General features: G+C 48.6%; 3 protein-coding genes across 3 annotated transcripts; 2 read left to right on the top strand and 1 right to left on the bottom strand.

Moving 5' to 3' along the window:
• Nucleotides 1-18367: 18367 nt before the first annotated feature.
• On the top strand, nt 18368-23222 carry LOC100274537 (uncharacterized). The gene is made up of 5 exons (NM_001148893.1): nt 18368-18645; nt 18751-18791; nt 21705-21760; nt 22800-22854; nt 22959-23222. The coding sequence occupies exons 1-5, from the start codon at nt 18436-18438 to the stop codon at nt 23032-23034; spliced, it is 438 nt and encodes a 145-aa protein (NP_001142365.1). The 5' UTR covers nt 18368-18435; the 3' UTR covers nt 23035-23222.
• Nucleotides 23223-24371: 1149 nt separating this feature from the next.
• On the top strand, nt 24372-25803 carry LOC100285295 (nicotianamine synthase 3). Its single transcript, NM_001321408.1, has one exon. The coding sequence runs from the start codon at nt 24727-24729 to the stop codon at nt 25795-25797; it is 1071 nt and encodes a 356-aa protein (NP_001308337.1). The 5' UTR covers nt 24372-24726; the 3' UTR covers nt 25798-25803.
• Nucleotides 25804-50642: 24839 nt separating this feature from the next.
• LOC100502336 (C2 calcium/lipid-binding plant phosphoribosyltransferase family protein) lies at nt 50643-54092 on the bottom strand. The gene is given in 1 exon segment (NM_001196814.2): nt 50643-54092. A coding segment is annotated over 1 exon segment (3141 nt). The 5' UTR covers nt 53953-54092; the 3' UTR covers nt 50643-50811.
• Between the last annotated feature and the right edge of the window lie 17740 nt (nt 54093-71832).

The raw sequence follows: 71832 nt of genomic DNA, 5'->3' as shown, positions 1-71832 counted from the left end.
TGATTACCGAATAAATACCGTTTCCGACCGTTTTCATCCCTAGTCTCGACCTACGGGCCCTCGAGGTCCGAGGAAGATGACAAGCCCGACTTCTGTTAGGATTTCTCTAGACTTGGCAACCCCAGTGCCATGCGGGACTTCATGACCGCATGCGACTACTGCCTTTCCGACTGTTCCGACGGTAGCCGCAGCCTCGGCGACAAGGACTGCGGCCCAAGTCGTGAATGTTTCCACGTCGATCTAGGGGTCCCTCCGAAGGCAACCATCTCGGTATGCCGGAGAACGGTGATCTCCCTAGGCCTGTGCCTCGCGTTGACATCCTACGGGAGCTAGCTGTGGTCCCCGTTCAGGCGGGGGTTCATGACCCACAGCTCGAGCAAATCCGCGGGGTGCAGGCCAGGCTTGACGAGGGAGCAGGAGCACTTGAGCCGATCCGCCGGGACGTCGGGCAGGAATGGGCGGGCCAGCCTCCGGCCGGAGAAATGCGTCATCTACCCCAGGGTATCCAGCACCGCATCGCCGACGATGTCAGGGTAAGGCCGCCACCCGCTTCCAGTAGGGTTGGCCAGAACCTGGCTGCGGCGGCAATGCTTCTCCGCGCGATGCCGGAGCCATCGACCACCGAGGGGCGGCGAATCCAGGGAGAACTCAAGAATCTCCTGGAGGGCGCCGTGGTCCGGTGGGCCGAAAGCTCCGCCTCCCGAAGGCAGGGGCACCCCTCGGAACATCGCGCTGCGACTTCCCGATTCATGCGGGAAGCCTCAGTCTACACCGGGTGTACGCGCAACACAGCGCCTGCGGCCCCGGGACGCCTCAGCAACGAGCACCATCACCGCGACCATCGGGCCCACCTCGACGAGAGGGTGCGTCGAGGCTACCACCCCAGGCGTGGGGGACGCTACGACAGCGGGGAGGATCGGAGTCCCTCGCCCGAACCACCCGGTCCACAGGCCTTCAGCCGTGCCATACGACGGGCGCCGTTCCCGACCCGGTTCCGACCCCCGACTACTATCACAAAGTACTCGGGGGAGACGAAACCGGAACTGTGGCTCGCGGACTACCGGCTGGCCTGCCAACTGGGTGGAACGGACGATGACAACCTCATCATCCGCAACCTCCCCCTGTTCCTCTCCGACACCGCTCGCGCCTGGTTGGAGCACCTGCCTCCGGGGCAGATCTCCAACTGGGACGACCTGGTCCAAGCCTTCGCCGGCAGTTTCTAGGGCACGTACGCACGCCCTGGAAACTCCTGGGACCTCCGAAGCTGCCGACAGCAGCTGGGAGAGTCTCTCCGGGACTACATCCGGCGATTCTCGAAGCAGCGCACCAAGCTGCCCAACATCACCGATTCGATGTCATCGGCGCGTTCCTCGCCGGCACCACCTGCCGCGACCTGGTGAGCAAGCTGGGTCGCAAGACCCCCACCAGGGCGAGCGAGCTGATGGACATCGCCACCAAGTTCGCCTCTGGCCAGGAGGCGGTTGAGGCTATCTTCCGGAAGGACAAGCAGCCCCAGGGCCGCCCACCGGAAGATGCCCCCGAGGCGTCAACTCAGCGCGGCACCAAGAAGAAGGGCAAGAAGAAGTCGCAAGCGAAACGCGGCGCCGCCGACGCGGACCTTGTCGCCGCCGCCGAGTACAAGAACCCTCGGAAACCCCCCGGAGGTGCCAACCTCTTCGACAAGATGCTCAAGGAGCCATGCCCCTATCATCAGGGGCCCGTCAAGCACACCCTTGAGGAGTGCGCTATGCTTCGGCGCCACTTCCACAGGGCCGGGCCACCCGCGGAGGGTGGCAGGGCTCGCGACGACGACAAGAAGGAAGATCACCAGGCAGGAGAGTTCCCCGAGGTCCGCGACTGCTTCATGATATACGGTGGGCAAGCGGCGAACGCCTCGGCTCGGCACCGCAAGCAAGAGCGTCGGGAGGTCTGTTCGGTGAAGGTGGCGGCGCTAGTCTACCTAGACTGGTCCGACAAGCCCATCACCTTCGACCAAGCCGACCACGTGCCGAGCCCGGGGAAATACCCGCTCATTGTCGACCCCATCATCGGCGACGTCAGGCTCACCAAGGTCCTCATGGACGGAGGCAGCAGCCTCAACATCATCTACGCCGAGACCCTCGGGCTCCTGCGTGTCGATCTGTCCTCGGTCCGGGCAGGCGCTGCGCCTTTCCACGGGATCATCCCCGGGAAGCGCGTCCAGCCCCTCGGACAACTCGACCTTCCCGTCTGCTTCGGAACGCCCTCCAACTTCCGAAGGGAGACCCTCACGTTCGAGGTGGTCGGGTTCCGAGGAACCTACCACGCGGTACTGGGGAGGCCATGCTACGCGAAGTTCATGGTCGTCCCCAACTACACCTACCTCAAGCTCAAGATGCCGGGCCCCAACGGGGTCATCAACGTCGGCACCACGTACAAACACGCGTTCGAATGCGACGTGGAGTGCGTGGAGTACGCCGAGGCCCTCGCCGAGTCCGAGGCCCTCATTGCCGACCTGGAGAGCCTCTCTAAGGAGGTGCCAGACGTGAAGCGTCACGCCGGCAACTTCGAGCCAGCGGAGACGGTTAAGTCCGTCCCCCTCGACCCCGGCAGCGACGCCTCCAAGCAGATTCGGATCGGCTCCGAGCTCGATCCCAAATAGGAAGCAGTGCTCGTCGACTTTCTCCGCGCGAATGCCGACATCTTCGCATGGAGTCCCTCGGACATGCCCGGCATACCGAGGGATGTCGCCGAGCACTCGCTGGACATCCGAGCCGGAGCCTGACCCGTCAAGCAGCCTCTGCGCCGATTCGACGAAGAGAAGCGCAGAGCCATAGGCGAGGAGATCCACAAGCTAATGGCGGCAGGGTTCATCAAAGAGGTATTCCATCCTGAATGGCTTGCCAACCCTGTGCTTGTGAGAAAGAAAGGAGGGAAATGGCGGTTGTGTGTAGACTACACTGGTCTAAACAAAGCATGTCCGAAGGTTCCCTACCCTCTGCCTCGCATCGATCAAATCGTGGATTCCACTGCTGGGTGCAAAACCCTGTCTTTCCTCGATGCCTACTCCGGGTATCACCAAATCAGGATGAAGGAGTCCGACCAGCTCGCGACTTCTTTCATCACGCCCTTCGACATGTACTGCTATGTCACCATGCCGTTCGGCTTGAGGAATGCGGGCGCGACGTACCAGCGGTGCATGAACCATGTGTTCGGCCAACACATTGGCCGAAAGGTCGAGGCCTACGTCGATGACATCGTAGTCAAGACGAGGAAAGCCTCCGACCTCCTTTCCGACCTTGAAGTGACATTCCGATGTCTCAAGGCGAAAGGCATGAAGCTCAATCCCGAAAAGTGTGTCTTCGGGGTGCCCCGAGGCATGCTCTTGGGGTTCATCGTCTCCGAGCGGGGCATCGAAGCCAACCCGGAGAAGATCGCAGCCATCACCAGCATGGGGCCCATCAAGGACTTAAAAGGCGTACAGAGAGTCATGGGATGTCTTGCGGCTCTGAGCCGTTTCATCTCACGCCTCGGCGAAAGAGGCCTGCCTCTGTACCGCCTCTTAAGGAAGGCCGAGTGTTTCACTTGGACCCCCGAGGCCGAGGAAGCCCTCGGGAACCTGAAGGCGCTCCTCACGAACGCGCCCATCTTGGTGCCCCCCGCTGCCGGAGAAACCCTCTTGATCTACGTCGTCGCGACCACTCAGGTGGTTAGCGCCACGATTGTGGTTGAGAGACGAGAAGAGGGGCATGCATTGCCCGTCCAGAGGCCAGTCTACTTCATCAGCGAGGTACTGTCCGAAACCAAGATCCGCTACCCACAAGTTCAGAAGCTGCTGTACACGGTGATCCTGACGCGGTGGAAGCTGCGACACTACTTCGAGTCTCATCCGGTAACTGTGGTGTCATCCTTCCCCCTGGGGGAGATCATCCAGTGCCGAGAGGCCTCGGGTAGAATCGCAAAGTGGGCGGTGGAAATCATGGGCGAAGCAATCTCGTTCGCCCCTCGGAAGGCCATCAAGTCCCAGGTCCTGGCGGACTTCGTGGCTGAATGGGTCGACACCCAGCTCCCAACAGCTCCGATCCAACCGGAGCTCTGGACCATGTTCTTCGACGGGTCGTTGATGAAGACAGGAGCCGGTGTAGGCCTACTCTTCATCTCGCCCCTCGGGAAGCACCTACGCTACGTGCTACGCCTCCATTTCCCAGCGTCCAACAATGTGGCTGAGTACGAGGCTCTGGTCAATGGGTTGCGGATCGCCATCGAGCTAGGGGTCCAACGCCTCGACGCTCGCGGTGACTCGCAGCTCGTCATCGACCAAGTCATGAAGAACTCCCACTGCCGTGACCCGAAGATGGAGGCCTACTGCGATGAGGTTCGGCGCCTGGAAGACAAGTTCTACGGGCTCGAGCTCAACCACATCGCCCGGCGCTACAACGAGACTGTGGATGAGCTGGCTAAAATAGCCTCGGGGCGAACAACGGTTCCCCCGGACGTCTTCTCCCGAGACCTACATCAACCCTCCGTCAAGATCGACGACACGCCCGAGCCCGAGGCGCCCTCGGCCCAGCCCGAGGTACCCTCGGCTCAGTCCGAGGCACCCTCGGCTCGGCCTGAGGCATCCTCGGTTCAGCCTGAGGTACCCTCGGTCCCCGAGGGCGAGACACTGCACGTCGAGGAGGAGCGAAGCGGGGTCGCGCCTGATCAAAACTGGCAGGCCCCGTACCTGCAATATCTCCACCGAGGAGAGCTCCCCCTCGACCGAGCCGAAGCTCGGCGGTTGGCGCGGCGCGCCAAGTCGTTCGTCTTGCTGGGAGATGGGAAGGAGGTCTACCACCGCAGCCCCTCAGGCGTCCTCCAGCGATGCATCTCCGTCGCCGAAGGTCAGGAACTCCTACGAGAGATACACTCGGGGGCTTGCGGCCATCAAGCAGCGCCTTGAGCCCTTGTCGGAAACGCTTTCCGGCAGGGTTTCTACTGGCCGACGGCGGTGGCCGATGCCACTAGAATTGTCCGCACCTGCGAAGGGTGTCAGTTCTACGCAAGGCAGACCCACCTGCCTGCCCAGGCTCTGCAGACGATACCCATCACTTGGCCTTTTGCCGTGTGGGGTCTAGACCTCGTCGGCCCCTTGGAGAAGGCACCAGGGGGCTACACGCATCTATTGGTCGCCATCGACAAATTATCCAAGTGGATCGAGGTCCGACCCCTAAACAGCATTAGGTCCGAGCAGGCGGTGGCGTTCTTCACCAACATCATCCACCGTTTCGGGGTCCCGAACTCCATCATCACCGACAACGGCACCCAGTTCACCGGCAGAAAGTTCCTGGACTTCTGCGAGGATCACCACATCCGGGTGGACTGGGCCACCGTGGCTCACCCCATGACGAATGGGCAAGTAGAGCGTGCCAACGGCAAGATTCTACAAGGACTCAAGCCTCGGATCTACAACGACCTCAACAAGTTCGGCAAGCGATGGATGAAGGAACTCCGCTCGGTGGTCTGGAGCCTGAGGACAACGCCGAGCCGAGCCACGGGCTTCACGCCGTTCTTTCTAGTCTATGGGGCCGATGCCATCTTGCCCACAGACTTAGAATACGGTTCCCCGAGGACGAAGGCCTACGCCAACCAAAGCAACCAAGCTAGTCGAGAAGACTCGCTGGACCAGCTGGAAGAGGCTCGGGACAAGGCCTTACTACACTCGTCGCGGTCCCAGCAGTCCCTGCGACGCTACCACGCCCGAGGGGTCCGGTCCCGAGACATCCAGGTGGGCGACCTGGTGCTTTGGCTGCGACAAGACGCCCGAGGGCGGCACAAGCTCACGCCCCCCTGGGAGGGGCCGTTCGTCATCGCCAAAGTTCTGAAGCCCGGAACGTACAAGCTGGCCAACAGTCAAGGCGAGGTCTACAGCAACGCTTGGAACATCCAACAGCTACGTCGCTTCTACCCTTAAGATGTTTTCAAGTTGTTCATATACCTCGCTCCCACGCAAATTTTAGTCATCAAGGAAGGGTCGGCTTGCCTCGGCAAAACCCGACCCTCCCTCGGGGGCTAAAAGGGGGGAACCCCCTCTGCGTCAAATTTTTTCCTCGAAAAAAGATCCTTTCTGCCAGAATGTCTTTCGTGCTTTTCGACTACTTCGAAAGTGGATCCTGAAAACGACGGAGTACACGTAAGCAGCCAAGGCTGACCGAGCCGAGGGACTCCTACGCCTCCGGGATACGGATACCTCACTCATCACCTTCTGCGATAAGTAACTCACGTTCGGATAAGTGATTCCACGGACCGAACAAGTCTTCACGTTCGAAAGCTCCTCTGCCGAAGCGATTCTTCAAGCCTTCTCGACTGCGTCGGTGACAGAACCCTATGGACGGGTAAGAGTGCGCGTAAGCGGCAAGGCCGACCGAGCCGAGGGACTCCTACGCCTCCGGGATACGGATACCTCACTCATCACCTTCCGCGAGAAGCAACTCTCGCCCACACAGACAACTCTATTGCCGACGAAAAAGTCCAGATACTCGAAACAAGAGGAAAAGAAACGCAGCTTTACAACACGGCGAGGGTGTGTTTGGGCCTCGGCGGCCGCAGAAAACACACTACAAGATAATCCGATCCTGCAGGCTCGGATCTGGATAGTTGAAGGGAGCCGCAGCACCCTCAGCGTCGACAACACCTTCGGCGAGGTCCGACCTAGCCTCGGACGGCGACGCGGTCCGAGGATCTCCACTCTAAAGGATGACGTCATCACCACGCTCGGGCCATCGTCGCCAGGGTCTTCTCCGAGAATCCGGCCCGAGCAGGCGGCTCGGCTGGTCACCTCGAGGCCTCGGCCAGCTGTCCCCCGAAGACATCAGCCTGGCCCGAGGCCTCGGAAGATCAACTCCGGTGTCGGTCCCGCTAACGGACGACCCGGCCAGGCTCCGACCGACCAAGTCTTCTTTTCGAGCCAACTCTGCCTCTGTTTGTGCTGACACCGCTACCCCTAGCCTTGGCTCATCGAAGAGCGGCCGAGGGGTTCCTTTAAATAAGCAAGAGAAGCCTCGGACAACAAGGCTGACCGAGCCGAGGGACTCCTACGCCTCCGGGATACGGGTACCTCACTCGTCACCTTTACACAGGGCGACTCACGCTTGGTGAAGTGGTTCAGACAACCAACAGGCGAGTCTCAGTGCTCGAAAATGAGGAAAAAACACGGCCTCGTGCCAAAAATACATACATGTTCAGGCCTCGACAGCCACAATGAACAAAAATACTAGCATTCAAGGTGTCATTACAAACAGAACTCCGGTTCCACCTCCGCAGGTACGAACAACCCCACTCGATGGGGGGGCCTGCGGAGCAACAGAAGACCGACGAACGGCGCGCCGTCACCCGCTCCAGCAGCGGCGACGACGACGACTTCTGCTCCGGGGGGCCGAACAGCGGCAGCGATGACCTCAGGGTGGATGTTGCTGCCAGGAGGCCCCCGCCCATGCCCAAACTCGTGATGCAAGGACGGGCAGAAGGCCGTAGAGTTGGAGGTCGGTCCGTAGGCGGCCCCGGCTATCTCGTCGGCGGAAGAACCTCTTCCAGCTGTCGTGGCGGGAGCCGGCACCGAGAGCGGCTCCGAAGCCACTCGGGTCCGAGAGCCAGGCGCGCGGCAGCTGCCAGCGCCAAGGACTGCAACCGCCCTTCCCCCCGATCACTGAGGGAAGGAGCGGGCCACCGCCCACGCAGGGGCCGACCCCAACTCGGCACACTCCCCTCCCCAGCCCTGGTGATGAAAATCCTTGAGGCTGAGGGAGGGGCAGAGGCCGCAGCCCGGCTTGCTTTCCCCCACCATCGAACTGGAGGTCACCATCTTGGGTGACCGCCGGCGGAGGGGTGCAACCGGGCTGCATGATGAAAATCCTTGAAGCCGAACGATGGCTGAAAGGTACCAACTCCCACGGAGTTGCGTTCCCCCAACGACAAGGCGGAAGGACTGCGGGCATCCCCCATCCGAGGGCTCGGAAGGTGGAAAGACACGATGCATAAGGGAGCACGAAGACATGGTCGCCTTTCAAGGGGGTCACCCTCCTTTTAAAGGCGACTCTCCCTACTTGCGTCCCCCGCTGTCGCGGGCTGAGTCTTCTCCAACACGCTCCAAGGTCCTCCCCCTACGGCGCGAGGGCTAGGTCCCACACGTCATGCAAGTCGGCCCAGAGCAAAAGAAGCCAAACCGCCGCGCGCGGTGCATGCAACCGCCCAGCGGTTACAAGCGGCCCTCCACTTTCGCCCAGACCAGCGGGCGGAAGGGCGGGCAGGCATGCAGGTGGCATGCAACCGCGCCAAGTGGGCGCACTTCTCCGACTTCCAACACGCCCAGCATGGAGGCCCAGGCCCACGCGTCATGCAACCGGCGCGCCGGATGCTGCGTGCGAGCAACTGCACCGCCACCCGCGCCACTGCCACACCTCCTCGACTGCGGCACCAGTACCACGACTCGAGGCAACCCTACGCACGATCCAGCAACGCCAGCCTGGCGCAACGGTCAATGCGGCAAAAAATGGGCCGGCAGTAATAGCGGTGGCAGGCGGGCAGGAGCAACGGTCACGTCGTCAGCCAGGCTTACGTCCTATCCAGGGGCAGTGAGAGAACCCTCTCTCACAGCGTGAAGACGACGCACCCGTGTTCCATTCCTCGAACGGCTCGGGCACGCGCAACGGCCACCCCACAAACCGCATGCCCCGTCGCATTAACTCCGCGGCGGGAAAGGCGGCGCCTCTGGCAGGGGAAGCGAGCGGCGCTTCGCCTTCGCCATAATGACTGCGTCGAAAAAGGTACGCCACGTCATTCGATTTCGAATCCTTTTCCTTTTCCTCTTTCTCTCTCTTACGACAGGGACCGGGAAAGGGGGATACCCCGAAAAGGATCCTTCTTCGTGAAGGAACCAGGCTTCGAGCCTCCCTACTGATCAGAGGTTCGAAGGCTGGCCCCTCGGAGGGGTTCAACAGCCGCCTCAGAGCGCGTGGGCTCCACACCCACTACTGGTCAGAGGTTCGAAGGCCGGCCCCTCGGAAGGGTTCAACGACCGCCTCAAGCTACTCGGGCTCCGCGCCCACTACTGATCAGGGGTTCGAAGGCTGGCCCTCGAAGGGTTCACAGCCGCCTCAGACGCAGGGCGAGGGATGACCATGGGTACGTTCGATACATAACCAAGGCTCGGGCTGCGCTCCTGAGGTACCCTAGGACATTTCCGAGACCAGCGGGAACGATCTTGTAATGGAATCCCATCAGAGGGAGGCATCGAGCCCTCGGACCCCGTCGACAGGGGACCGGGTCCGGCAGATCACCCGCAGGTACTTTTGGGCGCGCCTCTGGGCCTCTAGCCGACCCCTAACAAATGGGGCACGGACGTACGCTCGGATTACCCGCCAGCAGGTCACCGGAGACACCATGTTCGGCGCCCACCGAGGGCAACATGGCGCTTTCCCCCCCCCCCCCCCCTCCTCCTTGCGGAAAGGCGACGCAGGGGCGTATGTAAAAAAGTCGAGTCTGTCCCTGATCGTCCTCTCGCCCTGTGCAGAGGCTCGGGAGCTGCTCTCGCAAACCCGGCTCCGGCCAAACCGTTGACAGCGTCAACATACCAGCCCGAGAATTTGGGACCCGACCGTGCACCCGGGCTACGGCCAGCTCGCATGAGGGAACGACCAGACCAGCCAAAGCATTGCGCGAGGCATTAAGACCTCAGAGGAGTCAAACCACTCCTCCGAGGCCTCGGAGGCTACACCCGGCGGGTGCGCTCGCGCGCACCCACCAGAACAAAACGCAACCGAGAAAGGCTGGTCCCCTTGCAAAAAAGTGCGACAAAAGCCTCCAAGCGAGTCTTAACACTCCCTTCGAGGCTCGGGGGCTACTGTCGGGGACCATAATTAGGGGTACCCTCAAGGCTCCTAATTCTTAGCTGTAACCCCCATCAGCACAAAGCTGCAAAGGCCTGATGGGTGCGAACAAGTCAGGGGTCGGTCCATTCGAGGGACTCGATCACGCCTCGCCCGAGCCTAGCCTCGGGCAAGGGCAGCCGACCCCGGAGGATCTCCGTCTCGCCCGAGGCCCCCCTCCAGCGACGAACATACTTCCGGCTTGCCCGAGGCCCTGTCTTCGCCAAGAAGCAACCCTGACCAAATCGCCGCACCGACCGACCAAATCGCAGGAGCATTTAATGCAAAGGTGGCCTGACACCTTTATCCTGACGCGCGCCCTTCAGTCGACAGAGCCGAAGTGACCGCAGTCACTTCGCCGCTCCACTGACCGACCTGACAGAAGGACAGCGCCGCCTGCGCCGCACCAACTGCAGTGCCACTTGACAGAGTGAGGCTGACAGGCAGTCAAGCCCGACCTCAGGCACCATAGGAAGCTCCGCTCCGCCCGACCCAGGGCTCGGACTTGGGCTAAGCCCCGGAAGACGGCGAACTCCGCTCCGCCCGACCCAGGGCTCGGACTCGGGCTAAGCCCCTGAAGACGGTGAACTCCGCTCCGCCCGACCCAGGGCTCGGACTTGGGCTAAGCCCCGGAAGACGGCGAACTCCGCTCCGCCCGACCCAGGGCTCGGACTCGGGCTAAGCCCCTGAAAACGGCGAACTCCGCTCCGCCCGACCCAGGGCTCGGACTTGGGCTAAGCCCTGGAAGACGGTGAACTCCGCTGCGCCCGACCCAAGGCTCGGACTTGGGCTAAGCCCCAGAAGACGGCAAACTCCGCTCCGCCCGACCTAGGGCTCGGACTTGGGCTAAGCCCCGGAAGACGGCGAACTCCGCTCCGCCCGACCCAGGGCTCGGGCTCGGGCTCAGCCCCGGAAGACGACGAACTCCGCTCCGCCCGACCCAGGGTTCGGACTCGGGCTCAGCCCCAGAAGACGACGAACTCCGCTTCGCCCGACCCCAGGGCTCGGACTCGACCACGGCCACGGAAGACAGACTCAACCTCGACCTCGGAGGAGCCTCCACATCGCCCAACCTAGGGCGCGGACCGACCACGTCAACAGGAGGCGCCATCATTACCCTACCCCAAGCTGACTCACGCTACGGGGAACAAGACCGGTGTCCCATCTGGCTCGCTCCGCCACATAGGCAATGATGGCGCCCCGCGCGCTCTGTGACGACGGCGGCTCTTAGCCCCCTTACAGAAGCAAGAGGATGTCAGCAAGGACTCGACAGCCCTGACAGCTGTCCTTCCGCCAGGCACCAGCGCTCCTCCGACGGCCACGACACCACACGAACCGGGTGCCAAAACCTCTACGGCTGCCACGACGGCATGTACTTAGGGCGCTAGCTCTCCTCCGCTAGACACGTAGCACTCTGCTACACCCCCATTGTACACCTAGATCCTCTCCTTACACCTATAAAAGGAAGGACCAGGGCCCTCTTACAGAGGGTTGGCCGCGCGGGGACGAGGACGGGACAGGCGCTCGCGTGAGGCCGCTCGCTCCCTCTCCCGCGTGGACGCTTGTAACCCCCTACTGCAAGCGCACCCGACCTGGGCGCGGGACGAACACGAAGGCCGCGGGATTTTCACCTCTCTCACGCCTGTCTCCGGCCACCTTTCTCCCCCCTTCGCGCTCGGCCTCGCGCCGACCCATCTAGGCTGGGGCACGCGGCAACATTTCACTCATCGGCCCAGGGACCCCCCGGTCTCGAAACGCCGACACTTTCTTTGTCTCCGGATCGGCCAGGGGGTCGAACGGCTCCGGTGGAGGAGGTAATTCAGCTGCGATAGAAAAAAATCAATCAGTTCGAAGCCACGAAAACAAACAACGAAGCTAAAAGCCATTAAACGATACATATCCGTCTCTCGAGTTCTACAGCTTTTTCAGCTTTTTTCACTGCTTCTCGAGAGTCATGAATATCTTTTTTGCTCTTATTTATTATTTCATGAGCCATTTCTCGGCCGCCATTTTCCCAAATATCATTGAAAAATTTGCCGCCCAATAAACTTGCTTCGGCCGAGGGATCCTTTGTGTCATCCGCGGAGAAGGCAGCTTCGGCCTGAGCCAAGGTTTTAACATGATTGCAACCCACCTTCTCCAAGATAGCTGAAACTCCTCTCGCACCAGAAAACTCACAGACATCCCCACGATCACTTAAAATTTCCTCAAAAGCTTCGGCTTCTCCGCTGATCCACTCGATAACACCCTCGGGGTCGCCTCGTATGAAGTTGTCTTCGTTTGAATAGGCACCCACATTGGCGAAGCTAGTCTTCATCTTTTTCACGCACCCCACAGATTTTTCAAAACATATTTCCTTGGACGCGCGAAGCTCTGCAACTGTCTTTTCTAAATATTTTTTCCAATATTCGCTGGCATCTCGATTAGCTTCAGCAACAGCGCATTTTTCTTTGGCCTCAGCTAATTGTCTCCGAAGGTATTCAATTTCACTCTTTTGGGCCTCAGCTTGAGCTTTGGAACTAGCTTCATCTTCTTTTATTTTGTTTACCAATGAAATTAATATTTTATCCTTTTCAAGGCCTTCGTTCCTTAGTTCAATCACTTCTGAACGAAGGTTGTTCAGAGCCATTGTACACCCTTCATCTTCGATGTTTTTCTGTGCTCTGAGGGCATTGCTAAGGATCAAGCCCTGCAAGAGGAGTACAGAATTAAGTATAAACAAATGAAGTAATTCGTTATCAAATACAAAATTGATTTTCATACCTTTATGCTATTATATGCTAAACTGTCAGCCAATTCATCCTTTGACAATACTGAGAGGCCATCTTCTAGCTTCGGAAATCCGAAGCTTCTTCCTATCTCCCGGCTGACGGATATCTCTTTGTTATCCGGGAGACAGTACAAAAAATCTTCTTCCCCGTTGCCATTAAACACTAATGCCCCCTTCGGGTATTTCAGTTTTTGGGTATAATGCTGAGCTTCTCGTTCTTCTTCCTTAGAAAGTACCTTTCCCGAAGCATGGCGGATGATGTAATCAATGCTCTCTTTCAAAGCTTTGGGAGCAGGAGTAGCAACATTTTCAGGCGAAATTTGCTCTGTGGCTTTTTCTTCTTTTGCCTTTTCTTCAATTTCCGCAGGCTTTATCTCAGCGGGCTCCAAAGGCCTAGCTTTGGTACCGGCTTGGATTACTGCAGCTTCAATTTCGGCCTGCTCTGTTTCAACTTTAGTTTGTGCCTTCGAGGCTTCGGCAATTTTCTTTGAAGGAGTCGAGTTCAAAGTCTTTACTGTTTCTAGCACATCTATTACTTTTGTCATCCTTCTCCTCTTAGGAGTTGCGGCAAAACTTTTTTGTGCCTTCGGCACTATTACTTCTTATGAAGGGCTTAAAATTTCTAGCATTTTTGTTTCTTCAATATTTGGCTTTTTAGCTTTATCTTCCTCAGTCTTTGACTTAGCTAGTTCAACCGAAGCTTCCTTCGGCATTGTAGCTGGCTCTTCAGCCTTCTGCGTAGGAGGAATGGGCTCTTTTGGTTCAGCAGCTGAAGAAGTCTCCCCGCCAAACTTAGGTACCACAGACGGTTCAATATAATGTGGCCAGTGGGTAAGGGCTTTCAACTTTTTGCTCTTCGGCGCAGGCTCATTTGGAGTGGCCGAAGCAGTAGTTTTCCTCTTCTTTCCCCGTCCTCGCAGCGGGTAGCAGTAGTCGGGGTAAACAAAACCAATGGCATCAAAAACTCTGTTCAATCTCTTTTTTCCCCGGTCCCCGAAGGATGTGGATAATGCATTATCTTCTGCTTTGGAATATGGCCCAAGCAGTTCATCACTTGTAGCTTCGATACATTTTAGCCAGTCGTCATTTGGTTCATCAAATTTATCTTCATATCTGAATGTATATTTCAGTCGAACCAAGTCACCTTTGCTAGACTCGGTGACAGTCTCCTTCGGCATTTCCCAGTTCTCTACAAGCGACCATACTCTGAATGCTATATGTTCTTGAATCAAGTCTCTTGTACCAATGAAGAAGCATACAGTACCAAAGGCCTTCTGGCATGCTTCGGCGGCTTCATCGATTTCAACCTTCGGCTTTCGAAGGCCGAAGCGGGACCATATGGGACGCATAATAACCTCCTTAACATCCTCCCTCGCTACCAAGTCGTTCTTCACATAAAACCATTCCTCCATCCAATTTCCCGGCCATCTTTTCCGAAATGTTGGCACTGGGTAGCTTGAGTTGGGACGGGTGATAAATCCATAACAACCGAAGTTGTTGTGATACTGTTCTTTTCTCGTGGCCTTCGTTTCATACATAAGTTCGTGCATGCTGCAGAAGCATTTTGCGCTTGGGTCTATACCTTAGCTCATTGCTGTCCAGACAAAGACTCCCATCCTCAATATGGCTTCAGGGGTCAGATGATGAAGGAAAATTTGGAAGGTTTTCAACACTTCAACTACAAACCTGCTCAGTGGGAATCGAAGCCCAGCTTTAAAGAAGCTTCGGAAGATCACAACTTCATTCTCCTCAGGCGCAGGAGTGTTATTGTCTTCACCAGCCCTCACAATAGATATATCTCGAAAGTACCTCCCCCTCATGCTCTCATGGTGACTTTGCTTGATGGTCGACTTTCCAAAAATTGTATGGCTTGGCCTCCACGGTCGATCTTCGGAATCTTCACCCCCACTTTCTGCATCATAGTTGTCACTGTCACCAGTATCTTCAGACAGGCCCTCCAATATCTCTTTTGTAATCTTCTCTGTATTTGATTTTGCCATTGAATCTAAAACCCAGCTATATAAGGATTCACAGCCTTCTTCTGTTCAAAGAGCTTCTCCTCTTCGGTTAGCTTCATCTCAGTAACAACCTTCTTGTCTTGAGACATCTTTTCTTCGGAAATGACGAAAACGTGTCCTTTAAACCGAAGCTTAGAAAGCTTGAGAAACTAGCAAGCGTTGGTGAGCAAGAGCTATAAAATTGAGAAAATAAAGCAAATGGCACAAGCAGCGTATCAAATGTGGTTGGTGCAAGTTCTTATTTATACGCTCGGCACACCCCAAATTGGAGGGTCCCGTCTGTCATTGACTGTTGCTATTCTAGCAAAGGGAAGGTATTTTTTCGGACCTTTGGCTTAAGGCCTTCATCCATGTCGCAGTCTGAATTCGTTATCTTAAACAAATTAATACTGCAAGGGGCTACTGTTGGAGGCCTTTGTCCTCCGAAGGTCCTCAAAAACGTAATTTAACAATGTCTTCCAAGCATGGTTTATAGACAGGTACCTTCGGATTCAGGATTAAAGACATATACGATGAGAAGGGCATGATCGTGACGAAGGTTGTCGTTGCTTCGAAGCTATACACAAGGGAGCTTCGGCTCAATCGCGGGAAAAGGAACCGACTTAAAGGGGAAAAGGCTATCCAGTCCTCACATATTTTTCCATAAGCCAATAGTAAATGTAAAGGGCATGACTGTAATTTCTCACAGGCTGTGTCCTGTGCCTATAAATAGGTGAACCGTACCCCCGTACTGTTCACGCTGACCTATATTTGCTCGTGCGTCACTCTTGTACTTTTACCTTCTGTCAAGCCGAAGGTACTTTTGTAATTCCATATCATTTCTATTTTTTCATGATAATAAAGTGGGAATGAGTTGATAATGTTATATAATTGTTCATGTTATCTCTTATATTTCATATGTTTCCCCTTTTATTAACATATGCTACGATAATGAAGGTATGTCCTTCATGACCTTCGTCAGAAGATCATTATATCCTTAGGGAAATAATGTTTCGAAGGACGAAGGGCAATAACATTTAATATTTCTGTTTTGCCTTGTTCTTAACTCATAGCATTTGAGAACAAGTCCCCAACACACCCATTAGCACTTTAGCTCTACAAAAGGTGCTAAACTATGCTAAAAGTGGTCATTTCTCTCTCTCCCATCGAAATGCCCTCTTCTCCCCTATCGTTTGGTTGCTTGTTTAGGCATTAATTAGGGTATTGCGCTAAAGTTTAGCACTTTAATCCAAACATCCCTCAAGCGCTAAAGTTCATCAAAAGTTTAGCAGGTGCTAAACTTTACACTACGGAAACATGCCTTTCGCTCCTAGAGATGTCTCAATAGACACCTCATTTAATTAGGTTGTACATGCCCTAAGTCCCTATCGCCACCTTATTCACGCATCAAAGTTCTATACACGGTTTGCATCGAGGAATTTGGTAAAATGGGCCACTCCACGATGACGTCGTTCAAAATAGATGCCTTTAGTTGAACTTGTAAAAATGGGTCGATCGATTAGGCTTACTTCATCAAAATACTCATTCGAGCGATTAACTTGTTTGACAAGTGGACCCGTACCCTCGTTGGACTGGAACGTCCCTCCCTTCCATCGGGCCTATGTCTGATGGCGCAGGCGAACATGAGGATGAGTACAATAAAGACAAGCACGACGAGGAAGGTGGTGACGACGGAGCTACTAGTGCGCTGGCAGAAGCCATGGAACTACATGCAGATGGGCATCCAATTGGCATGCCAGTTGCCCGAGTGTGCCACTTACATAATGGCCACCGCGACGCGCGCTGACGCCATCTACAACACTATTACCACCATGTCGCATACGAGCAGCTACAACCACACGCTCATCGCCTCACTAGGCCAGATGATGCCCACCATGGAGAAGGGCAGCGACAACACTAGGTACCCTGCGACGACAGTGTTGGCTACCAGCACGGAGGTGAAGGCAGGGAAGTTGTCGAACATGGACTGGAAGGAGTTGGTGAACATGGACCGCCTCTCGTCGATAGTGCTCGTGAAGAGGGCGGTCACAACGTCGGGCCCAAAGCGGACAACCTCGGCAACAAGTCGACCACGACCAGGCAGCGCCGGAACCCCTCGGTGCCCGAGCTCAGTAGGAATGGGAGACCACTGCCACCAGTGGTCGTCTTGTGCAGCACCGTTAACAGCTAAGACTATCTGTAGTGCAGATTACTCCATATCCTTACTCTATATTACCCTTTATAGTCTAGTCATCAAAATGCAAACCAACCCTCCGTGCAACCGTGCAAACTTCTAATCTGAACCACATGATGTTGATCCAAGGGGACGTGCGGAGGAGTGGGAGGGGGATTTGAAAAGGTGTGATTAGCAGCGGACGATTAAGTGTAAAATTATCCACACCTCTGCGTCCCTTGGATCAACATCATGTGGTTTAGATTAGAAGTTTGCACGGTTGCACGAAGGAGTTGGTTTGCACCAGATACATTTCCCATCAAAATTCATTACTATATATTACAATCTTCTGCGCCCATATCTCTCTCTATATCCCCTCTATATCAATTATTACATATTCTATTTATTATGATCGAAATTCTATATTTTTTGTGCACAACACGTACTTTTGATATGGATAGAGATGGCAATGGGTAAATACCCACCGGGTATTACTACCCCATACCCATACCCACGACACAAAAATAACCCCACTAGGTCACCCACATACACTGGTGGGTATGAATTTACCCCCATACCCATACCCATGTGGGTATGGGTCACCCATCGGGTCACCCGTACCCACAAAAATTAAACATCTATCAAAATATTATACTATACAAATGTCAAGTATATCCATATAAATACCATAACAAAATTTTCTAGCATCATTTAACCATCCATTCAACACACCAAAGATAATTGGATAAAGTAGTAACACTAGGATAGTACTACATAGCACATTACATGTTCCATTACATGGTCATTAAATTGTCATTAAGTCTTCTATGACATTATGGTCTAAAAGGTTGTTAAATAGTAAAAAAGATGAATGACTAAAGTACAAGTTCATGCTTGGGCTAAGTTTATATTGGGTATTTATACCCACGGGTTAACGGGTATGGGTGAAGACGGAACGTTCTAATATTCGTTTACCCATTGGGTGGAGATTTTTGCCCAATAATAAACCCACGAGTATAATATTTAGTCTATATATATACCCTAATGGAGTAAATACCTATCGGGTATCAGGTCGCGGGTACCCATTGCCATCTCTAGATATGGATAAGACTTCTATCGTAATTATTGGTGTCCGCTATATCTGACGCAATATTGTGGATGCATAAGGATATAGAGAGCTATAGCGGAAACCGTTGCACATATTTTTAAGCTCCAGTTACCTGTATGCGCGTTTACCGGAAGGATTTCTGTAGGCCAGTGCAGATACCCTAAGGAAAGGGAGAGATATTTCGGTCCAACAGGGATACATGCCCACTTATCAGACTAGTTAAACATCCGGATGTGTATTTTGACGAAGTGATCTACTCGATTGACCTATTTTTACAAATTCATTGTAGAGTGATCTATTTTGGTAAATTCAATGTGCCGGAGAGGCCCAAACCGACGAGGGGGGGTTCTCAGCTCTGGGCAGTGGCCGCTTTGAGTGGGCCGGGCCGCACCGCGCGAAACGATGAGATGGGATGAGCCGATGAGGCCGCATCGGTGACGACGATCCAATTCCAATCTTAGCCAGACCCGGAGGCAGCAGCGACCAGCGAGCGACGCCGGCCGGCCATGCTCTCCGCCGCTGCGTCCGCCATACCCAGGCTCCGCTTAGCGTCGGGCCCGCGGCTGAGGCGGCCGTCGGCTAGGACGCACTGGCCGCGGCCACTCTCGTCCTCCAGCCACGTAACGCCCGTGGCGGCTGCGGGGGCTGGGGAGCTGGAGCCGCCGGACCTCACCCGCTTAGCCAACGCCGCGCGCATCTCGCTCTCCCCGCAGGAGGTCAGTCGCCGTCCTGCTTTCTTTCTCTTGATGCCAAACATGTGATGCTCTGTGCACATGAGAGGCTGACGCTTTGCTTGTGTTCTCTGTGTGCTCAATCGCCAGGCCGAGGACTTCGAGCCCAAGATTCGTCAGGTTGTGGATTGGTAAGTTTCTGCTACCTGTTCTCTTCTTCTCGCGAGTGGATGATTGAAGGGGCGGTTTGTAGTGCTTGTTGCAGCTCATAAAATTCTGCGAGACGGTGTAGTCTTTCTACTAGGAATGCTCTGCCGTGGGTTTAGATAGTTTCTTAGTCTGTATTTTTTTTTTTGATTGGGGGACCAATGAACACATGCCGTAGTGCATTGCTAATTTCAGACTGGAAATGCGTTGGATGATTCAGATACTGAGTAATGTTAGTACCTTGTGCAGATTGCAATATATCTTACTATGATACCTCTAAAGTCAGCGATTTAAGTCCCTCTCACTTTAAGTTAGAGGAGACTCATCCCTGAAGTCATCCAGATATACACATCGTTCTCACAACTTCACCATGAAAACAATATAGCTGCCAATTGTTGTAGAAGATGTTGAGTAGAAAACACATGAAAAGTTGAAGGCCAACACCCTTGCACCAATGAAGGCACCTTTCTAGGATGAATGGGACGCTGCTTTTAAAAGATGAATATGGCAGCATTATTTTTTCTAGTGAACAATGCAATATGAACATGTTAATGGACCACATCTAGTTCCTGTGGCAGAACACCACAAATGTCACAAGCTCTGCCACAGTTAAGTTTTTTCTCTCGAATGCACAGGAGGACTGCACCATTTTATAAATTAAGAAGAGAGGATACATGGTCAAAAGAAGACCAAAAATACAAAAGTAAACTAAGGAATCCTTACTGAGGCCAGAAACATGCATATATAAACTGGTCCATAGGAACACAGACACTACTAAAGACTAAGAAGCCTCCTTCCCTCAAGTAGCAGGAAGTGGGGCTGCCAGGGAGGATAATACCTTGGCACCAGCAACCTCCCACAAACTCCTCTCATCTTCAAACTGCTTGAGGATTAAAGGCAGGCTAGGAGACCCATTGTCAAAAAAAACACCTATTACGATGAAGCCAGGTCAACCAAGCTCCCAAGATGATAAGGGAGTTGAGACCTTTCATGCAGAGCCCATTTAGTGTCTCTGAGGCATTTTCCCACCATTCCAAAAAGGAGGAGCTAAGGAGTACATACCAAACTTTCTCAGCACCTTATACCAGAAAACCCTTGCAAAAACACATGTGACAAGCAAATGATTTGTAGTTTCAGAATCCTGATCACATAAAGGGCATTTGCTTGGGTGATTTAATCCTCTCTTGGCGAGTCTATCTGCTGTCCAGCATCTGATCTGGGTAACAAGCCAAATGAAAAAAACGATATTTTGGTGGAGCCCATGTTTTCCACACTCGCTTATAATGCCTGAAATAGCATGATCCCATAAAAAGACCTTTATAGGCAGACTCTGCAGAGTATCTACGATCTGAAGCAATGCTGAAAATATGCTTATCCTCCCTGTCAGGTTGCAACTCAAAACCAGAAAGCATCTCCCAGAGACGAAGATAACCTGATAAAGCTTCAACAGTGAGCCTCCCCCCCCCCTAATGTCAGCAATCCATTGACCATTGGATAAAGCTTCTTGTACAGTTCGTTTCTGAGCAAATCTCTTATGCTCCGTTTGGATGTTGGAATTGGAGATGGTGGAATTGAATTGGATCCAATACCAAATCAGCCTGGCTTTGGAAATCGGATCCAATACCAAATCCAGTTCAATTCCGAGCAAATCAGAGGGTGGAGGGTCGGAATTGGAGAGTGGAGGCGTGTGTAGAGTTGAATACCGGCTGGAATTTGGTGGATTTCCAATTCCAAATACTGTGACCATCCAAACACCAGAATTCGGGTTTGTCAATTCCAATTCTGAATTCCGAGTCTAAATTCCAACATCCAAACGCACTGTTAGGAATTATGCCAAAAAGCCTAGGGGCCGACTCAGAGATTCTTTCCCCATGCAGCCACTTATCAGTCCAGAACAAGGTGTTTGCACCGTCTCCCACTTCAAAAATCAGGACCATGGAAAAGAAAGCCCGGGCCTTGGCCATAATTTGAATAGATAGACCAAACCAAGAGCGCCCAGGCTCAGTTTTTTGCAGCCACAACCACCTCATTCTGAGCGCCCAGCAGAGTTCCTAGAGACTAGAAATACCCAGGCCTCCCAGATGAAGGGGTCTGCAAACCTTTCCCCATGCTACCAAACAGTGCCCCCCTCTAACTTCCTTTCTACCCTTCCAGAGAAATCCTTTTCTTATTTTATCAATCGTCTCCGAAGCCCAATGGGGGATGTCAACTGCCATTGCCACATAAATAGACATGCCTGTAAGCACATGTTGTACAAGGGTTCTTCTCCCTGATCTGGTCATTAGATCCGCCTTCTAATGCGGCAGCCGATCAGCAACCCTTTCAACCAAAGTCTGAAAATGATGTCTGTTTAACTTATGAATGGAAAGAGGAAGACCTAAATACCGGCAAGGGAAGGCTGCAACATCACAGGGCAGCAGGGTCTGGACTTCCAATAAGGTATCCACGGGGCACCTAATGGGAAAAATGCTGGACTTCTGTGCACTATTGTAGAAGCCAGAAGCATCTCCAAATAACTGAAGAATTTCCAGAGTAACAGAGATATCAAAGGGTGCAGGAATAAAACCACATCGTCTGCATACATAGAAATTCTGTGCAGCCTTTTCCCCCTTGAAAGTTGCTAGCAGACCTCCCTCTTCTGCCTTATTGAACAGAAAACCCAAAATACTGCCACAGTTAAGGGATATGTTTTAGATTTGTATAACTTGATCAGAGTGGATGTTTTTATTTTGTGTAGTTATGTGATTCTTAATCGCAAAATGGGAAGATCATGAATGTTTCACACTATGAGAGTGTTGGGTTTTGGTTTCTATTTGTACGCACTGTAAGAAAATCAAAGCTTCACTGGTTATTTCAGGGTAGAGCTTAGCTGCTCTTTGTTTTTATTTTCTTTACAGGTTTGGGCAACTTCAGGCAGTAGACCTTGAGTCCATTGAGCCTTCACTTAGAGCTGGTATGCATCTTGGTGGCATTCTCATGATTGATTATTATTTATTAGCGTCTCTTGATTTGCTATAATTTGGAAAGCATAAATCCTTTCCCCACTTCGATATGCTTTAAAATTGATTTACTGATGCTAAGTTCCTATCCCAGTTGTGACACGATATAAGGCTTCTAGTAGCATTTAGCCATCTACTCCATACTAGCACTGTGCTAGACATCATGTTAATATCACTTGATTTACTAGAATTTTGAAGGCATAAAGCTTAACCCATTTTCAATGTGCATGAAAACATGATTTAATGAGTTACCCATCCCAATTAGTTGTGACACAGTAGAGGGCTTGTAGTGAGCATTTAGGGCCTATTTGGAAGTAAAGTATTTTTATAGTTTCTAGACAATACCATGGTTTAGGCTGTCTTCGGTGGATGATACTGATTGACACTGTTTGCAGAGTTAAGTTTGAAATAGGGGATGAGATAGGGATCTGCTGGAGATGGCCTTATAGGAATACTTTTATGCTATAAGGTGTTTGGCTGCATTCTTAAAAACGATGTTTTCAAAACCATGGTATTCTAGATAGCATAGTATTTTTTGAGCATTGTAAACTTCACTCCAACCCAAAGGCATGGCTTTTGCCTAAATACCATGGTTTACAATGTTGTATCTAGACAATGTTTCTCAAAACAATGGTATTCTTGGAGCTGACCAAAACTATGGTATTGTCATGACAATTGCAAATTATAGTATTGTAAAACCATGGTTTTGAGAAATATTATTGCCAAATAGGCATTTAGCCATTTGTTTCCTACCAGTACTGTGCTTGGCATCATATGTGAAATGGAATAATCATGGGAGAAGGATTATAATGTCATCACTTAATTACATTTTGAACAATTAGTTCTGAATTCTAATGCTTTCATCCAAAAACCAAATGTTTTATTTGATTCCCTACACAAAACCCGTTACACAATGCTTATTAACTGTTAGTCTGTTTTTGTATGTTTATTTCAACGAATTACAATTTTCATGTTCCACTATCTCATCCACAGGTACAACGGCTGATATTTCTTTGAGAAAAGATAAGCCTGAAACATTCGATAACAGGTGAGCAGGGCAATGAGTCTTCCATGGTTTTTACTAAAGCACTAAATGCTTTGCAACGAAAACCCGAGTGTCTTTATCATTTTTGGTTTTTTTTGTCAATGCAGAGATGCCATAAAGGAGGCCATTCCAAGTTATGATGATCCATATATCAAAGTGCCAAGAGTGCTGAACAAAGAATGATCTGTAGCATGTATATCAGAATTGTTAGAATATTAATACTCTACAATGCAGCATGGTTAAACATAATGATAAAATTTGCAGAAAGATTGAACGAGTCACCAGCAAGCTTAATTGATTTTGTGCATTTCAATTTGATAATGCTGTGATTGAACAGAGCAATCAGCAACCTTGCATTGGGACAGGATAACAGGAAAGATTTGGGAGATCTGCTTCAGGGGAAACCTTGTTTTTTAATGCAATTATTTTTTGCTCTCTCACAAGTATAGACAACCGCAGGCTTGAAGCCCATTCTAATCTATTTTGCCAATTATATTAGAACTTGTGGACTCCGTGGTAACACGCACGAGTGGTGCTTCAAAATTAGATCGAATTATGAGGGTTGTTGTGCCCATCCCACGGGAGGTCACTTTTGAGAAGAGCGACTCTAGTAGAACTGAAATGTGAAAAGTGTCAAGTGGTTCATCTGAACCACATCAAGTGCTAGAGCTCCTGTACGGTCCCTCCTTTTAACAGAGAGTAGGCTTGCAAATCATCATTAAAAAGAGGATCAGCATCAATCTTGGCTTTGCCTCAACAAAGAGCAAGTGATTGGCAAACCATCAAACCTTAAGATAAAAATCATCTTGTCATAACTACGTACGCTTAAGATAAAAACCTTAAGATAAAAACCTTAAGAGCAAGTGATTGGCAAACGATATGGTCTTTGCAGGAGCCTGATTCAGTTAAAACTACGTACGTACCGATACGATGCCAGTAAGTGGCACAAGGATATGCGATACCAGCTAGCTAGCTTAGTACGTACGCTTGCATACAGTTGCAGCTGCGTCCTGCATCCCTCCTGAATGAGATCGATCTAGCTTTAGTTTAATTTGTTCGATATATATACGATTCCTTGGTTCCATATATCAAATCTGTTACTGTGCCTGCCTTGTTCCTGCAAGATCAATGCATGCTCCTTGGTTAATTGGAGCTTTCTGAAGTATATAGCAGCATCGTCTACTACGTATCTCCGGCTGCTTTCTCGCGGTTTGCGTGTACAGCTAGAGAAGAAAAAAAAGCCTGAACAGCAGAAATGGGCAGGCAAGGCAAGCAACCATACATTCTGGTGATACCCGGCCAGGAGGCTTTTGGTGGTGGCCGTTGTGGCTCCACGGACCCGATTCATCCTTGGCCAATGCAACAGGCGGCAGCAGCATCTCAAATGGAACCTGCTTTTCGATGAAAGGATGCAGACGACGCAGGCGCACATAACCAACTATTCGGCTTGCGCGGGACGACGTCTATGTATTCCTCTTGGGGCTAGCGTAAAGCGGAGAAAGATATATAACATATTCTTGGGGGGAATAGTATTCATCGAGTAAAGAAAGATAAGGCAACGACACGACATATGCATGGAAGTTGAATTATTGTTATGGGGGTACCCATCGTCGTATATATAGCTACTGCTCCATTCCAGCCACGATACAAATGAAACGGATCTGCACTCGCCAAGTTGTACGCGTTTTCTCGCGATCGCGACTGCCTTTCGTTGCGTGTGTGGAGAGAAAAAAATAAGCAGAGGCTCGTGGCGGGCACACACACGGACACGGGTAGTATATATATATACACTACACAGTGTAGCTAGTATACCTCGCCCACTCCAAAGCGAAGCAGCAAGCGCTGTGACCGACTGTGATCACACACCACGCGTTCATGGTCGTCATGGGCAAGCACGATGACGATGAGAAGCAGCAGCAGCAGATGGAGATGGAAGACGTACATGAAGTAGGAGCCGTCGAGGTGCTGCCGCTGGAGAATGAGGCGGAGGCCGCGCTGGTGCGCAAGATCTCCGGCCTGGCCGCCGCCATCGCGAAGCTGCCGTCGCTGAGCCCGTCGCCGGAGGTGAACGCGCTGTTCACGGACCTCGTCACGGCCTGCATCCCGCGCAGCACCGTGGACGTGGAACGCCTGGGCCCGGAGCTGCAGCGCATGCGCGCGGGCCTCATCCGCCGCTGCGCCGACGCCGAGGCCCAGCTGGAGGCGCACTACTCGGACCTGCTGGCGGCCTTGGACAGCCCGCTGGACCACCTGCCGCTCTTCCCCTACTTCGGCAACTACCTGCTGCTGGGCGAGCTGGAGCACGGCCTGCTGGCGCGCCACGTCCCGGGCCCGCCGCCCGCCCGCGTCGCCTTCGTGGGGTCCGGCCCGCTCCCGCTCAGCTCCCTCGTGCTCGCCGCGCGCCACCTCCCCGCCGCCGCCTTCGACAACTACGACATCTGCGCGGAGGCCAACGGCCGGGCGCGCCGCCTCGTGCGCGCCGACGCCGCGCTCGCCGCGCGCATGGCGTTCCGCACCTCCGACGTGGCCCACGTCACGCGGGGCCTGGCCACCTACGACGTCGTCTTCCTGGCGGCGCTCGTGGGCGTGGCGGCCGAGGAGAAGGCGCGCGTGGTGGAGCACCTCGGGAGGCACATGGCGCCCGGCGCCGCGCTGGTGGTGCGCAGCGCGCACGGCGCGCGCGCCTTCCTGTACCCCGTCGTCGACCCAGACGAGATCCGCCGCGGCGGCTTCGACGTGCTCGCCGTGCACCACCCGGAGGGGGAGGTGATCAACTCCGTCATCGTCGCGCGTAAGCCCGTCCCCGTCGCCGGAGTGGGGCACGCGCACGCGCACGCCCACGGGCACGGCGCCGTGCTCAGCCGGCCCTGCTGCCTCTGCTGCGAGATGGAGGCCCGGACGCACCAGAAGATGGAGGAGGTGGCCATGGAGCAGCTGCCGTCCTAGGCAGGCAGGCACACGGCACACACCACAAGCAACAAGCATGGATGCCAGTTTTACATCTATCTGATCGATCTAGTAAATAGTAATCCCCTACTACGTCTATGTGCCCACACCGCATGGATATGGTAATAATCCGCACAGGGTGCGCCTAATTTATATCCGCTAGCTAAGGGCATGTACAGTAGAGAGACACCAAAACGGTTCTCCAAGCACAGGAGACAACTAAGAGACTTTATTGTACAATGAAGTGTCTATAAACGTAGTCTATTAATAAATACAGAATTAAATGTATTTGTATAGCATCAGATCGATAGAATAGACGACAAATTCGTACAATGGGAAGTGAGACGTTTGTTGCTACTTGGTTTACGAGCCAGAGACGTCTCTTCACGGAGAGACGGCTCTAAATTTTTTTTACAAATAACCCCCTTAAACACCTTAAGAGCCTCCACATTAAACACCACTGTACATGCCCTAATGTTACGTGTGTGTGTGAGTGATGAAGGAGTGGTTAACAAGTAATCACTCGCAATGCTTGTTTTGTCAGTTTGGGAGTGTTATTAGCAAGTAATACATGCATAAATATATGCCACCCCGACCGATCCGTTGGCTGTTTTGACGCGATATATATGCATAAAGGTTTTTGTCCGGCATCCGGCAAATGATTCTGATGATCAAGTACTAGCATGCAATTTCTAGTTAAGGGTTCGTTTATTTCACCTTTAATCCATGTGCATTAGCTGATATTAAGTCGGTTTAAATTCATAGAAGTTAAAATTTATCTCAATCCATTCTAAATTTCTAATACACTTTAATTTATATAGAATTAGAATGAACAAAGCTAATGATGATGCGGCGAGTTATTAGGACAAAGAAGGCAAGAACGAATCGTATGGAGACCGGTACAGAGGATCGATGCTCTCGGCAGTATACATAGCCAAACGATCGGACTACAGTACATAGAGATGTGTGCCGGCCATTTTACGCTGCACGACATGGACAGCAGGGGCTACGGAAAATTGGCTAGACAGAATCGGTATTTTAAAATATCTCCAGCATCTTATTTATAATTATACGTATATTCAAATTCTACTGTACGAACAATACAATTTACAGTGCAAAACTGTGTTTATGTATGAACTTTACGTAAACGGCTAGAGTTGGCCTTAGGAGAAGTCTCTAACTACTTTCGCTTTTTACATAATTTTTCTACCTACGTAAGTCAAATAAAATTGGAATTTTTAGAAAGCCAAAAAACGAAAATGGTATTGGGTACCAGCCATTCGACATAAAATGTGCCTGTAACGTCTGCGAACCGACGATTAACAAACGACATAAATACAATTTTTAAATACTTAAGCTGCCACAAGGACATAAGACAATCAATGTTCTTACAACTAAGGGCTCGTTAGAATTTATGGTGCTAAAGTTTAGTGCTACACCTAGGGCCTGTTTGGTTTGTGGCTAACTATGTTATACTTTGTCTAAAATTAATTGTTCGGATTGAAGAACTAACATTAGGCACAAAAATTAGCAAAATGTGATAATTAGGCAGCGAACCAAACAAGCCCCAGTAAACTTTAGCACCTAGAAATCCAAACATAAATGTTAAAAGGTACTAAAAGGTATTAGAAATAAAGTGCTAAAATTTAGCATCCAGTAGCACAAGAGGTGCTAAAGTTTAACAAGTGGAATCCAATCGGGCCCCAGGTTCGTGAGAGGAGCGTGAATGTATTATGTTTTTTTTGGGGTGGTGGGGGCATTTCGTACACTAGTGTTGACGCTTTTTCGGAGCGCCAAATACTCAAGAAGAACCGGCGGCGGTGCTCTCTGGTCAGGCGCGGACGGTCCGCAGCCTGGGGCCGGACGGTCCGCGACCTGGCGTGAGGCGGCGGCGCTCTCTGGTCAAGCGTGGATGGTCCGCGGCCTGGGGCCGGACGGTCCGCGACCTGGTGCAGGAGTTCGGGTTCCCTGCCTGACGGCCGGACGGTCCGCGCCCTAGGGCCGGGCGGTCCGCGCGTGTGCAGGGGCGGCGGAAGTCGCCGGCGGCGGCCTGCATCTCGCTCCCGGGAGGGACCACGTCGGGGAGGAGAGATCCTAGGGGTTGTCTAGGCTCGGGCAGGCCGACCTAGACTCCTCCAATCGGCGTAGAGTCGAAGAGAGGCGGAGAATTTGGGGATCGAGAGGCTAAACCTAAACTAGACTAGAACTACTCCTAGAATAAAATGCGAAATAGAAGTTGTATTGATTCGATTGATGATGATTACAAATCGGCCGTAGACCTCTCTATTTATAGAGGAGGGGGCTGGACCCTTTACACAACTGATTCCGAGCTAATTCCGCGAATATAGCTAACAACCGTAGCACAAAACTCAGAACCCTAATCTGTTCTGCGCACGCGCGGACCGTCCGGCCTCAGGGCCGGACCGTCCGCCAGCTCTTTTTTGGTTCAAACATATGCCCCCCTGCCTTTTGGTGGAGCTGGACGAACCAAAAGCAACTAACTCGATGTGATCACATCGGTTCTCTTAGGCATCTTGCCACATACTAGGATGGTACTGTTTGAGAAAACGCCCATTCAAAGCCTTTGGTAAATCCTTGCCTTGTAATGTTTGTAGCAAATAGGTGTTACCAGACATTACCTGTTTTACTTTATAAGGACCCTCCCAGCTTGGCGACCATTTCCCAAACTTCCGGTCTTTATTCCTTAGAGGCAAGATGGTCTTCCACACCAGATCCCCTACTTGAAATGACTTTGCTTTGACCTTCTTATTGTAGGCCCTGGCTACCATAATCTTGTCCTTTTCTATTGCTCCCAAAGCTATCACCCTCTTGTCGGTCACCTCATCAATATTATCCATCATTGAGTTATAATAATCAGTGACAGTTAGATCATTTTGTCTGGCGAACCTGACAGCATTCAAACTTATTTCCACAGGCAATACTGCTTCCTGCCCATAGACAAGCTCAAAAGGAGATACTTTAGTAGCACTATGTTTAGATATTCTATGAGCCCATAAAGCTTCGGACAAAATCTTATGCCAATGTTTAGGATTATCAGATATCTTCTTTTTTATCAAACTAATCAATGTCCTATTACTAGACTCGGTCTGTCCATTGGCCTGAGCATAATATGGAGATGAATTAAGCAGCTTAATTCTGTATAATTCAGCAAATTCACGTACCTCCTTTGACATAAAAGAAGTCCCTTGATCTGTAGTCAAGGTCTGGGGAATGCCGAATCTATGAATAATATGCTCAGTTATGAACTCAATTACCTCCTTGTGTGTCATGTTTTTCAGAGCAACGGCTTCAGTCCATTTGGTAAAGTAGTCAGTGGCAACTAACACGAACCGATGCCCCTTTGATGATGAAGGATGAATTTCTCCAATAAAGTCTAATCCCCATCCTCTGAAAGGCCAAGGCTTGATGATAGGATGTAATTCGGCTGCAGGGACCAACTGTAGGTCACCGAATTTTTGACACACTTGGCAACCCTTGTAGTACTTGAAACAATCAGCTATCATGTTAGGCCAATAAAAACCAGACCTTCGCAACAGCCATTTCATCTTTGGAGCCGATTGATGGGTACCACAAATTCCTTCATGCACTTCGGCCATGGCTAATATAGCATCATCTGGGCCCAAGCACTTAAGCAGGACGTCGTTGACTGTTCGGCGGTAGAGTTCATCACTCATCAAAACATACTTGAAAGCTGTACGTCGAATATTCTTATCTGTCCTGACATTGGGATTTCGTAAATAATTTGTTATGGGCGTTCTCCAATCACTTGCATCGGCTTCATTATCAACCGAATCGACTAGGAGAACCTTCCTGGCAACCTCGGACGGTCCGGCGCCTTCACGCGGACGGTCCGCGGCCTGTTGATTTGGCCCTGCACTGGTTATCAGATTTTCAGTGCTGTGAAATCTCCCTCGCTTTATCCGATAACCTGATGCATCTTGTGCCAAATTGTTGGCTCTATGATTCTCAACTCTAGAGATATGCCGAATACTAAATTCGTCAAAAGAATGGATAATGCTCCAACATTTTTCAAGGTAACTATTTAAAGTACCATCAAAACACTGATATTCTTCTAACACCTGTTGGACGACCAGCTGAGAATCACCAAATGCCTTCACATGTTTTACTCCCATACAATTTAAGAGTTCTAAACTGAATAAGAGGGCCTCATATTCGGCTTGATTATTAGTGCAATAAGTTTTCAATCGGCTAGAGAAGTCAAAGGAGACATTACTTGGTGAAACAAGCACAATGCCAATTCCTTGCCCTTCATTGCAAACCGATCCATCAAAATATAAAGTCCAAGGAGTAATAGTGAGGTATGACAGGTCTAGTTCATGAATATCATTAACCCGATGTTCTACAATGAAATCCGCTATGACTTGGCCTTTCATAGATTTCAATGGTTCATAGGCCAAGTCATATTCTATGAGTGCATAAGCCCACTTACCAATTCTACCACTCATAATTGGGTTATGCAACATGTATTTGATCACATCGGCTTGACCAGAAACAGTGCAATGACTAGACAGTAAATAACATCTACATTTGGTGGATGCAAAAAACAAGCATAAGCATAACTTTTCAATAAAAGTGTACCTTGTTTCAGCATCCACCAACCTTCGGCTTAGATATGTCACCACATGCTCCTTCCCCTCAGTTTCTTGTGTCAGAACAACCCCAATGACCTTATCCTCAGCTGCAATGTATAAACGGAATGGTACTCCTGCTCGTGGTGCTTTTAATACGGGAGCCGAAGATAAGTATTTTTTGATGAGATCAAATGCTTCTTGCTGTTCTGCCCCACAAGCGAATTCGGCATCATTCTTAAGCCGAAGAATAGGGGTGAACGCATCAATCTTCCTGGCTAGGTTAGAAATAAACCTTCGTAAATAATTTACCTTGCCGAGAAACCTCTGTACCTCGACTTTACAGGTCGGAGGTCCCACATTCCGAATAGACTTGATTCGGTCAGGGTCTATCTGAAAGTAGCCTAGAGGGGGGGTGAATAGGCTACACCTGAAAATTTTCACTAAAAACTTCGAAATAGGTTAAATTAAAGTTGCACAGGTGCAAACCGGTTCAGTCGATTTTAATCACAACTGAACAAGTTTGAACCCGCTCAACTTAAATTTGATAATCTATTGAACAAATGCGAAGTAGTAAAGAATATAGCTAAAGATTTGCCCTACACAAGAATTACTTAAATGAATAATATGAACCAACCACCGAATATAAAGCGCTTGACAAGAACAGACAAGAACACGCGATATAACCCGAGGTTCGGCAACCACCACAAAGGTGTCCTACTCCTCGTTGAGGAACCCACAAAGGGCCGGGTCTTTTCCAACCCTAATCCTCCACAAGCCGACCACAAAGGTCAAGGCAGTCTCTTCTCAAATCTGCTCAAGGAGCGGGTGATACAAACTTCTTGGGGTCGTCCACAAATTTGGAGACTCCCAAGCAACCTCTAACCGTCAAGGAACACGAGGTTCCAAGAGTAACAAATCCGCACACGGTTAAGTTTGCAACGAGCTCAAGAACAAGAGAATGGAAGAATCGAGATGAAATTGACAGCGAGTTCGATCGAGTTCACCTCACACCAAGGGTCCTTCAAATGATTGAAGGAGATGCGATTGCGGGTGTGAAAGGTGAAGTGAATGCTCTTGTTTGAAGGTTGGTCAGCCAAAGATTCGTGGGAGAGGCAGAAGTAAATGAGAGAGAGAGAGTGAGGGGGTATATAAAGGACCCCCCAAAAGCTGGCAGCCGTTGGGAGAAAATGGGCAAAAACCGGTTGAACCGGTTTTCAAATCGGTTGAACCGGTTTCTACCAGGGGGATCCCGGTCCACTGGGCTACTCAGCCGGACACTGGACCGGTTTCAAAACCGGCTGAGTAGGGACAAAATTCGGCTCAACCGGTTTCTGAAAAATATCTGCTGCGACTTTTCTGACAGCTCTGACTGTCAGACAGGTCAGAGCAGAGGTGGCAGGGTGAACAGTACCGAAACCGGTTGAACCGGTTTCTGGACCGGTTGAACCGGTTTTGGGGGCTGAAACCAAACTTTGAGAATTTTGAAGAGAACAAAAGGGGAGACTTTGTGGGAAGTAAATTTTGTTTTTCTCAAGGGCATTCATGATCTGGGAAAATGATCTCCAAGGAGTTTTCAAAAGATTTTGAACTTGGCTCGTTTCACAACTTACTTAACCGTCGCGGATCCCTCTTAATTGTACGGCGATTCCTATGACTCAAGAATTATAAACTTAGCACCGCCATTGTTTCATAGCACTTGGAGCACGCCATTTGATGTGGAATTTTAAATCCGCTGTGCTTTATACTTTTATGCTCGTAAGATCTGTGCTTCTCCTGTCTGTAGAAATACTGTGTACATACTAGGAGCAAACTTGTTAGAATCTTAGTTTGTTTTGTCATTAATCACCAAAACCCTCAATTAGGGTTGATTGCACTTACAATCTCCCCCTTTTTGGTGATTGATGCCAAAACAAACTAGAATAGAAATAAGAATTAAAAGTTACAAGTACTTGTGATATAAAATCTTTTGTGTATGTGTAGCTCCCCCTAAATATGTGCATGAGTTTTGCGATATTAACATTGACTTGATATGTCAATTTGCAACATATTTAGAGAGAACGATCAACACCATGCACAAGAAATGATGAGGAATGAAACATAGTTGAATAGAAAGAGTAAAAGCACATTCAAGCTCATTATTGCATAGCATATGATATGAAAAGGTTCTACAGCTATTACAATAATGAGAGCTCGTCTCATCCCATCATAAAAGTGTTTATGGCATTCAAGCCATGCATGCATCAAATAGTTATTACAGACCAAGTGTTCATTACAAAAATAAAGGGGTACTGAATAATAAACTTTCTCCCCCTTTTTGGCAACAAGAACCAAAAAGAGAGAGAGAGAAGCGCCAATCCAATGATCACCAGTGAGGAGGAGGATGATGAGGAGCGAAGAAGTGTTGCGCCAGGTCAGAGGCAAAATGTTCCTCTCCAGACTGGGCCGGAGGAGGAGCACTGCCAGACGGGTCCTGGGGCGGAGGATAAGAGGACGATTGGCCTGGATCCCCGTGATATGGGGGCGGGACAAACTGCTCCGGATCATCAAAAAAAGTTTCTTCTTCTTCGACGTCATCGGCTGTTGAAAAAGGTACCCCATATGTCTGCTGGTACCACTCGTTGACATCGGGAGGAGGAGGGTGGAGAGGTACATCAGGAGAGCGAGGGGCGAAGGGAGTACCCAAAGCGGAAGCTTGACGACGTAGGTTGTCGTCGATCTCCCGCTGACGTCGAGCAACCTCATGGACATCTGCAGCAATATTTCGGCACATGGAGAAGAAAGCTGCAAACCCGTGGGCCAGGCGGGCACCCATCCCACGGCCACGACCTCGACCACGACCACGACCACGTGGTGTGGGAGATCTGCGGCCAGGGGAAGGGCGCGAGGCAGCAGCAGCAGCAGCACCAGCACCAGCACCAGCAGACGGACCCGCAGATGTATGACCACGAGAACTGGAGGGGGCTTTCCTGAGGCGCCCAGCTGGATTGTTGGGATCAATCCAGAAAGGGGTGTATGACTGATGTCGGGTGCCTTTGTCAAATCTGAATTGGGTCACGACCTCAATCATCTTCATAATGAATGGAGCATGAAGACACCCCTTCAAAGGAAAGCAGGCTGCATGAATAATTTCCTGCCATATCATGTCAAAGACATTAATCCTTTCTGAGCTGTTGGGTTTCATAAAAGAGAGCAAGACCTTGCTCTCCCCAAGGATGTTCATCTGATTTCCCCCTTTTGGAATGAGGGTCATCCTGCAAAGGGAGTTGATATAACGATAATACTTATGAATGTTGGTCGACTCCCAATACTTTCCAGACTCAGACAGATGAAGATCCTTGGCTTCATCTCTTGTGGGCTGCCAGAAATCATGAATCTTGATCTTGTCTCCAGATATATCATCGTCAGAAAAGCCAAGAATGTGAGCAAATCGACGATAGCTCACCTTGTACCAACTACCTTCAATGAAGAAGTTCAGATAGGGGTAGTTGTAATGACTCTCCTCGTCAGCAAGCTTTATCCAGAGAGTGGAGTAGAATTGAGCAATCACTTCATCATTCCAATCATATTGGAATGTCATGATATTCTTCATTTGTTTCCTTTCACAGGCCCTCAGTGCCTGTGACATTTCTGGGTCCCCAATCGCTTCACAACCTTCCCAGTTAATATATCGTTGATGTAGGATGGGTTGATGCTTCTTGGGTAGAATGACGGAATTATAGAAATCCACGTGGTGAAGAGTCCAAAAGCGATTTCCATCGATCCTGGCATCGCGAATACGCAATACAGGATTTTGGAAACGAAGATCCTGGAGAAGAGCAGACCCTCCACTGGCAGTGAAGTCAGTGACTGGCTCATTGCCAGCACGCCGAGCCTCTGCACGGTGGAGGACCAAGCCGTGAATCACAGGAGCTTGGGCCGGGGGAAGATCAACTTCATCGTCCTTCCCACCATCATCATCACTTGCAGGCTCCCACGCCTGCGGATTCGTCGCAGGTCGAGACCGTCCGGAAGGATTCCGGGATGTTCGACCGCGAGTACTTTGAGACCCGGAGGCCTCAGCACCCGGCATGACATTGCCGCTTCCGCGCCCTCGCTTGGATCGAGAGCGAGGTGGGGTATCTCCGTGGATTTCCTGGTCATCCGAGGAGTCGGATTCGACCGCCGACGGGTTCCTTCGACGCACCATTCTAAGAAATAAGAAATAAGAAATAGAACCTATGATGAGCAAGGATCAAACACGTTTGAGAAGAAACGCATAAGATATTGAGCATGCACTTCAACCGTTCATATGAGCGGTTCAACTACAACAAACAATATCAAATCGCTAATCTCTAACAATGTTTGTGACAAAATGAAGATAATCTAAGTGTTGCAATCACTTAAACTAAAATGTACCCAACGAATGATACATATGATAATCAAGAACGCGTAGGATCGAGTACAAGGAAATAACATAGAGCAATACCTCGATCCGAAGATTGGGTCAAGATCTCCCAACGAGATGGAGGAAGATGGTGGAAACACGCCGGGAAGAACGGATCTCCAACCACTCTTCCAAAAGAGTGAGGGCTCGAGAGAGTTTGGAGTGGAGTGTGAAGGAGTGAGAGAGGAATGAGAGCGGCGGCGGCTGGAAAATGAGTCTGAGAAGGGAAGAGGAGAGAGGGAGAGACATAAAAAGGGGAGGAGTCGGCCGCCAGAAAACCGAAAACCGGTTCAACCGGTTCCAAAACCGGTTCAACCGGTTTCGGGTCAAACGGCGCAGTAAAAGCGCACAGAAAACGGTGTTGACTGCGCGAAAATCCTGGCAGTCTAACAGCACAGACTGCAAAACTGACAGCGCAGACTGCGCAGCTGTCAGCGCAGACTGCGCGCTGACTGACGGCGCGACGGCCAAAACCGGTTCAACCGGTTTTTATACCGGTTCAACCGGTTTCCACCAGGGAGAAACCGGTTGAGTGGTCTACTCAGCCGGTTTACTCAACCAGATTTCAAATATTGCCCGGAAGGGCTGTAATAGCACTTAGCAAATATGACATGAGATATTTTAAAGATAAAAATGATATTTCTCATTTCATATTGCTCAAACAATCAATTTTCAACCACCAAATTTGATCAAAATTTTAGTTATTAAGTCACGTTTCGAGAATCCAAGATATTTAGCTCACTCCTAAGAAAACAAAACCTAGTCTCATCAAGGGGTTTTGTGAAGATATCGGCTAGTTGATTTTCGGTGCTCACATGAAATAGTTCGATATCTCCTTTGGCTTCATGGTCTCTAAAGAAATGGTGTCTGATGTCAATATGTTTAGTTCTAGAGTGTTGCACCGGATTGTTTGCAAGTTTTATGGCACTCTCATTGTCACACAGAAGTGGAATTTTGTTAAACTCACAACCAAAATCTCTAAGGGTTTGCTTCATCCATAACAACTGTGCACAACATGCCCCAGCTGCTATGTATTCAGCTTCTGCAGTGGAAAGTGCAACACAATTTTGTTTCTTGGAACTCCATGACACTAAGGACCGCCCAAGGAATTGGCAAGTCCCAGTAGTGCTTTTTCGATCTACTTTGCAACCGGCATAATCTGAGTCAGAGTAGCCAAGCAAATCGAAAAGGGAGCCTTTAGGATACCATAATCCTAGGTTTTGGGTGTGAACTAAGTATCTTAGAATTCTCTTAACGGCTACAAGATGGCAGTCTTTAGGATTTGCTTGAAAACGTGCACACATGCAAACACTCAACATTATATCAGGCCTAGATGCACATAAGTAAAGCAGTGATCCTATCATTGATCTATATAATTTTTGATCTACAGGTTTACATTCCTCATTTAGGTCGAGATGTCCATTTGATGACATAGGAGTCTTGGCATGCTTTGCTTTTTCCATGCCAAACTTCTTGAGCATGTCTTGAGTATATTTAGTTTGGCATAGAAAGGTACCTTCCTTGAGTTGTTTGACTTGAAATCCCAGGAAGTATTTAAGCTCGCCCATCATAGACATCTCAAACCTGTTCATCATTACTTTGCTAAACTCTTCACAAAATTTTTCATTAGTACTACCAAATATAATGTCATCAACATATATTTGGCACACAAATAATTCATTATCAACTTTTCGAGTAAATAAAGTAGAGTCAGCTTTTCCTATTATAAACCCATTTTTAATTAAAAAATCTTTAAGACAGTCATACCAAGCTCTAGGGGCTTGTTTAAGCCCGTAGAGTGCCTTGTGAAGAAGATAAACATGATTTGGCTTCTTTGGGTCTTCGAAGCCCGGTGGTTGCTCCACATATACTCTTTCTTGTAGTGGTCCATTTAGAAAAGCGCTCTTGACATCCATTTGATATAGCTTGAAATCATGGTTAGTAGCATAGGCAATTAATATTCTAATTGATTCTAACCTTGCTACCGGCGCATATGTTTCACCAAAATCAAGTCCTTCCACTTGAGTATAGCCTTGGGCAACCAACCGTGCCTTGTTTCTTGTAACAACGCCATTTTCATCTTGCTTGTTCCTAAAGACCCATTTAGTCCCAATCACATTTTGTTTGGGTCTTTGGACTAAGGACCAGACTTCATTCCTAGTGAAGTTGTTCAACTCCTCTTGCATGGCAATTATCCAATCCGGATCACCCAATGCTTCTTCAACCTTAAGTGGCTCAAGAGAGGAAACAAACGAGTAAAATTCACAAAAATTAGCTAAACGAGATCGAGTCGTTACCCCTCTCCTGATGCTACCCAGGATGTTGTCCACCGGATGATCCCTTTGAATTGTATGATGGACTCTTGGATGAGGCACTGATGGTTGTCTTTGTATTTGCTCCTCCTCATCATTCACTTGATCAAGAGGCACTTCACCATCAATGCTTTCGTGTTCATCTTCTACCACTGTTGGCATCCTTTGATGATTTTCTTCATGGCTTGGATGACTTGAGGTTGATGGGTTTGCTTGGGTGGAGACTTTGTCACTCACCACCTTTGCACCCACATCAACTAACTCATTGGTCATCCATAAGGTTCCTTATTCATCATCCCTTTCTTGAGGTCTCACCTCACCTATTGCAAGTTTCTTTATGGCCTCACAAGGTGGTTCTTCATTTCCTGCAGTGTCATTAGAAACATGCCCTTGCGAGCCACTAGACTCATCAAATGTCACGTCTATCGCTATTTCAACAAGACCGGTGGTATTGTTGAAAACATGATATCCATGCGCATTTGATGCATAACCAAGCAAGAAGCCCTCGTCCACTCTAGGAGCAAACTTTGAGCTCTTGACTTTCTTGTTAAGAATAAAACATTTACAACCAAATACTCTAAAATAATCAACTTTAGGTTTGTTACCAGTGAGAAGCTCATAAGCAGTCTTTTTGTAGATCTTATGAAGATAGAGACGGTTGATTGCATGACAGGCGGTGTTGACCGCCTCCGCCCAGAAGTTGTTAGGTGTCTTGTATTCATCCAACATGGTTCTTGCAGCTTCAATTTGAGTTCGGTTCTTTCTTTCCACAACACCATTTTGTTGTGGAGTGTACGACACCGAGAACTCATGTTTGATTCCCTCTTCTCCTAAGAATTCTTCGACACCTGTGTTCTTGAATTCCGTCCCATTATCGCTTCTCACTTTCTTGATTTTGAGCTCAAATTCATTTTGAGCTCTCCTCATGAATTTCTTTAAAATTTCTTGAGTTTCACCTTTGTCACTCAAAAAGAAAACCCAGGTGAATCGAGAAAAATCATCAACAATAACTAAACCATACTTACTACCACCAATGCTAATGTAGGCCACAGGTCCGAAGAGGTCCATGTGAAGAAGCTCCAATGGCCTCTTTGTTGTGACCACATTCTTTGATTGATGTGGGACTCCATGTTGCTTTCCTGCTTGGCATGCGCCACAAACCCTATCTTTCTCAAATACAACATTTGTTAGTCCAATGATGTGATTATCCTTTTGAAGTTTGGCCAAATTCCTCATACCGACATGGGCTAGCCGGCGATGCCATAGCCAACCCTTGTCGGATTTTGCCACTAAACAAGTCTCAGGCGTCACTTTACTTGTTGTGAAATCAACAAGATAAAGCTTGCCCTTCAAGCGACCGGTAAAGGCAACTGAGGAGTTCTCCCTTCTAAGGATCTTCACATCCACATCCGAAAATAAGCAATTATAACCCATTCCACAAAGTTGTGAAACAGACAACAAATTATAGCTTAAGGAATCTACTAATAAAACATTTGAAAGTGATTGTTGGTCAGAGATAGGAATTTTACCAATACCAATCACCTTACTCTTGCCACTATCTCCAAACACAATTTCTTGTGCTTCTTGAGTTAGTTGCAATATATGAAACATGTCTTTCTCCCCGGTCATGTGATTTGTACATCCACTGTCAAGCACCCAACTTGACCCACCAGAGGAGTAGACCTGCAAAACAAGTTTAGGCTATGCTTTTAGGTACCCAAATTGAATTGGGTCCTACAGTGTTAGTTATAGCCTTGGGTACCCACACACTTCTTTTCATGACTTTTCGTTTAGTGTAGGCACCCACATATTTCACAACCAATTTCCCTGAATCCCAAGTCAACATATAATCACAAAGATATGAGTGGGAAATGGGAGCATTAGATTTTTGTCCACTTGAGGATCCCACTTCCTTCATCTTACTCTTTGTGGAACTCAAGTTAACCTTTACCTGAGATGACTTGTCATTTGAGGAGTGGATCCTCCCCAAGGCATCATATAGAGTGGTTCCCTCTATGAACTTGGGGAATCTCCACCCCTTATGCACTGTGCTAGGGTTTTCCTTGGATGAGTTGAACCCAAGCCCCCTTCTTCCATTGTTGGGCTTAAGGGACTTGTACTTGGGTTCAACTTTCTTTAACCCATCATTGCTAGAGCATCTTTTCAAAATTTCTTTGACCTTCACCTGTGGGCTATGCTTCCTTGCATGGTTAGTTAGACAACAAGAAACATGATATTTGGCACAATGCTTGCAAGAATCATCATTAGAGCTAGACTTAGATTCAAATACTAAAGAGGGGGCATTGATGTTCTTGCAATTTTCAAGTTGCACTTGAAGTTCTTGATTTTGAACATTCAAGCTTAACATGCTTGATTCGAGTGCATTCTTTTCATTTGCAAGATTATCAATAGAGGTTTTCATGTTAATTACTTCTTTATCTTTATTGTGAATCAACTCTTGAAGCTCTAGGTTTCTTTCCTTTTCAAGGATAAGCAAGTCTTCTTGAGCATCAAGAGTTGCTTTTCTTTTATCTAGCTTTTCCATTAATTTTGTGATAACATTGTATCCATTTAAGCCAAATTCTTTAATCATTTTATTTTTCATGGCAATTTGATCATCATCATTTGAAAAATCATGACTAAATAAAGTTACCTTATCTCCCTTTGCCATGAGGCAAGTTGGAGTGTAGGAGTCGTCTTGAAGGTTGGTGAAGAGTTGCGCGCTTGATGTAGATTGGATGGCCACATTTGCCACCACTTCCTCTTCCTCGAAGCTAGAACTCTCTTCATCGGAGTTCCATTCTTCACCAATATGAGCTTGTCCATACTTCTTCTTCTTGAAGTATCCCTTGGTCTTGCCTCCCTTTTTAAACTTATCCTTCTTGTATTCCTTCTTGGCTTCTTGTTCCTTCTTGTTAGGACAATCCGCTATGAAATGACCGGTTTGGCCACATTCATAGCATGCCCTCTTCTTTCCTTTCCTTTGGAACTTGTCATTCTTCCTTACAAATTTCTTGAAAGTTTTGATGAACATAGCTGTGTCTTCATCACTTGAGCTTTCTTCATCACTTGAGGTCTCGACCACTTTCTTTGCTTTGTGGTCTTTGCTCTTCTTGAGATTGTCTTGTTCATTTGTGATCAAGGCATGAGAGTCTCTTGTCTTGATGGGGGCTTCTTCGGACTCGTGTTGTTGAATTTTTGCAAATAATTGATGAGGCGTCATGTCCTCATAATCATCACGATCCCTTATCATCCTTGCAAGACTTTTATCCTTCTCTTTATAAGCTCTCATGAACAATCTTGTGACCTTGGAGTCACTCCAATCTTCACTCCCAAGAACTCTTATTTTGTTGACCAATACCATCAACCGATCAAAGAGTGATTGGAGCGACTCACCCTTTGTCCAATCATATCTTGCAAGCTCACTTTCCAAAGCTTCAACTCTATGTCTTTTAGCTTTGGGATCTCCTTCATGTGACATTTTAAGAATATTCCAAATGTCACGGGCATCTTCTCTTCCTTGAACTTTCCGGTATTCTTCCGGACAAAGACTTCCTTTAATTATGCTCACTGCTTGAGCATTTCGATGAACCTCTTGCATCATTTCCGGAGTCATCTCTTCTCCTTGGGCGGGCTTATACATACCTACATTAACAATCTCCCAAAGACTAGGATGCACACCGATTAAATGCGACTTCATCTTGTCGGCCCACTCATCATAGTTCAACTCACTAAGAGTTGGTAACTTTCCAAGTGGGGCGGAAGAGAAGTTGGGAATATAATTTCTAGAGTAATCGAATTGAACTTTGCTAAAGTCATTACCTTTGCTTTTGGTAGATGATCCTTCGGTGTTGAGACTTACCTTGCTCAATACCTTAGACACCAAAAGATCCACTAGATCGTCATTATAATCAAATGTTCCCTTACCTTTATCTTCTTCGGCCTTTCTTCTTGATTCTTCTTCTTCGGCCTTTTTCCTAACATCTTCCTCTTTCATTTTGAGGAACATTCTCTCGGCAATCTTCATGGCGAGGTCGAGGACCTTGGGGTCCACTTCCTCACCGGAAGATGTGACGGGGATTTCCTCGAGGAGAGGATCCACATGGTCCCGTTGTGTAGACATGATCGTTTCCTCACGCGGTTAAGCGTAAAACGAGGCACGAAGCTCTGATACCAATTGAAAGTAGCCTAGAGGGGGGTGAATAGGCTACACCTGAAAATTTTCACTAAAAACTTCGAAATAGGTTAAATTAAAGTTGCACAGGTGCAAACCGGTTCAGTCGATTTTAATCACAACTGAACAAGTTTGAACCCGCTCAACTTAAATTTGATAATCTATTGAACAAATGCGAAGTAGTAAAGAATATAGCTAAAGATTTGCCCTACACAAGAATTACTTAAATGAATAATATGAACCAACCACCGAATATAAAGCGCTTGACAAGAACAGACAAGAACACGCGATATAACCCGAGGTTCGGCAACCACCACAAAGGTGTCCTACTCCTCGTTGAGGAACCCACAAAGGGCTGGGTCTTTTCCAACCCTAATCCTCCACAAGCCGACCACAAAGGTCAAGGCAGTCTCTTCTCAAATCTGCTCAAGGAGCGGGTGATACAAACTTCTTGGGGTCGTCCACAAATTTGGAGACTCCCAAGCAACCTCTAACCGTCAAGGAACACGAGGTTCCAAGAGTAACAAATCCACACACGGTTAAGTTTGCAACGAGCTCAAGAACAAGAGAATGGAAGAATCGAGATGAAATTGACAGCGAGTTCGATCGAGTTCACCTCACACCAAGGGTCCTTCAAATGATTGAAGGAGATGCGATTGCGGGTGTGAAAGGTGAAGTGAATGCTCTTGTTTGAAGGTTGGTCAGCCAAAGATTCGTGGGAGAGGCAGAAGTAAATGAGAGAGAGAGAGAGTGAGGGGGTATATAAAGGACCCCCCAAAAGCTGGCAGCCGTTGGGAGAAAATGGGCAAAAACCAGTTGAACCGGTTTTCAAACCGGTTGAACCGGTTTCTACCAGGGGGATCCCGGTCCACTGGGCTACTCAGCCGGACACTGGACCGGTTTCAAAACCGGCTGAGTAGGGACAAAATTTGGCTCAACCGGTTTCTGAAAAATATCTGCTGCGACTTTTCTGACAGCTCTGACTGTCAGACAGGTCAGAGCAGAGGTGGCAGGGTGAACAGTACCGAAACCGGTTGAACCGGTTTCTGGACCGGTTGAACCGGTTTTGGGGGCTGAAACCAAACTTTGAGAATTTTGAAGAGAACCAAAGGGGAGACTTTGTGGGAAGTAAATTTTGTTTTTCTCAAGGGCATTCATGATCTGGGAAAATGATCTCCAAGGAGTTTTCAAAAGATTTTGAACTTGGCTCGTTTCACAACTTACTTAACCGTCGCGGATCCCTCTTAATTGTACGGCGATTCCTATGACTCAAGAATTATAAACTTAGCACCGCCATTGTTTCATAGCACTTGGAGCACGCCATTTGATGTGGAATTTTAAATCCGCTGTGCTTTATACTTTTATGCTCGTAAGATCTGTGCTTCTCCTGTCTGTAGAAATACTGTGTACATACTAGGAGCAAACTTGTTAGAATCTTAGTTTGTTTTGTCATTAATCACCAAAACCCTCAATTAGGGTTGATTGCACTTACACTATCTCTATACCATGTTCATGTATGACAAATCCTAAAAACTTACCAGCCGACACTCCAAAAGCACATTTACGTGGGTTCATTTTCAAACTATACTGACGCATTTTATCAAAGGCTTTGCGCAAATCAACTATATGAGAACTAAACTCAGCCGATTTGACTACAATATCATCAATGTAAACTTCCACAGTGTTTCCTAACAATTCATGGAAGATCAAATTCATAGCCCTCTGATAAGTAGCACCAGCATTTTTCAGACCAAATGTCATGACAACCCACTCAAATAAACCAATGAAGCCTAGACATATAAAGGCCGTTTTAGACGCATCTTCTTCGGCCATGAAAATCTGATTATATCCGGCATTACCATCAAGGAAGCTAATAATTCTATTTCCTGATGCATTATTGATTAATGTGTCGGCTATGGGCATGGGATATTCGTCTTTAGGAGTTGCTCTATTTAAATTGCGAAAATCAATGCATACTCTAAGTTTACCTGACTCCTTCTTCTCCACCGGCACAATATTGGAGACCCACTCTGCGTATCTGCAAGGTCTGATAAAATCAGCTTCTAGCAGCCGGTGGATTTCGTCCTTGATGCGTGGGAGAAGATCTGGACGAAATGTTCTAGCTCTTTGCTTGAAAGGTCTGAAACCAGATTTAATAGGCAGCCGATGCTCTACGATCTCTCGGCTTTATCCAGGCATTTCAGTATAATTCCAAGCAAAGCAATCTGAATATTCCTTCAATAGACCGATCATCTCATCTCTAGGATCGGTCTCCAGGGTCTTGTTTACAAAAGTCGGTCTTGGAGTTTTACCATCTCCTATGTCAATCTCCTCCAAAGGATCGGCCGATGTAAACCCCTGTCCTAGTTTATCAAGATCTCTGAATTCCTCTATTATGTTCCCCACAGAGGAATTGGAAGATCTTTGTGTGACGGCGGACTCTCCGGTCTCGGGGACTGGATCATCCGTAATACTGTCCTTTTGCTGTGATATATGTTCGGTCTTAAAGTCCGAACCCTTTTGTGAAAGACCAGACCATCCGGCCTTGGAAGCCGAACTGTCCGTGGCCAGAGACTCATGAGTTTTGTGTGTATTCATCATTTAAACTTTATTTAGGATTTAGCCGATTCTCCATCGGCTCTAGCATTACAGGAATGAAACCTTTCTTATCTATACTTATGAATTGATAATCAGAAAAATCTACTCCTGTGAGACATGTAGCAGTCTCATAAGTCCAGAGTACAGGGGCATCGGCCATAGCGATGCAGGCCGATACATCAGCATGTACTTGTTCTATGTCATCGCCTACCCATTGTATTAGCATTTGATGTAATGTAGAAGGTATACATTGATTGGCGTGAATCCAATCTCTGCCTAGAATTAAACTGTAACTTCCTTCTACATCAGCGACGAAGAATGCAGCAGCAAGGGTCTTAGTCCCGATGGTTAACTCAACGGACGTGACTCCCCTGGCTTTGATCGAACTATCAGTTCCAACACCGCTGAGGGTCATGTTGGTCTTGACAAGTTCGTCATCTTGTTTACCTAATTTTCTGTATAATGAATAAGGCATTAGATTTACAGCCGCCCCTCCGTCTACCAACATCTTAGCAATCGGTATCCCATCAATGTGACCGCGCACGAAGAGCGGCTTTAAATGATTTACCGATTCCTTTGGTTTAGTAAAGGCGACTTCTTTAGGACCAAAATCAAACTGGGCAACAACAGGTTCATCGTCGCCGATGATAGTACAATCGGCAGAAAATGTAATAATATTTACATCCATACCTGGGCGTTCTGGAGAAGCCTCGTAGTCGACCAGGTCTTCTCCCAGCAGGTCGTTCTCTTCCATTGATGTTGTCGTGTCGTTGGAGGCCTCCTGGTGAACGGCGGACGGTCCGCACGCGAGGGCCGGACGGTTCGCGCCTGGTGCAGGTTGTCCAGAGGCTTCCTGGTGAACGGCGGTCGGTCCGTGCGCGGGGGCCGGACGGTCCGCGCCTGGTGCAGGTTGACTTTCTATTTCTGTGGCCGTTTGTTTTTTCTCAACGGCCTTCGGTCTCCATTTCTTTTGCGGTGTCGGGTATAGTGGATGTGTGTCATTAAATGTCTTTTCCGCCTCCTTCTCCTAGCTCTCCTTTGCTCTTAGGCGCTGTAATTTTCTCTTCTGGGATCGTGTCAATCCTGCTGGGCACCATCGAGGCATGGAGTATTTTGGATCGGCTGTTTTGATGGTAGCCGTATCCTTTTCGGTTGTGTTGGCCGATTCGCCGAAAATCATCGGCCCTTTATTGTCTCCCTGTATGACAACATCTGCGGTGCCTATTTTGAAGATGTATTTTTTTGTCGTTCTTTGAGTTGCTACAGGCATATGCCCCCCTGCCGGATTGGTCGGCCTAGAAGGCCGAGTAGTCCGGCAATCCTGTTGGGGTTGTGCCTGGTGACCGGATTGAGCAGTGCTCAATCGGTCTTGTACTGGTGGCGTCAACCTGTCAAAAACAGATGTTTGGGGTGCCCCCCAGGCGGGGTACTGTGGCATCCCAAATGGATATGGTGGCATGCCCCACATTTGATTTGGGACATATGGCGGAGGTAAATATGTGTATGGATATGACATAGGTGGATATGGAGGTGGAGGTGTCCATGCAGGTACATTAGGTCTCACTTGTACAGTATGACCTTTCATTTCTTCCGATTGGTGGGGTGGTCCAATCGGCCTGACCTGACGCTGCTCATGAATGGGTGAGCGGGGTCTCTTTGCTGGCCGGTCACTGGGGCCGGCCTTCTTTTTTACGTATTTAGACAATAATTGATCAAAAGTTGGGCCGGCTTTAACCAACCGACCAGCTGCTTTGAATGTATTTGTTTTCCACGTACCTATCTCTGGTCGTCGTGGTTTGAAACTACGTGGACGTTGTGAATCCTGAGTACGGCCGGACCGTCCGCCGGAGCTCTCCGGACCGTCCGGTGGGGTCCCGGACCGTCCGCGCCTACGTGCCGGACCGTCCGGGATACGCATCACGGGCTCCTGCATCTGTCTCCCTGTCTGCGCTTGCCCCCCAGTACTGGAGGCTGTGATGGTCACCTTTAGGGTCTCCCCTCCATCGGGAGTCTTCTCGGCCACCACTTTCCTGCAAGAAACTTTACGATCCCCATCGGCCTCTTTAGCATTACCGATGGTTGTCTCTTTGCCTTTGTCTTTATCGGCTGTGTTTGGCCGAACTAGGACTTTCTTGCCCTCGAAGTCAATCATGTTCATCGGAAAGGGCTCTGTATCCACCTGCATTTCCTGAAATTTCAATCGTCCTTCGTTAATGGCCGATTGAATCTGTCGACGGAATACATTACAACCATTAGTGGCATGAGAAAATGAGTTATGCCACTTGCAGTATGCACGACGTTTTAGCTCGTCGGCGGATGGAACAGTGTGATTTATTTTAATGTTGCCATTTTTAAGTAATTCATCAAATATTCTATCACACTTACCAACATTAAATGTAAACTTAACCTCCTCTTGCCGTTTCTTTTGAACCAGCTGTAAGGAGGCACAAGCCGAAGATTTGGCCTGCTTTGGCCAAACCATTTCAGCAGCATACACCTCTGCTGATTCGTCTTCTGAGCTACTTTGGTCGCATTCTACTACATGTACGTTGTGACGAATTGTTTTAGCAGTTTCTTTGCTTCGGCTTTCACAAGCCAAAGCTCTCTGGTGTAATTGTGCTAGTGTAAAGAATTGGATGCCTTCTAATCTTTCTTTTAAATAATATCGCAGACCATTAAAGGCTAATCCTACTAGCTGTTTCTCTGCTAAATGAATTTGAAAGCATCGGTTTCTTGTATCTCGGAATCTCCGGATGTAATCATTAACCGATTCATCTTTTGTCTGTCGCAACGACACTAAATCTACCAAATCCAACTCATAGTCACCGGAGAAAAAATGATCATGAAATTTTTGTTCTAGATCCCCCCATGATGAAATGGAATTAGGAGGTAAAGTGGCATACCATGCAAACGCGGTTCCTGTTAGCGATAATGAAAATAAACGTACGCGAAATGCCTCTGTGTCGGCCAATTCTCCCAATTGTGCTAAGAACTGGCCTATATGTTCGCGTGTGTTTTTCCCTTGATCACCCGAAAATTTTGCGAATTCGGGTATCCTGGTTCCCTGTGGGTATGGGTGGTGATCAAATCGGCTGTCATAAGGTTTCCGATATGATTGCCTCCCAGGGACCATGCTTACTCCGAGCTTATCTCAGAACGCCCCGGCTATTTCTTCCCTTACTATATCAATGGCAGTCGGTGCGAGACCACCGGCTCTCTGGTCAAACATAGGTGGGGTTGGCTGGATATTAGCATGTTGTCTTTCCCCCCATTGGTTTGAGTTACGTGGTGCATTTTCATTTGCCCTATATGGGTCATAGGTTTGATCGTTCCTTTCCGGCCTCCTGGGTGGGGCCGGAAAGCTTTCCTGGGCTCTGGATCTTGAATTAATGGGTTGATGCTTTGTATAGTGCGATGGGAAGTGCTGCTGGGACGGGTGAGGATTCCAGTAACAATCCTCCTCAAAAAGGTCATGTGCGGACTGTCCGGACATTGGCCCGGACCGTCCGTGATTATGTGCGGACCGTCCGTTGTTGTACGCGGACGGTCCGACTGGGTAGTTTAGATTTTGTGTCGTGTGTGGAGGTTCGGGCGCATATCTAGGTAACTCATTAAAAATCGGCCCGACTGTTGTTGGTCCGGATGGTCCGCGCTCACGTGCGAACGATCCGGGCATGTGCAGATCGGCTGATTTGCTGCCGATTTGCGGTTGCTCAGGGTATGTGTCCATCGGCATCCCATAAAAGGGTTGTGACTGGTCGTGACAACCTGTAGCCGATGTGTTACGCGTGTTACCTCCTAACTCAACCTCGTGCGAAGGAAAATTTGTGATACTAGATTTATCAAATGCACGCACTAGTCTCTTAAGATCGCTTTGCATACCCCCTATGATGTTCTGCATTTGTTCACGCTGATCTTCTACATAATTTCTAAGAGATTGCAGATCGTTGGTATTACTTACATTGGGGATATCTGGCGTGGGTTGGAGTGAAGCCGGATCCGTCGCCCGATGTCGGACGACCTTGTTGTTCCTGTCCACTTTGAAGTTGGCCAAGAACTTTGCTTTCGCCTCCTGGATCATCCGCTCCTTGTGCTCCTCGAACTGGAGCTGCTCGTTAGCCGGCAAGGTTTCCCAAGTCGGCTCTATGATGTTGCTTGGAGAAATATCAGAACTATCCCTTGAACCGGCCATTGAGGGCCGATTTGATGAGCTTAGATATGTCGTCCCCAGCGGAGTCGTCAAAAAGTATGTTGACGCTTTTTCGGAGCGCCAAATACTCAAGAAGAACCGGCGGCGGTGCTCTCTGGTCAGGCGCGGACGGTCCGCAGCCTGGGGTCGGACGGTCCGCGACCTGGCGTGAGGCGGCGGTGCTCTCTGGTCAAGCGCGGACGGTCCGCGGCCTGGGGCCGGACGGTCCGCGACCTGGTGCAGGAGTTCGGGTTCCCTGCCTGACGGCCGGACGGTCCGCGCCCTAGGGCCGGACGGTCCGCGCGTGCGCAGGGGCGGCGGAAGTCGCCGGCGGCGGCCTGGATCTCGCTCTCGGGAGGGACCCCGTCGGGGAGGAGAGATCCTAGGGGTTGTCTAGGCTCGGACAGGCCGACCTAGACTCCTCCAATCGGCGTAGAGTCAAAGAGAGGCGGAGAATTTGGGGATCGAGAGGCTAAACCTAAACTAGACTAGAACTACTCCTAGAATAAAATGCGAAATAAAAGTTGTATTGATTCGATTGATGATGATTACAAATCGACCGTAGACCTCTCTATTTATAGAGGAGGGGGCTGGACCCTTTACACAACTGATTCCGAGCTAATTCCGCGAATATAGCTAACAACCGTAGCACAAAACTCGGAACCCTAATCTGTTCTGCGCACGCGCGGACCGTCCGGCCCACAGGCGCGGACTGTCCGGACCGCGGACCGTCCGGCCTCAGGGCCGGACCGTCCGCCAGCTCTTTTTTGGTTCAAACAACTAGGATCTCATGTTCATTTTGACGACAGAAAAGCAATGGAAAAATAGGTGATAAACGCCTACAAATCTAAGTATTACACTGGTTCACAGAGCACAACATTGTGCTGTCATTTCTTGTATTAATATCTGTTATTGCTATGTCATACATACAGACAGATGCAAATATGTGAATAAACACATAGGATTATAGGCACTTTTTATGTTTCTAACAAAAAAAGAGTGAGAAGATGATGTATTAGCTTATTCTTCAAACCAAATTCTATTATACAGGCTGCAGTACCACAACTATCCATGCCGACGCAGTACTACTCACAGGTGCCATCTGCACGAAGGAGCACTTGGAGAAACTTCCGAATCCTGTTAGGCTTTGTTCGTTTACACCAATCCCGCTCTGGATTAGCATGGATTGGAATTAAATTCATGCCTCAATCCATGCCCCAAAATAATCCATGACTACTTAATTTTTTTTATTCGGTTAAACCCATCATGGAATATAACCCAAAGGTTTGGGAATTTTTTAAACTATGGAAGACATGGATTCTATCCATAGCCCATTAGGTATGGAACAAATCCATGAGATATTGCACAAGTTTACATTAGAATACATGGATCAAAAGAATAACTAGCTTTGAAAGTCACATGGATTTGTTGATGGATTTAATCCCACCATGGGATTGGGTGTGAGATGTGGATTCACCCAATCCATACCCGGATTAAATCCATGGTGGGATTATATCCCATGTAACCGAACAAGGCCTTAATGGGTATAACTCATGCTCTGCCTGTCCAATTAACAGTTAAACACGTATCCTATAGTATCTAGCGTTGTTCTGTTACAGTACCACATCATGCTTATACTAATACTACTATGCTTACATGTGTTTCTGCTCAAGTCTTTGTCACTGAACACTGAACCCTTGGGCTGGAGTTGGAGGACTGGACGGCTGAGCCATTTGGGCCATTTGAGCTGAGCAAGGCGAGGCACGCTGGCCCAGTCGTGATTCGTATCATGCGTCCATCAGGCGGGGCCGCGTCTGCCATCATTTTTTTCAGCTCTCATTCAGGCGACTGCCAAACGGAACGAAACGACAACCACTCTCGCGACAGCACTAGTAGCAGACGGATGACGTGAGGATGTCTGTATTCTTATCATTTCCTGCCTCTGAATCCTGTCTGCCATATGAAGCAAAAGGGCTCGCTCACGTGAAGCAAAGCAGGCAGGGATCTGGTGGCCACGCCAAACAAGTGCAGCAGAAGATTATTTCTCAGCAAAGCATCTTTTCTCTCTGTGTAGGATTTTTCAGGCACATCTTTTCTACCATGCTCTGAATCCTCTCTCGGTCCACCATTAGACGATGATGCCATGCGCGTGCGGAACTCGCAGTTTGAGACGGACGGAGTGGACTGAGCTCTTCGTCTTCAGAACGGAAAACAAGAACCCGGAGAGGAAAAACAATGATGGCATTCTCATTCCTGCACCTCCGGCTCTGAACCAAATCGCAAGCTGTAACAAAACCGGTTGCACTGTTTTATTTATTTATGTATTTATTTTTGACTGGAATTCAATGCAGCATTGTTCTTGACTGATGCAATGCAACAGTCAATTTCCCAGTCTCACCCACAATCAAACTCATCCATGTACTAAACCCAGAAACAGAGATGAACGAACGAATACAATAGATATTATTATTGCTGCTGTTATTGATGTTGCCAACAAGCCTCATCAACCGAGGCTTGCTGCTGACTGCAACCGATAAAAAAAACAAGGCAACCTGACAAAGGCAGATTACACGGAGAAGTGAAGATGAAACGATCAAGAAACGAACTAGACTGATCAGAGATCAGTAGCAGAGGCAGAGACCGCGATCTGAGCATGCGAGAGAGAGAGAGAGAGAGAGAGAGAGAGAGAGAGAGAGAGAGAGAGTCTAGAAGACCCGGTCGGAGAGCGACGGCAGGCGGCGGAAGAAGTTGAAGCCGGCGGAGGGCATGTCGCCGCGGAACCTGGGGTGGCGGAGGTAGTAGAACCCCATCCCCAGCAGCAGCACCTTGAACGGCACCGCGTACAGCACCAGCGCCGCCAGCAGGCACACCACCGCGAACACCGCCGTCGCGCGCGGGTCCCGCCACGACAGCAGCGCCTCCACGCGCTCCCCCTGCGCCGCCACGTCCCCCAGCAGCGTCTGCGCGCGCGCGGCCACGGCGCGCAGCCGGTCGTACCGCATCCGGACCACGTCGGCGGGGCGCCCCGATGGGAGCCCGTCGAACTCCTCGTCCAGCTCGTCGGGGCTCACGCTGTCCACGTGGGACAGCCGCGGGTCCATGCCCGCCGGCTGCCGCGCCCGCGCGCGGTACCGCCACAGCAGCACCAGGAACAGGTACAGGCACACGGTGGGCAGGATCATCTCCGGGCACAGCACCACGGCCACCAGCAGCAGGTGCACCAGCACGGTCGTCGGCGGGTGCGCCCAGGTGCGGACCCGGTGCGCCCACCGCACCGCCGTCGCCACGTGGGACAGGCACCCCACCACGCGGAACCAGTTGGCCTTGCTCCGCCGCATGCTCCACGACTGCGTGTCCGTGTCCAGCAGGTACTGCACCACCTCCGGCCCCAGCGGCGGCTCCGACCGCGCCAGCCGCCCCGACACTGTGCGCATCGCCGTGTGCCGCAGCACGTCCTGCTGCGCCGCGCCCAGCGGCTTCACGTAGTGCATCCGCGGCAGCAGCGGGCTGCCGTACGCCTGCATCAGCGTCAGCCACGACGGGCAGGTGAACCGGATCGCCAGCTCCAGCTCGCCCATCTTGCGCACGCCCACCGGGTGCACCGCCGTCAGCGCGAAGGTGTTGGCGTACACCCGGTTGGTGTCCAGCGTCGACAGCCGGATCCGGAGCTTCCCGATGCGGGAGTCCCTGGGCAGCTTCCCCGGATCGTCGGCTGCGGCGGCCTTGTACCGGACGTTGTCGAAGACGGCGATGGTGAGCACGGTGCAGGGGTCGAACACGTCCCACGCGTACTGCTCGTTCCACCGAGGGTTGAACTGGTCCAGGATGGTGCGCGTGCGCGCCCACTTGGGCCCGTACTTGAGCACCACGTACGCGTCCGTCGACCCGCTCGCGCCGTCCTTGGCGATCTTCATCGGCACCAGGTTGGCCGCGCCGCGGACGCCCACCTCCAGCATCCCCACCGGCGGCTTCGACAGCTGCTTCGACGCCGCGCGCACGTCGCTGGCCACGTTCGCCGCCTCGTCCAGCACGTGGTACCCGCCCTCCAGGCACACGCGCACGTGCACCCGCCCGGCGTACGGCCGGGCCTCGCCGCCGCACAGGTTCAGCCACCGGGACGGTGGCTCCACCCGGTCGTCGGATCGCCTGTGCACCGTGGACAGGGGAACGCGGGATTGGCCCACCGCCTGCCCGGAGAACACGTCTTCCACGACAACGGTCAGGAACGGGTCGAACGGCTCCGCGGCGACGAACAGCAGGTCCTCGTTCCAGCTTGGGTTGGCCGTCCCGGCCGCCGCGCTGCCGAGCTGGACGCGGCCGGTCTTGAACACCTGGGCGCCAAGCTGCGCCTTGACGTACAGCTCCGGGAAGATGGGACCGCACTGCTTCGCCTTGGCGTCCGGCGGGGACGGCAAGCGTAGGTCCTGCGCCTGGATGACGCTGAGACGGAGGTACCAGAGCTTTGGGGAGAGGTAGGCCTTGGAGCGGGTGTGCACCAGGTACCCTCCGGAGTCTGACTGCCACGCCTCCTGGAACGCCTCGTCGACCTGCGTGCCGACCCACACGGAGAGCATGACGTCGCAGACCGCGGCGCCGTCCTCGGATCCGTGTCCCTCGAGGGTATACCACTGCGGCGCGAGCGCGCTGTCCGGAGGCGACCGCTTCGGGACCTCCTGGAGGTCGAAGGAGACGAAACCCAGGTTGGCCTCCGGCGGAACCGGGTCCCCCTCCTTGGCCGGCTTCTTGGCCTCCTCGAGGACGGTGACCTCGAGCGAGGTGTCGGTGAGGCTGTCCTTGTGGAAGGCGAACACCAGGTCCCACTCGCCGGCGGCCGTGGCGGCGCGCGTGCGCACGGCGTGGGTGCCGATGGACAGCTGCGCGTAGAGTGGCTGGCCGTCGCCACCGCCGTGGCGCTTGGCCTTGAGGAGGCGGACGAACAGGTAAGGCACGCGATCCACCAGATCGTACGAGGCGCTGGCGCCCGACGCGGCCATGCTCTTCTCGGCGGCGCTCTGGGGGCGGATCTCCAGGTCGCCAGCCACCCCGGCGATCGCCAGGTCCTTCTTGGACGGCGAGCGCGGCGGCGCCAGCTTGGATGGAGAGGGCGGCGGCGCGGCCGCGTCCTTCTTGTCTTTCTCAGCCTTGCCTTCCTCCTTGGGCTTGTCGCCGTCTTTCTTCCCCTTCTCCGGCGACTTCTTCTTGTCGTCCTTCTTCTCCGCGGACTCGGGTTTCTTCTCCTCTGCTTTGGCCTCCGCTGGTTTCTTCTCCTCGGAGGGCGCCGTCTCCGGCTTCTTCTCCTCAGCAGCCGGTGCGGCGGCAGCGTCTGGAGCCTTGTCCTTGACATCCTTCCCTTCGCCCGCCGCCGCTGCCGCAGCTTCCTTCTCTTCCGCCGCAGCCGGTGCAGGGGGCGGCGGCGGGTCATCGACGAACCAGATCTTGAGCCCGATCTCCCCCTTGATCTGCGAGAAGACGCTCCGCTTCTCGAGCGGGTAATAGACGAGCGTCTCGTCCCCGGCCTTAGCGAAGGAGGCGCCGGCCACCTTGACCTTGCCGAGGAAGGTGCCGCCCCGGCGGCCGCTGCCGGCGGCGGTGATGGCCTTCTTGTCGTTGTAGAGGTTGAGCTCGAGCGTTTCGGAGGCCATGGCGCCCGGGTCGTGGACGAGGAACTCGAGGCGCTCCCCCCACTGCGGGTTGAGGTCCCGCGGTCGCGTGGCGGTGCGCCGGCGCTGGCCGTCGAAGTCCACGACGGCGTAGGCGCACGCCGTGCCCTGGCCGTCCTTGGGCATCAGGTTCCGCGCGTTGCACACCTCCACCACCACCCGCCGCCGCGCGCCCTCCGCCACCATCGCGGCGCCGCCGGGAAAAAGGTGGCTAATCGATTGGATCCGATCCTTGGAAGGTTCTGCTCTTTTGTGTGCGTGCGAGAGCGAGAGATGAGATGACCGTTGGAGGGCAAGAGCGGGGATAGAGAGTAGAGACTAGAGAGTGGACTGAGAGAGGGCGTAGCGTAGGCGGGCGGTGCGGGGGTTTAAAAGGGTAGGCGGGCCGTAGGCAACGGGCGGGGGAGGTGGGGCCAGGTTCCACGTCGGACGGTGGTGCGCCCCACGTGTGGCTGCGGCCTGCGGGCACGGTGACTTGTCCCGTAGCTGTGGATGAATGCCTGGACCCGGACGGAACGCGAACGGCGACATCGGAGGACTGCGGCGAGGCAGCGCGACAGCCGACAGGGACGTTTAACGGCAACGGCATTGACGCGACACGGACCACGAGCGGCAACGGCGGCGGCAGAAATCCCGCGCCCCCGGGCTGCGTGCACGGTATCGCCTCGCGGGGAGCCTGTTCCTGTTCGCGTGCCGTGTTTTGCGTCCAGATCCTTTTCGGGGTTGTCGCGCCGCACGTCCTGTTGTACTCCGTTGCGTCCCGGTCACTGCTGTTGTAGCTCACTCTCCCGGTGCCACCGTCCCAGCAATGGCGGTGGTTGGTGAGGTGTGGAGCCTTGTGATCCACAGCAGTGTTGTACTGCTGTCCGCACCTGAAGATGGTCTATGGTCCGAATTATTCTCAGGGGAATGTGGACGATCTGCGTGTGCAGAATCAGCTATAGTTTTGAATTTATTACCGTATTTTTATCTAAACATGTGGGATTAACTTGAAAACCAACTTGTAACGGGTCTATACCTCCATCCTTTTATATAGATGAAATGATACGTACGATTGAACCCCCACAATCGATCCAATCAATTCTACTTATCATTTTACCTTATGGATTAGGAGTAACCCTAGTTTAGCCTTTCTTTACCTCAAATCTTCATCTCTATTCGGCTCTACGTCGACTAGATGCATCTTGGGTGGCCTGCCGACACCAAGACACACCTTAGGATCTCTCCTCTAAGAAAGGGTTGCTCCCGGGAGGCCAGATCTAGATTTGATGCGAAGAATACTACCCTCTGCACCATTGCTGATCGTCCGAGCCCCAGACGCAAACTGTTCGGACATACGCAGAAAAGGAGTCGCGGACCGTCCGGCCCAGAGCCGCGGACCGTGCTCGCCTCCGCAAAGAGCACCATCAGGCGGTTAATCTACTGGTGATTGGCGCCCAAATCGACACCAACGCACTTTTGCGCGACTCCCGCTGGGGACCAGGTGTCTAGATCTACTAAAAATCAGATCCTCAAATGACTGGTTCTAAAAATCACACTGATATCTCCCCAGTCAATATCCTAAAACCGGCTATCGAAAGCCTGTCGGCCGATGAGCAACAACAATACGAAGACTACATGCGTTAAGCGAAGGAGAAATTCTTGTCACAATTCATAGTGGATCGCCACCAGAAGGTTATCAAATACGGAGAGATCGATGTCGCATATCTTCTATCTTCTCTTCAAATCCCCAACGTAAGTAAACCCGACAACATCTAATCTATTAAACAATATGTATATCAACAACAGAATAAAATGAAACAACATATTGGAGGGTTAGAAGACTCAATTATAAAACTAACATGTTCATTAAAGAAATATGTTGCTTCTAGTTTTCCATCATTTGAAACTAGTTACATGATGTATATGTCTATTACATCAACAAAAAATGGTGATTCGCAGCCCCAACCATTATATGGTATTGCCGATGAACTCATATCCAGGGCAAATACCACCACCGCCATCCCTGCTTGGCAAATCGGCGCCCTGGACACGGTCGGACCATCCGAGTCTTTTCCTGGACAATCTGATCCTTAGGCGGACCGTCCGTATTTCCCTACCAGACAGTTTGGGGCTACACTAGGACCACAATGTGGTGCCTCGATAGTAGCAAACACAACCGAGTAGTCCAGGTTTACCATCGAACAGTCCGACTTAGCGTCGGACCGTCCGACCGCCTGGTCCGAACAGTCCGGATACGCATACGTAGAGCCTACTGTTCCACATCATACCCCAATTTATTGCACACCACAACAGAAGCATGCTTCTCCCCATACATATTTAAACCATAGTGCACTATATGATCATAGGCCGATCAATGTTCTCGATCGGCCATGACAGGAAGGTCGACATAACAATGCTCGCCCAAATGAGCCCCACAACCTAGAGGTCTGGTGGTCTGCCATCGGGCGCAATGGAGAAAATTAGGGAAGAGATAGCTGAACTATTTTGAGATAGGCTCGGAGTTAGTGTAGCCAGAGTACGACAATCATATCAAAAGCCATATGATCACCAGCTTAACACTATCCTATACCCACAAGGGGCAGGGATATCAGAGTTTTCCAAGTTTTCTGGTGAATGTGGTAGAAGCACACACGAACATGTAGACTAGTTACTAGCACACCTAGGCGAATTGGCCAATGGAGAAGCCTTTCGTGTTTGTTTATTTTCTTTATCCCTTACTGGTACCGTTTTTTGCATGGTACGCTGGCCTGCCTCCTAATTCCATTAATTTCTAGAATAATTTAGAAAGTAAATTTCATGAGCATTTCTTTTCCAGAGAATATGAATTAGGGTTGGTAGATTTAGCCTCAGCCCGACAGGGATGCAAAGAATTAGTTAATGATTATATTTGGAGGTTCCGGGACACTAGAAACCGATGCTTTCAAATTAAATCCATGTCGCAGACAAAGAGCTAACAGGGCTAGCTTTTAATGAGCTGATATCCTACTTAAGTGACAAATTGCATGGACTCAGTTCTTTTCAATAGCTTAGCTACATCAGCAGGCTTTGGCCTATGAAAGCCTATGTAAAGAGACATCAAAATCGATCGGAGTACTAAACATCTAGTGCAACGTGATATTTCGGTTGACGAATCCACATATATATGTACCACTGAACTTGTTCGGCCAACAAAGGTCAAACGTTCACTTTGTTCTTCTTTACAGCCGGTTCCAAAAAATCAATAAGAAGTTAAATTTACTATTAATGTTGATAAGTGTGATAAAATATTTGACAAACTAGTAAAAAGTGGCAACATTAATGTAACTCATGTTCTTCCTCCTTTAGATGTGTTTAAAAGACGTGCTTACTGCAAGTGGCATAATTCTTTTTCCCATGCCACTATTGATTGTAACGTTTTCCATCGATAAATACAATCGACCATAAATGAGGGTCGGTTGAGTTTTCAGGAGATGCAAGTGGACACACAACAATTTTTTGCCAATATAATAGAACTAGCAAGCAAAAAAGACTTGGTTCGGCTAGAAATGACTGATAAAAGCAAAGGCAAAACACATCGTCATTGGTGATCCTCGCATGTCGAATATATGAAAGTGCATTCATCCCTTTTGTGAGTTTTGGTGATTTGGATAACAACACATTTAAAGGTCTAACGAGTTTGCTAAGTGTTGAACAGGAAATTCAGTATGATGAACATACTTGAATAGTGTATAATGATCAGTGAACAAAGGTTCAACACGAGGTTAAATAACCAATGAGACAATGCAAATGGATATAATATGATCTCTACATTGGTTTGAATATATGGACAAGACCTGAGAAATCACTACATACATATGATCAGAATAGAGGATGAAGTGATTAAGAGGATAGACCAAGCCAAAGTGAATAAGATATGAGGAATCGTGAATTGGCTTGACCGTATTACTATCAGTCCATATATGCTTCTATGAGAATCAAACTAGAGCTTGATTAATCTTAACAGTAATATCTAGAACACATTCAAGCAAGGTTCACAATATTAAAGAAATGATTCTCTCAATGGATGCTCAAAATGATGTGACTCAAGAATGGCTTGATAGGGTGAATATAGCAAGGAAAGGGCTTCGAGAAACTAAGCGAAGGTGAAGGCCAAGCGACGGCTTGTGGACTGAGGTACCATGGCTAAGGTGAAGAAGAGAGTACTTGCACTAAGTCGATGAACTAATCAGCTATGAAGAGTTATAACATGTTGATGCATCAGCAAGGTGACTTGAAGCCATGATTTGAACTCATACATGGTGATATGGTACAAGTCACAGGGTTTGATTTATGTTTGCTTCAAAAGGTGAGACAAAGATGTTTGTGATCCTTATGAAGCAACGCCATGGAGAAATCACACATGAGACGCCAATTACTCAAGGAGTTTACTTAATTATATTTTATTTAACTTGAGTATAGGAATCGTCGTACTATAAAGAGGGATCCAAAAAGAAGGTTGGTGTTTGCCAAAGCTCAAGCCTCTATATTCAAAAGCTATTTTTGAAAACCAAAAATCTCTTGAACGTTCTATGGTTGACCGCGGTTAGGTTTGAGAAACCTAGAGTGTTCTTGTTGAAAAGCAGCTGAACTTCTTCAACTGCAGCTGAGCTTTTCAGCTGAGCTGAACTTCAGCTGAGTTGAGCTTCTTGAGCTGCAGCTGAGCTGAACTTCAGCTGAGTTGAGCTTTCTCAACTCCAGCTGAACTTCAAGTTCAACCGGGGTCCAGACAGGTTCAACCGGGGTCCAGGGCAAGTTCAACCGGGGTCCAGAGAGGTTCAACCGGTGTCCAGGGAAAGTTCAGCCGGGGTATTTTCCCTGGACCTCACTGGTCAAAACCGGTTGAACCGGTCCTAGGGAGGTTCAACCGGTGTCAGGGTCACCTGACCGGTCTGACCTCCTGACTGGCAGACTGACTGCCAGTCTGACCCCCAGGCGATTGAACCGGCCCTAAGGGCGGTTCAACAGGTGTCAGGACCTGTTTTTGCACTCTGACCTGCAGTCTGCCAGTCTGACTGGCAGACTGTCTGTCAGCCTGCCCCAGGCGGTTGAACCGGTCTTAGGGGCGGTTCAACCGGTCTTGGTCAACTTGACCAGTCTGCAGGTCAGTCTGCCTGACCTGCCAGGGGCGGTTCAACCGGTCTGAGACAGAAAAATCTACCCAACGGCTAGTTTTGAGCTCCACCTATATATACTCACTCCTACCTCTCTCCCCATACACAAGAGCATGACCCAAACTCCATTTCTAACTTGAAGAACACCTCCCACTCTCTCTCACACATCTCTTGCCTCTCCCATTTCAAATCTTTGGAGAGAAATCTTTGAGTGAGTTTGAGAGCTACGGTTTTTGTGCTTCATCTCCAAATTTCTCTTGCTCTTCTTCATTCGAGCTTTGGTACTACATCGAGTTCTTTGTGGATTCATTACTCTTGGAGCTTCTAGCTCCTAGACGACTAGGTGTCTCTTGTGAATCTCCAAATCTTGTGGAAGACCACAATAAAGTTTGTATTACCCGCTCGTTTGAGCAAAGATTATTGTGTGGGCTTGACCTTTGTGGTCGGCAAAGGGAGGATTAGGGTTGAAAGAGACCCGGCTCTTTGTGGGCGCCTCAACGAGGAAGTAGGGCACCTTGGTGGTGTGACCGAACCTCGGGATAAATCTTGTGTCTCTTGTGTTCTTGCTCATTGTGTTTGTCTGTGTTCTTCGTTCTCTCACCATTGCGTGGAAGATTTGTTTATATCTTTCTGGTGTGTGGATTTTGAGAAGTGCCCTTCTCAGATCTACTACTTTGAATCCTGTGGATCATTTAGAACATCTCATTTCCAAAGTTAACTGGGTGAATTTCGAGATCAATTCAGTTTTACCCAGTTTGCTTCTAGTTTTTGTTGAAAAAGTTTTAACTTGCCTATTCACCCCCCTCTAGGCAACTTTTAATTGGTATCAGAGCCTAATCCTCGTTCTAACGCTTAACAGCGTGAGGAAAAGATCATGTCGGGGGGGACTAAGAAATGAAAGTGCTTCTAAGCTTGAAAAAGTTGAGGTTGCCTTGACTTCATCTTTTGGTGCAGATGTTGATCCTAGGGCAATAGACCTTGCCATGAGAATCGCCGAAAGGATGTTCCTCAAAATGAAGGAAGATGAGGCGAAGAACAAGATTGAAGAAGAAGAAAATGATCGATGGAGACCAAACAACGAATCCACCTCTTCACAAGGTTCGTCTTTCAAATCCACTTCTCATATGTGCTTTGTCGCTAATGGGAGTGACAGTGAAAGCGAAAGTGAGGATGAGGATGAACATGAAAGTGATAGTGAAGATGAGAATGATCTTCAAAAATTCTTCGCTCAACTAAGCAAGAACCGGATGAGCTTGCTCAAACTCATGAAAAGAGCGGAAGAACAAAAGGAAATGCTTCATAAGCAAGAAGATATCCTCATCGAAAAAATCAAAGACTTGGAGAAGTTGACCAAAGAGCACGAGAAGCTAAAGTGCTCTTATGATGATTTGGTCCAAAGGTATGAAGATATTTCAATTGAGCAAATTAAAGTTGTTAATCATTCATCATATATTGCTCAATTAGAAAATAAAAATGCTATGTTCAAGAACACGATAGAAAGGCTAAATATTGAAAATCTAGCTTTGCAAGAAAAATATGATATGCTTGTGTGCTCTCATAATAAATTTATGGATTCACATATCATGTTAGAAATGGCTCATGAGGTTGTGTTAACTAATTTGAAATCATACCAACCTCACATATGCACATGTACTCAAGTAGAAACTATATTATCATGTGCTAACAAATGTTGCTCTCAAGAAAGTCAATCTTCCATTGAGCTAGAAATTTCAGGAATTAGTGATATTTCTATCACACAAGAAAATAAAGAGCTCAAGGAAGAAGTTGGAAGGCTAAGAAGGAGCTTAACTCTTTTGAAGGGAAAGTGTCATGCTCAACCTTCTCAAGATAACCGTGATAATATGGTGAAAAAGCTTGAGAAGGGGACAACTGTAGCATGCACAAAACCCCTTCAAAAGAATACCAAGCTTTCCAAGAAGGGCATGAGCAAAATCCATGGTGAGAAAATTAATGCTCATATGATTTTCTCTAACAATGTACCTATGTGCTTCAACAAAGAAAGATCAAAGAGAAGCGATAGGAGGTGCTATGGATGCAAGGATAAAGGTCATGAAATTGATTCATGTCCCCACATGAAAAATCAAGACCTTGCACGATCAAGAAAGATGACCATCAAGAAAGATGAGAGCAAAAGACAAATGCATTGCAAGGACAAGCACCACATTTTCTACAATTGCCGTGAAAAAGGTCATCTATTCAAGGTTTGTCCAAAGGGTAAAATTCCTAAGCCTAACTTGTCAATACATTCAAATATGCTTAGGAGACCTAAATTTGACTCTTGTGCTAGAAAGGTGATGAGTTCACCACATTCTAGGACCAAGGCTATTTGGGTGCCTAAGTCCTTATTGGCTAACCTTGATGGACCCATCATGAGATGGGTACCAAAATGTACTTAATAAGTTTTGCAGGTATCTAGAGATGATATGAAGCTTTGGGGTGCTTGAGCAGTTTAACTCAATTTTTATCTCAAGCTATCAATCTTACATTGCTATCCTTTAAGATTGACCCAAAGATGAATTGAGTTGTTATATCACTAATTTCATATTCATCTCTAGCAAGAACTTGTGTTGTAGTGAATAAGGATTAACCTTTGTGGGAATCAAGCAAAAGGCCTACAACCAAGTGATATCCAAAGGACAGTAACAATTAATTCTTAAGTGCAAATTGCTTTTAATTAGTATATTCCTTTGTGTCTTTTGTAGCCACATAGGAAAAATGAAGTACATGAGAATGAACTTAAAATATTTTACCGTGCCTTGGAAAAGTTCCAATCATATGGTGGATTGCAAGTTTATATTTTTATATTGTGACAATCTACATGCTTTAAATTGGTTGTATGTATCTTGTGGCATATTTCAAATTTATTATCGTATTATTGCCATGACCTAGACATAAAGAGGATTATCCCATGCTCTTAAATGAATATAGTGCTAAGTAAGAAATTCAAATTCTTAAAGCACTTACCAAAAGGAGAATTCTCTATATGACTAGAGTTGTGAGACTAATGTTTCTATCTAAGTGTTTATGTAGTCTCACAACATGAGAATGTGTTTCTCAAATGGAATGTGTCATTCAACCCTCAAAGAAGATCAATCCAATACTATGTGATGTATTCCTTCTTGTTTAAATTGGTTTTGTGTTTTCTACATTAATCACTCACCATGTTATGAATTAAACTTGCTCTATAAACTTAATTAAATAATCATGCTACTTTCATCATTTTTCAATTGATGTTATGCATGATGCTTGTAAGGGTAATTTAGTTCATATCTTGAGGTTTCCTTATTTTAGTAACCTTCTTGTCATTCATATACTAGAGGTTGCTAAATGGGAAACTATTGCTTGTGTTTCTAATGCAATCTCTTTTAAGCTATTTCATGAAATTCATAAGTAGAGATTGTGCTCTTTCAATTGGTAAAATCACAAGTATTGAAGGTTAATCTTCACCTAAAAGAAAGATTAGGAATGCTCAAGGCAAAGGTATGGAACTAATTGTTTCATTTGGTATGTGATCAATAATAGTTCCTTTCAAGTGACATTCTTTCAATTGGTAATAATCTATTCTATGGAAAGAAATGTCAATATAAAGGTTAAATTCCTTTTGTAATAAATTTGAAAATTGGTGCATATTGTTAATTCACTCCTCCATGTGCATTAACTTAAAAGGAATTTAATTTATGCCTTTATGCCTCATAAATGATGATTTGTTTGCCATTCATATATAAATATCATCATTCATTAAATACTTCCTTGTACCACTAACATTTCTTTTCAAAGTGCTTTTTCGACTAGTTTTAAAAGGAAAAGAGATAACAAGCTAAAGAAGGAAGTCTCCACAAATGAAGAAAAGAAGAATACTTAGATGACACCACCACAGATAGTAAGATCTGTCAAATTGGTATAACAAATGGTAAATTCTATATGGTGGTAAGTATTCTTAGGCATAAGTGAAAGGGAAATGTGCCCTTGGGCCATTTCTAAGTATTTTGGTGATTTAGTGTCCAACACAAGTGCCTAAGTGTAAAATGGTGGACAAAGTACAAATCAAGGATAAAGGTATGTTTCTCGGACTTAGTACATTGTTTAGAGACTAATGTATTATGTCTAAGTGCTGGAAACAGGAAAAATCCAATTGGAAATGTCTTGGCTCAAGCAGCCAAGAATTTGCTCAGTCTGGGAGTACCGGACCTGTCCGGTGGTGCACCGGACAGTGTCCGGTGCGCCAGGCTGGTTCGAGCGAAGTGGTCGCTCTCGGGAATTCACCGGCGACGTACGGCTATAATTCACCGGACTGTCCGGTGTGCACCGGACTGTCCGGTGAGCCAACGGTCGGCCGGGCCAACGGTCGGCCGCGCGATCTGCGCGGGACACGTGGCCGAGCCAACGGCTAGAAGGGGGCACCGGACTGTCTGGTGTGCACCGGACATGTCCGGTGCGCCAACGGCTCTCTGGCTGCCAACGGTCGGCTGCGCCAGTTAAGGAAAGAAATCGAGCACCGGACAGTGTCCGGTGTGCACCGGACTGTCCGGTGCGCCAGACGACAGAAGGCAAGATTTGCCTTCCGAGATTGCTCTCAACGGCCCCTAGCTGCCTTGGGGCTATAAAATGAACCCCTAGGCGCATGAAGGAGAGTACCAAGCATTCCTAGAGCACTCTTGATCACTCACACTCCATTCCTGCACACTTGTTCGACATTCTAGTGATTTGAGCTCCGTTCTAGTGTGCTAGTCTCTTGAGCTCAAGTCTGGGTCTTGTGTGTGCGTATTTGCTGTGATCTTTGTGTCTTGTGTGAGTTGCTAATCCCTCCCTTGCTCCGTGCTTCTTTGTGAACTTCAAGTGTAAGGGCGAGAGGCTCCAAGTTGTGGAGATTCCTCGCAAACGGGATTAAGAAAAGCAAAGAAAAACACCGTGGTATTCAAGTGGGTCTTTGGACCGCTTGAGAGGGGTTGATTGCAACCCTCGTCCGTTGGGACGCCACAACGTGGAGTAGGCAAGCGTTGGTCTTGGCCGAACCACGGGATAACCACCGTGCCATCTCTGTGATTGATATCTTTGTGGTTATTGTGTTTCGTTGAGACTCCTCTCTAGCCACTTGGCGATTATTGTGCTAACACTTAACCAAGTTTTGTGGCTTAAGTTTTAAGTTTTCCAGGATCACCTATTCACCCCCCCCTCTAGGTGCTCTCAATTGGTATCGGAGCCGTTCTCTTCAAGAAGGGACTAATCGCCCGAAGAGATGGATCCTAAGGGAAAGGGGATGGTGGTCAACAACAACGAGAAGGAGTCTATCTTCGACAAGCCGAAGGATGACAAGTCTACCGACTCGGGCTCGAGCCACAAGCGAAAAGACGGGAAGAAGAAGAAGACAAGGCACATTAAGGAGATCGTCTACTACGACTATGACGAATCTTCCTCTTCCCAAAAGGACGACGACGACTACGAGAAAAAGAAAACGGTCAATTTGAACTTTTCTTTTGATTACTCTCGTATTCCTCAAAGTACAAATGCTCATTTATTATCTATTCCACTTGGTAAACCTCCTCATTTTGATGGAGAGGACTACGGATTTTGGAGTCACAAAATGCGTAGTCACTTGTTCTCTCTCCATCCTAGTATATGGGAGATTGTAGAGAGTGGAATGCACTTTGATAGTACGGATAGTCCCATGTTCATTAATGAGCAAATTCATAAAAATGCACAAGCTACTACTGTTCTTCTAGCTTCATTGTGCAGGGATGAATACCACAAAGTGAGCGGCTTGGATAACGCCAAGCAAATTTGGGACACCCTCAAGATCTCTCATGAGGGGAATGACGTCACAATGCTCACCAAGATGGAGTTGGTGGAGGGCGAACTCGGGAGATTCGCTATGATAAGGGGAGAAGAGCCAACCCAAATGTACAACCGGCTCAAGACCCTTGTCAACAAGATAAGAAGCTATGGAAGCACGCGATGGACGGACCACGACGTCGTCCGCCTAATGCTAAGGTCTTTTACTGTCCTTGATCCTCATCTTGTAAACAATATTCGTGAGAATCCTAGGTACACCAAGATGACACCCGAGGAGATACTTGGAAAGTTCGTGAGCGGGCGAATGATGATCAAGGAAGCAAGATACGTGGACGACGCATTGAATGGTCCAATCAATGAGCCTCAACCTCTTGCTCTCAAGGCAACAAGAAGTAAGGAGACGCTACCTAGCAAGGTGGCACAAATTGAGGCGGCCGGACTTAATGATGAAGAGATGGCTCTCATCATCAAGAGATTCAAGACGGCGCTAAAAGGTCGTAAGGGACAGCCAAGCAAGACCAAGACAAAGGGGAAGCGCTCATGCTTCAAATGTGGTAAGCTTGGTCATTTTATTGCTAACTGTCCCGACAATGATAGTGATCAGGATCAAGGGAACAAGAGGGAGAAGAAGAAGAACTATAAGAAGGCAAAGGGCGAGGCACATCTAGGCAAGGAGTGGGATTCGGATTGCTCCTCTTCTGACTCCGACAATGAAGGACTCGCCGCCACCGCCTTCAACAAGTCATCCCTCTTCCCCAACGAGCGTCACACATGCCTTATGGCAAGGGAGAAGAAGGTATGTACTCGAAACTCTACTTATGCTTCTTCAAGTGAGGACGAATCTAGTGATGAGGATGAAATAGATTATTCATGTCTATTTAAGGGCCTAGATAGAACCAAGGTAGATAAAATTAATGAATTGATTGATGCCTTGAATGATAAGAATAGGCTTTTAGAAAAGCAAGAGGATTTGTTGTATGAAGAACATGACAAATTTGTAGAAGCACAAAAATCTCATGCTCTAGAAGTTAAAAGAAATGAAATGCTTTCTTGTGAATTATCTTCTTGCCATGAGACAATTTCTAACTTAAGGAGCATTAATGATGATTTGAATGCTAAGTTAGAAATAGCTAGTAAATCAACATCTTGTGTAGAAATTGTTGCAACTTGCAATAGGTGTAAAGATTTTGACATTGATGCTTGTAGTGAACACCTAGTCTCAATTTCCAAACTTAATGATGAATTGGCTAGTCTTAAAGCTCAACTTAAGACTAGCAAGAGCGAATTTGATAAGCTAAAATTTGCAAGGGATGCCTACACGATTGGTAGACACCCCTCAATTAAGGATGGACTTGGCTTCAAGAGGGAAGCCAAGAACTTAACAAGCCATAAGGTTCCCATTCCCGCCAAGGAGAAAGGGAAGGCTCCTATGGCAAGTAGTACGAAAAAGAACCATGCTTTTATGTATCATAATAGGAGACATGCTAGAAATGACTATAGAAGTTATGATTCACATGCTATGTTTGCTTCCAGTTCTTCTTATATGCATGATAGAGACATGTCTAGGAGTTATGTTCATCATGTGCCTAGAAAGAATATTGTTTCTAGGAAAGTTATGGATGGTCCTTCTACAATATATCATGCTTTAAATGCTTCCTTTGCTATTTGTAGAAAAGATAGGAAGATAGTTGCTAGAAAATTAGGGGCAAAATGCAAGGGTGATAAAACTTGCATTTGGGTCCCTAAGACAATTGTGACTAACCTTGTAGGACCCAACAAGAGTTGGGTACCTAAGTCCCAAGCCTAAATTTGCCTTGCAGGTTTATGCATCCGGGGGTTCAAGCTGGATTATCGACAGCGGATGCACAAACCATATGACGGGGGAGAAGAAGATGTTCACCTCCTACGTCAAAAACAAGGATTCCCAAGATTCAATCATATTTGGTGATGGGAACCAAGGCAAGGTGAAAGGTTTAGGCAAGATTGCAATTTCAAATGAGCACTCTATCTCTAATGTGTTTTTAGTTGAGTCCCTTGGATATAATTTGCTATCTGTTAGTCAACTATGTAATATGGGATATAATTGTCTATTTACAAATGTAGATGTGTCTGTCTTTAGAAGAAGTGATGGTTCAGTAGCTTTTAAGGGTGTATTAGACGTCAAACTTTATTTAGTTGATTTTGCAAAAGAGGAGGCCGGTCTAGATGCATGCTTAATAGCTAAGACTAGCATGGGCTGGCTGTGGCATCGCCGCTTAGCACATGTAGGGATGAAGAACCTTCACAAGCTTCTAAAGGGAGAACACGTGATAGGTTTGACTAACGTGCAATTCGAAAAAGATAGACCTTGTGCAGCTTGTCAGGCAGGTAAACAAGTGGGAGGAGCGCATCACATCAAGAATGTGATGACCACATCAAGACCCCTGGAGCTGCTACATATGGACCTCTTCGGACCCGTCGCCTATCTAAGCATAGGAGGAAGTAAGCATGGTCTAGTTATGGTTGATGACTTTTCCCGCTTCACTTGGGTGTTCTTTTTGCAGGATAAGTCTGAAACCCAAGGGACCCTCAAGCGCTTCCTAAGGAGAGCTCAAAATGAGTTTGAGCTCAAGGTGAAGAAGATAAGGAGCGACAACGGGTCCGAGTTCAAGAACCTTCAAGTGGAGGAGTTCCTTGAGGAGGAAGGGATCAAGCACGAGTTCTCCGCTCCCTACACACCACAACAAAATGGTGTGGTAGAGAGGAAGAACAGGACGCTCATCGATATGGCGAGGATGATGCTTGGAGAGTTCAAGACCCCCGAGTGCTTTTGGTCAGAAGCCGTGAACACGGCTTGCCACGCCATCAACAGGGTCTACCTTCATCGCCTCCTCAAGAAGACGTCGTATGAGCTGCTAACCGGTAACAAACCCAATGTGTCGTACTTTCGTGTATTTGGGAGTAAATGCTACATTCTAGTGAAGAAGGGTAGGAATTCTGAGTTTGCTCCCAAAGCTGTAGAAGGGTTTTTGTTAGGTTATGACTCAAATACAAAGGCGTATAGAGTCTTCAACAAATCATCCGGTTTGGTTGAAGTCTCTAGCGACGTTGTATTTGATGAGACTAATGGCTCCCCAAGAGAGCAAGTTGTTGATTTTGATGATGTAGATGAAGAAGACATTCCAACGGCCGCAATACGCACCATGGCGATTAGAGAGGTGCGGCCACAGGAACAAAAGGAGCAAGATCAACCTTCTTCCTCAACCATGGTGCATCCCCCAACTCAAGGCGATGAACAGGTTCATCAACAGGAGGCGTGTGATCAAGGGGGAGCACAAGATGATCATGTGATGGAGGAAGAAGCGCAACCGGCACCTCCAACCCAAGTTCGAGCGATGATTGAAAGGGATCATCCCGTCAACCAAATTCTGGGTGATATTAGCAAGGGAGTAACTACTCGATCTCGATTAGTTAATTTTTGTGAGCATTACTCCTTTGTCTCTTCTATTGAGCCTTTCAGGGTAGAGGAGGCCTTGCTAGATCCGAACTGGGTGTTGGCCATGCAAGAGGAGCTCAACAACTTCAAGAGGAATGAAGTTTGGACACTGGTGCGTCGTCCTAAGCAAAATGTTGTGGGAACCAAGTGGGTGTTCCGCAACAAACAAGACGAGCACGGAGTGGTGACGAGGAACAAGGCTCGACTTGTGGCAAAAGGTTATGCCCAAGTCGCAGGTTTGGACTTTGAGGAGACTTTTGCTCCTGTGGCTAGGCTAGAGTCCATTCGTATTTTGCTAGCATATGCCGCTCACCATTCTTTCAGGTTGTTCCAAATGGATGTGAAGAACGCTTTCCTCAACGGGCCAATCAAGGAGGAGGTGTACGTAGAACAACCCCCTGGCTTCGAGGATGAACGGTACCCCGACCACGTGTGTAAGCTCTCTAAGGCGCTCTATGGACTTAAGCAAGCCCCAAGAGCATGGTATGAATGCCTTAGAGACTTTCTAATTGCTAATGCTTTCAAGGTTGGGAAAGCCGATCCAACTCTTTTCACTAAGACTTGTGACGGTGATCTTTTTGTGTGCTAAATTTATGTCGATGACATAATATTTGGTTCTACTAATAAAAAGTCTTGTGAAGAGTTTAGCAGGGTGATGACGCAGAAATTCGAGATGTCGATGATGGGTGAGTTGAACTACTTCCTTGGGTTCCAAGTGAAGCAACTCAAGGATGGCACCTTCATCTCTCAAACGAAGTACACGCAAGACTTGCTGAAGCGGTTTGGGATGAAGGATGCCAAGCCTGCAAAGACTCTGATGGGGACCGACGGACACACCGACCTCAACAAAGGAGGTAAGTCCGTTGATCAAAAAGCATACCGGTCTATGATAGGGTCTTTACTTTATTTATGTGCTAGTAGACCGGATATTATGCTTAGCGTATGCATGTGTGCTAGATTTCAATCCGATCCTAAGGAATGTCACTTAGTGGCAGTGAAGCGAATCCTTAGATATTTAGTTGCTACGCCTTGTTTCGGGCTCTGGTATCCAAAGGGGTCTACCTTTGATCTGATTGGATATTCAGATTCCGACTATGCTGGATGTAAGGTCGATAGGAAGAGTACATCGGGGATGTGCCAATTCTTAGGAAGGTCCCTGGTGTCATGGAATTCTAAGAAACAAACCTCTGTTGCCCTATCTATCGCTGAGGCCGAGTATGTTGCCGCAGGAAAGTGTTGCACACAACTACTTTGGATGAGGCAAACCCTCAGGGACTTTGGTTACAATCTGAGCAAAGTCCCACTCCTATGCGATAATGAGAGTGCCATCCGCATGGCGGAAAATCCTGTTGAACACAGCCGCACAAAGCACATTGACATCCGGCATCACTTCTTGAGAGACCACCAGCAAAAGGGGGATATCGAAGTGTTCCATGTTAGCTCCGAGAACCAGCTAGCCGATATCTTTACCAAGCCTCTAGATGAGAAGACCTTTTGCAGGTTGCGTAGTGAGTTAAATGTCTTAGATTCGCGGAACCTGGATTGATTTATAGCATAGATGTGTTTATGCCTTTGATCATGTTCCTTATGCATAATGTTGCTTAATAATGGTGCTCAAGTTGTACAAACACTCCCTGGACCTCACAAGTCCGTTGCAAAGTGATGCACATGTTTAGGGGGAGATGTGTTACAACTTGACCCTTTGAGACTGACCATGTGCTTGAGTTTGCTTGATTCAGTCTCAAAGGAGGATTGAAAGGGAAAATGTGGACTTGGACCATGAAAGACTTCCACTGCACTCCGATGAGAGGGTAACTTATTCCAAGTTCATCTCATGTACTCTTATTGCCTTTGTATTCTTATTGAAGATTTTGGTGAGGCAATGGGGTTAGGGGGCCAAGATTAATCCCGTTTTGGTGCTTGATGCCAAAGGGGGAGAAAATAAAGGCCAAAGCGATAAATGGATCAGCTACCACTTGAGAGATTTTAAAAATAGTAGAATAGAGCTTTTGGTTTGTCAAAACTCTTTTATTGTCTCTCTTGTCAAAAATTGGCTTCTTGTGGGGAGAAATGTTGATTATGGGAAAAAGGGGAGTTTTTTTGAAATCTTGAATCAATTTCTCTTGGAATGACTCTTTTTGTGTCTTAACATGTGTGTTTGACTTAGAAAAGAAAATTTGAGTTTGATTTGCAAAAACAAACCAAGTGGTGGCAAAGAGTGATCCATATATGTCAAATTTGAATCAAAACAATTTGAGTTCTTATTTGAATTGATTTTGTATTTGTTCTACTTGCTTTATATTGTGTTGGCATAAATCACCAAAAAGGGGGAGATTGAAAGGGAAATGTGCCCTTGGGCCATTTCTAAGTATTTTGGTGATTTAGTGTCCAACACAAGTGCCTAAGTGTAAAATGGTGGACAAAGTACAAATCAAGGATAAAGGTATGTTTCTCGGACTTAGTACATTGTTTAGAGACTAATGTATTATGTCTAAGTGCTGGAAACAGGAAAAATCCAATTGGAAATGTCTTGGCTCAAGCAGCCAAGAATCTGCTCAGTCTGGGAGCACCGGACTGTCCGGTGGTGCACCGGACAGTGTCTGGTGCGCCAGGCTGGTTCGAGCGAAGTGGTCGCTCTCGGGAATTCACCGGCGACGTACGGCTATAATTCACCGGACTGTCCGGTGTGCACCGGACTGTCCGGTGAGCCAACGGTCGGCCGGGCCAACGGTCGGCCGCGCGATCTGCGCGGGACACGTGGTCGAGCCAACGGCTAGAAGGGGCACCGGACTGTCCGGTGTGCACCGGACATGTCCGGTGCGCCAACGGCTCTCTGGCTGCCAACGGTCGGCTGCGCTAGTTAAGGAAAGAAATCGGGCACCGGACAGTGTCCGGTGTGCACCGGACTGTCTAGTGCGCCAGACGACAGAAGGCAAGATTTGCCTTCCCAGATTGCTCTCAACGGCTCCTAGCTGCCTTGGGGCTATAAAAGGAACCCCTAGGCGCATGAAGGAGAGTACCAAGCATTCCTAGAGCACTCTTGATCACTCACACTCCATTTCTGCACACTTGTTCGACATTCTAGTGATTTGAGCTCCGTTCTAGTGTGCTAGTCTCTTGAGCTCAAGTCTGGGTCTTGTGTGTGCGTATTTGCTGTGATCTTTGTGTCTAATCCCTCCCTTGCTCCGTGCTTCTTTGTGAACTTCAAGTGTAAGGGCGAGAGGCTCCAAGTTGTGGAGATTCCTCGCAAACGAGATTAAGAAAAGCAAAGAAAAACACCGTGGTATTCAAGTGGGTCTTTGGACCGCTTGAGAGGGGTTGATTGCAACCCTCGTCCGTTGGGACGCCACAACGTGGAGTAGGCAAGCGTTGGTCTTGGCCGAACCACGGGATAACCACCGTGCCATCTCTGTGATTGATATCTTTGTGGTTATTGTGTTTTGTTTAGACTCCTCTCTAGCCACTTGGCGATTATTGTGCTAACACTTAACCAAGTTTTGTGGCTTAAGTTTTAAGTTTTCCAGGATCACCTATTCACCCCCCCCCTCTAGGTGCTCTCAATAAGTTAATTCATTGCAAATTTGTCATGCCTTGACCATGATATATAATATACTCCTCATGAGACTCTTAACTGAATTGAAAGTGCAT

This window comes from Zea mays, chromosome 5 (genome assembly GCF_902167145.1).
Source record: "Zea mays cultivar B73 chromosome 5, Zm-B73-REFERENCE-NAM-5.0, whole genome shotgun sequence".
NCBI lineage: Eukaryota > Viridiplantae > Streptophyta > Magnoliopsida > Poales > Poaceae > Zea > Zea mays.
The sequence above is the reverse complement of the archived record's forward strand: the minus strand, read 5'-3'. Positions and strand labels throughout refer to the sequence as shown.

What these genes read in the sequence shown, in the direction of transcription:
- LOC100285295 (NM_001321408.1), top strand. Translation starts at nt 24,727, where the DNA reads ATGGTCGTCATGGGCAAGCACGATGACGATGAGAAGCAGCAGCAGCAG.
- LOC100274537 (NM_001148893.1), top strand. Translation starts at nt 18,436, where the DNA reads ATGCTCTCCGCCGCTGCGTCCGCCATACCCAGGCTCCGCTTAGCGTCG. An exon ending in TCTCGCTCTCCCCGCAGGAG is followed by an intron (nt 18,646 to 18,750) that starts GTCAGTCGCCGT and finishes CTCAATCGCCAG; the next exon opens with GCCGAGGACTTCGAGCCCAA. An exon ending in ATTCGTCAGGTTGTGGATTG is followed by an intron (nt 18,792 to 21,704) that starts GTAAGTTTCTGC and finishes TTTTCTTTACAG; the next exon opens with GTTTGGGCAACTTCAGGCAG.